Source organism: Hypanus sabinus, chromosome 1 (assembly GCF_030144855.1).
Source record: "Hypanus sabinus isolate sHypSab1 chromosome 1, sHypSab1.hap1, whole genome shotgun sequence".
Classification (NCBI taxonomy): Eukaryota; Metazoa; Chordata; class Chondrichthyes; order Myliobatiformes; family Dasyatidae; genus Hypanus; species Hypanus sabinus.
Window position 1 is genome coordinate 162,330,771 of NC_082706.1, and position 57,225 is coordinate 162,387,995.

A 57,225-nucleotide genomic window follows, 5' to 3' on the forward strand; every position below is an offset into this window, starting at 1 on the left:
CTTCTGCAAATTGGAGAAAGCTACAGAGTATGCATTGAAGCAAGGTTAACTATCAAAACAAAAGCAAGAAAATAATGCTTACACCATCTGAAATCAGTATATCAACAGGGAATTGGGGTTTGTTTGTGGGGTAGTGATGGAGTGGAAATAAGGAGTATTAGGTATTGAGGAATCAGTCACTTTCTACTGCTGGCCATGGTCTTGTCTTGCCTATGCCTACTAAGGCATCAATTCATTCTCCATGGGCATGTGTAATGGGCTAAGTTGATCAGACCCAAACTATTTGAGTGTCCAGGTGATGCGGTAATAAGCATAAAAGCACAGCAAAGTAACTTAAGCCTAATTTATTATCATTACGGAAAAACACAAACCACACAAAATACTTGTAGTGTCACATAGATTTCAGGGCTCAGGATTCTTAGTTATCACTTGATTGTCACCATTGTCGGAGGAATTCCAAACTCCGACTGACTAATGAAACCACCCTGGGTCCTGGACACTGATCACGATTTCAGGCCCTCAGTTGAAGTCTTGTGAAACCAGGAAAGGCAGCTCAATATACAAGCTTCACAAGGCAGAGAAACCCAGAAACAGACAAACTGTTCTTTTGTTCTCATGCCATTAACTCAGCATAGTTTCTTTCATTCATGAAACATGTGTCCATTAGCACAGTGTTCAGTGTAAATCTATTAGATAATTTAATGATTGCTCTTCATCCATTGGTCCACTAATGTTTTGGCACAACATTCCTTGGACTTGCAAAAGAAAATTAATATTACATATAAGCAATAAACCCAAATCCAAAAAAGAATCCATCAAGCCAACCTGACTTATTTCTTGACTAGATTTCTGGTACTCTACTTTGGTGAAATCTGAGAGGACCTTGAGCATTTTAAAGGTGCCTGAGACTAAAGAATCCAGCTGCTATCAGCAAACATTCTACAATCATTAACACTGTTTACCTTGTACAGACACTTTGAAAGCTTACTCACTATTCAGTGTTCAGAAAGAATCCAATTGTCTTTTTGAACTGTTCAGACATTCATCCAAAGCTTTACAAAATTTAATGTAATACATTCTACCCCTTGAATGTCTGGCAGGTGAAAGACTTAAAACTCTTCCTTCTGCTTAAAACAAAGAATACATATTAATATCCCTTGCATGATTAAAACTAATATTATTACAATTATTAAAATATGAAAAATGATCAACTTCAACATTCACATGATCATATCATGCAAGTGTTTTGCTACATTGCTCTTCAAGAGAAGGATAGTGCATTAGTATTGTATAATGTATTTGGAATGATGTGCCCATTGTTGCTGAATAGCTAGAGGCTTGTACTAGATCTGTTTTTTGATTTCATTATAGAAATCTGTTTGTCTCTAACACAAGAACCAATCACATTGTTCATTTTGATTTGAGCAATAGGCAATGAAACTGTATTCTTTTGAAACGTGAAGATCAGGTACCGCAAAGATGTCTTTAGTGTTTCAAATGATCTGTTGAATCCATAAACTGTAAAAGATTTATTTAATATATTCCTGAGAAACCACTTGTTTGAGCACATAAAATATACTATGTTGGCAGATGATCACTACTAAATATAAATAAGCCAACAGTAATGGAATAATTTTTTATGTTTTCAGCAGCTTGCTTTGTTTTTAGAACAAACTAATTTCCAGTTAAATAAAAATCTAACTTCTCTAAACTTATTCTTCTGCACTGCCAGTAGGTGGCAATCAATAAAATACACGAGTAAAAAATGAATTATATGATTTTGGTTTCTTCATTTAAAGTTTAGGTAGGTCTGATTTATAAAAGCTTTTAAAAACTTAATAGCAATAGTGATTTAGCAGGTTCCTTAAAACTGTGCTCAAAGTCTATCATTTTAACTAACAAGCATAGCTATAACAAGTTGGTTCTTTGTGATTGATGTCTGGTGACCTCAGTCACTAATAAGCAACATAAGACCCAAGAATTCTAGTACTGTTAAATTTTATTTTTAACACTGCTTAAATTAAAATTAGTGAAACTACCCAATTAAATTTACCAACTCATATCCAGGGCAAAGAAATTCACTTCATCAGATGTCCAGAAGAATGAGTGCTGATTCATATCCATTTTTAATTGACCAATGGTGGAACCTCAGGATTATCTTGGAAGTCACCGTTGTTCCTTTCTGATACTCTACTTTGGTGAAATCTGAGAGGACCTTGAGCAACTGATTTCTTTGCTGTCACAATATTGGTCAAGTCAACACGCTTGCTTGAATCCACTTCTAACTTCTCAATACATTGAGTTGTTCTGTGGGACAACATGATCAAATTAGGGTACTGCATACATTTTTCTATCCATGAAGATTGTACATCTATTGGTGGATTCTACCAAGCTCTATCATTAGTATGGCTTTCATAGGGCATATTATAGCTTCAAATTGATTTAATATTCACTTCAAAAATTTTACACAAAATTGGAACTATATGGGAGAATAGTTTAGCTCATGGAGTGGTGGTGCAGACTCGATGGGCCAAATGGCCTGCTTCTGCTCCTTTGTCTTGTGATCTTGTGATTTAGTAAAACTTTCAAGGTCATCAAAGACAGGCTGCAGCTTAAGCAAATGTCATTTGCTCCATATGTTCCAGTTCAACTTGCATTATATCAATTGTACATTATCCACATGCCAAAAGCAAAGATATTACTTAGAGTCAAGATATCTGAACTATGAAAGGATTAGAAACCATTATGCATTGATTCCTCCCCAGATATTTCTGAACACATTTTTAGCAGTGGATAGGGGAAGAAGCCAATGGCCTAAAACAATCAGATCTTCATTCTTTCTGAATTTTCTGTAGTTCCCAGAAATTAACCCATGTTTAATGCGAGGTGTTAAGGTGTCAGTTATGAACTGTGTTTATCGCTTTGCTTTTTTTAAAACAGCTTTTTCAGCCTGGAAAACAGCCTGTCAATGGAGCTGCTGAGTCTGCACAACAACCACTCACCTAGACCTGTGTGTGTGTGTGGATACATGTGTCCCCCGTTTTATGAAATTCGCTTTACATCAACTCGCTGTTACGAAAGACCTACACTAGTTACCTGTTTTCGCTAACAGAACGTGCTTTCACTGTTACGAGAAAAGGCAGCGTGCGCCAAGCAGCCAATTTCCTCTCCCGGAACTGCATTCTAGCCGGCATTGCTTAAACACGTGCCTGTGAGCATCTGTGCTTTATGTCGATTTATTTTTTTGCATCCGTTAGCAAGATGAGTTCTAAGGTATCGGAAAAGCCTAAAAGAGTGTGTAAGAGCACGCTACACTTAGCGTAAAACTAGATATAATTAAGCGTTTCAATCGTGGTGAACAAAGTAAGGACATAGTGAGTTTGGCTAAAGGTTTATGGAAGTTGACGAAGATGATATTGAAGAAGTTTTGGCATCCCGTGACCAAGAACTGAGCGATGAAGAGATGATGAAGAGGAAAGGATAACAATTAAAGCCGAACAGCCCAAAAGTGAAGACGTCCAGGAACTGAACCGGAAGCAATTATGTGAGATTTTTGCTGCGATTGACAACGCTGCAACAATTGCAGAAAAGTATGACTTTAATTTTGAAAGGGTATGTAGGTTTAGGGCATATTTGCAGGATGGTTTGAGTGCTTACAAAGAAGTGGTGTATGATAGAAAAATGCGCAAGGCTAAGCAGTCAAGCATACTGTCGTATTTCAAGCCTTCCACATCAGCCACAGCAGACGACGAAACTCGACCTTCGACGTCGAGGCAGGCAGACATAGAAGAAGGTGACCTGCCTGCCCTGATGGAAACAGATGACGTTGAGATGACTCCCCAGTCTCCTCTACCTCCCACCACCCCAACCTCCAACAACTCAGCCTAACACACCATAACAGGAAAGATACCAACAAAATAGTGAGTACAGAGAAGTTTACTAGAATGTTACCTGGGTTTCAGCACCTAAGTTACAAGGAAAGATTGAACAAGTTAGGTCTTTATTCTTTGGAGCATAGAAGGTTGAGGGGGTACTTGATAGAGGTGCTTAAAATTATGAGGAGGATAGATAGAGTTGACATGGATAGGCTTTTTCCATTGAGAGTAGGGGAGATTCAAACAAGAGGACATGAGTTGAGAAGTTAAAGGGTGACATGAGGGGGAATTTCTTTACTCAGAGTGGTAGCTGTGTGGAATGAGCTTCCAGTAGAAGTGGTAGAGGCAGGTTCAGTATTGTCATTTAAAGCAAAATTGTATAGGTATATGGACAGGAAAGGAATGGAGGGTTATGGGCTGAGTGCAGGTCAGTGGGATTTGGTGAGAGTAAGTGTTCAGCACAGATTAGAAGGGCCGAGATGGCCTGTTTCCGTACCGAAATTGTTATATGGTTATTATATAGGGTGTGGATTTATCAGATCATTCCTGCTTTTACTATATGTTACTGCTATTTTAGGTTTTATGTGTTATTTGGCATGATTTGGTAGGTTATTTTTTGGGTCTGCGAATGCTCACAAATTTTTCCCATATTAATAAATGGTAATTGCTTCTTCATTTTACGACATTCCAGCTTACGAACCATTTCAAAGGAATGCTCTACCTTCGAATAGCAGGGGAAACCTGTATATACCCATCTCTACATTATATATAATCTCCATCCCCCCTCCCCCCAACCCTAACACTCTCCCTCCTCAAAAGTGACAGCTTTTGCGCACCTTGCCGCCTCCCCCTGCTGACGTACTGTATCGCCTGTGTCTCTGAGACTGAGACCAGACACCGAGCGGCACGCGATTGGATGATGGTGGCAGACTTGGGCCAGAGGCTCTACTTCCCAACTGAAATCACGGAAACCAACCTCAGACCAGACCTTCTGCTATGGTTGGCCTCACTCCATCTCGTTTACATCATCAAGCTTACAGTGCCCTGTGGGAGGATGCAGTGTAGGAAGCCTACGAGCCCAAGAAGCTGAGGTATGCTGAGCTTGCAGCTGACGTGTGGCAACGTGGCTGGAAAGCAAGGGTGCAACTGGTCGAAGTAGGCTGCAGAGGATTTGTAGCTACATCAACATCAAGGCTACTGCGGGAGTTGGGAGTGTGAGGTAGGACACACCGACAAGCAGTCAAAGACCTTTCCAGAGCTGCTGAAAAGGGTAGTCAGTGGCTCTGGATGAAGAGAAAAAGATTCCATCTGTACCCCAACTGAGTGAATGGCATCTAGGGGGGTGAGTCCGGGATGCCGGGATTCACTGCTGAACCCGCTGGAGGTGTCATGGGCCCATCAGCGAAACACTAGGGAAAGAGGGCACCCACTTGATAACCCAGAAGATGCCACCACTTACTTGGCTACCCCGCAGAGTCTAGGCAGCATATATCAAGAGTGTAAATAAGGGATATTAATATCTGGTCCTACGTAACATACCATAGTGATTCATTTTAAAAGTATTTTCTCTTCAAGACCTTTACATTGGATGATGAGGGCAGAACAAAGGCTCCATATAAGGAATAGGCCACTCTAGGTCTCAACCCCTTTTTTTGCTGTTTAATTATGTGTACACCAACAACTTTTAACCACTTTGGCTCCATATCCCCAAACCCATAATCTTCCTTCACCACATTTATCTCAATAAAAATCTGTTCATCTTATTTTGCAGTTCAATTGATCCAGAAGAAAAAGAAACAAGAAATATGAGCAGGAGTAGACCATCTGACTCATGACATTTTGTAAAGTGTCCCAGGTTTCCTCTGCTCTATTAGTAAAATGGCTTTCCAATATCCAAGAAAAGAATTACAAAATAGCATTTCCCTTCATTACAAATGAAGTCTGTGTTTTAGATAAACACAAGGAAGTCTGCAGATGCTGAAAATCCAAAGCAACACACTCAACATGCTGGGAGAACTCAGCAGGAGCAGTCAGACAGCTGATATTTTGGGCCAAGATGCTTCTTCAGGACTGAGACAGGAAAATATGCCGGAATCAAAAGGTGGGAGTAGGCAGAAGAGGCTAAGTGGAAAGTGATAGGTGAAGGGATGAAGAAAGAAAATTCTGATACAAGAGGAAAGTGCAACATAGGCAAAAGGAGGAAGGGACCAGGGAGAGTAATAGATGGGAGAGAAGTAGTAAAAGGTCTGAGTGGGGACTAGAAGCAGTGGGGGAGTGGATATTTTGTTACCGGAAGGAGAGAAACCCTCTACTATTTATGGAAACAGATGCAGTCATCAATGGAGTGGAGGAAGAATTGAGGAGAATAACTGGGGAAGGCTTCAACATGGGCACTTCTACATAGCCAACAAACAACCAGGCATAGTTGGGGCCCATGCAATTTCTGATGGTTGCCCCTCAAGTTTGATTAAAGTGGGAGCACACAGAAGCAGAAACTGTTCAGCATGAGGATCAGTTCTGCCAGATGGAGGAGGGGGATTGGTTGGTACTTTTGTCAAGAAGGAAGTGGAGAGCATTGAAACCTTCTTGATGGGTGATAGAAGTGTAAGGGATTGAACATCCATGATGAAGGTGAGGCAGTCAGGGCCAGGGTACTGAAACTTACTGAGGAGATTGAGGGTATGAGAAGTGCCACAGATGTAGGTGGAAAAGGACTGGAATTAAGATACGAAGGCATGAGTTCAGTGGAGCAGGTAGAGTCAATAAGCCAACCCAGACAGTCTGGTTTGAGGATCTTGGACAGGTGGTAGCAGCGAGCAGTGCAAGGTAGGGGAACTATGAGTTTGGTGGCAGTGCATGGGAGTTTGCCAGAATGGATGAGATCACTGATGGTGTTGGGGACAGTTGTCTGATTGTGTGGAGAGGTGTTCTTCTCGACAGGTACGTATAAGGAGGTAGCTGCCACCTGGCCTCAGTAAGGTAGAGGTCAGTTTGCCAGACTACAAAAGCAATCCCTTTGTCTGCAGGCTTGATTGTTGGGATAGGCGCAGAGAGAATGGAGGGCAGTGTGCTCTGAGTTTGAAAAGTTGAAGAGGAGCGAGGAGTGCTGAAGTGTGTTTTAGATCCTCCAGCGAAAGAAAAAAAAATGTTCTTTATCTATTTATAAAGATCTTGTCATTTTTACAGGTATGGCAGAATAAGATATGAATAGTAATAATGTACCTGAAACTCTTATCAGAAAACACACCTCGACAGCCCAAAATTTAAATTTTCATGACTTTAAACCAATACCCAGTTCTTCCGATCTAGTAATATTTTTTGAAAAATATCAACAGGATTGGTGGGCAAAGGCCTTACTTTTAATTAATATCAACATTTATTTGTTATACTGACAAATTCTTTTGAAATATACTGTATATCTTCTCTAATTTGCCTTTGATTTTCAGTAAATCCTTCCTGTAATTTTAAGGATGTTTTACACTTAGTCCATAGCAGTTTAAGTTGTTTATGTTTTGATAAGATCATCCCTCATTCATCTAACCCATGAGATAAGTCAGGGCATTCATCTAAACACTGAAATGTATCGGAATATCTTCTGTCAACAAGGATGAGTAGATTAATGACAATAATCACAAACATAGGTCTATATATTCATCTGCATAATTTATCTGGCATTAAAATTACATTGGCAACGTTCCTCGAGTTGTTTTTAAAAAAAAGCTTCATAAAGAAATTGTTGATAAGGCTGGAGTGCATGCTACAATCATCGGGATAAGAGCCGGGGGTGGATGCGTGGGAGAATGCCAAATCCCATCAAGGGTAAACAGAACATGAGTGAACCCAAAAATTAGGTACACTTAGGAGAAAGTTTTCTTGTGAAGCAGCACTTATGTCTGGAAGCTCTGAAGGAAGCAACTGAAAGGCCATGAGCGCTCTCTATCAATGCTTCTACTTTTGGGAGCTTAACAATGCTGGAGAACACCCTACATTCCTTCCAGAATGAAAACAAAACACAAAATCAAAATTCTGTATGCCTGAAGAGCTTTTCTTGATTTTTGATAAGCTGTATCATGTAAGAGGAGAAACCTACTAGGTTCTTAAGACAAGTTCTGGAGAATGAAGGTGACTCTTGAGAAAACTTTGCTAAAGGGAAGCATAGACTTTTTTCTAAATGGAGAAAAAGTTCAGAATTGGAAGTAAAAAGGAACTTGAGAGCACTCATGCAGATTCCCTAAAGGTTTACATGCAGTAAGGATGGCAAGTGCAATGGTAGTATTCATTTCAAGACAGCTACAATATAAAAACAAGGATGTAATGCTGAAGCTTTATAAAGCATTGGTCATACCACATATGAGTTTTGCGAGCAGTTTGGGTGCCATATCTAAGGATGGATGTGCTAATACTGAAGTGGGTTCGGAGGGTATTGATAAGAATGATCTCGGGGATGAAAGCGTTAATGTATGAGAAGTGTTTGATAGCTCTGGGCCTCCACCCACAGGAACTTATAAGGAAGAGGGGGATCTTATTGAAATCTACCAAATATTGAAAGGCTTGGATATGGTGGAGAGATATGAGAAATTAGATATGAGAAAAAAAATGGACAGGGCCAGTCACAATCAATGTAATAGAAAATCTCAAGAGAAATTAATTTTGGGCATTATTGACATTATTAGGTTCACAAGATGCTAATAAAATAGTGCAAAGAATTATAAACATTTCCCAACAGAAGTACATACACTACTAACAAATGCTGCTAGCGATTCTAGAAATCTCTAACTTTGGCAATGCCATATTGTACATAATTTTCACCTGGTACTGATTGTATAGATCAATTTTTGGGTAACGGTAATTTATATTAGTTGGTGGAGGCAAGACAAAAGTGGATTTCTACGCGTGATTAGTACTGTCCTGTGCACCCCACCCCATCTTACTCCGATCATCACTGACTATTCTGACAGGCTGCATCACTGTCTGGTATGGGGGCAGTGGGGGGGGGGGGTGCTATTGTACAGGACTGAAAGAAACTGCAGAGAGTTGCAAATCTAGTCGGCTTTATCTTGGGTTTTAGCTACAAAGCACCAAGGTCATCTTCAAGGAGTGGTGTCTAAGAAAGGCAGTTCCCATTATTGACTTCCAGCACCCAGACATGCCCTATTCTCACTGTTACTATCAGGTAGGAGGTACAGAAGCCTGAAGGCAAACACTCATTGATTCAGGAACAGCTTCTTCCCCTCTGCCATCCGATTCCTAAATGGACATTGAACCCGTGAACACTACCTCACTTTTTAAATATATTATTTCTGTTTTTTGTATGATTTTTAATCTATTTAATATATGTATACTGCAATTGATTTACATATTTACTATTATTATTTTAAATTTTTCCTCTTTTACATTGTGTATTGCATTGAACTGCTACTGCTAAATTAACAAATTTCACAACGCATGCTGGTGATAAGAAACCTGATTCTGATCTGATGCAAGACACAACATCAATGCAAGGAACTGTATTGATACATAGGGAATATTTAGCTTGATATTGCATAATAATTACCTTGAAACATCTGGGTCTGGATTGGTGCTGGTTAAAGGTCTAGCTGTAGTTTTACTCTTGGGCTTTGGCCTAATAATTTCATGCACCTGAAAGAATTATCTCAGATTAGAGATCCTGATTAAAAATATTTGTTATTCATAGAGAAAAGAATAAAATGATATGCAACCAAAAGCAACCTACTAATTAATATTATGAAAAGGAAATTAAGATAATGTTTGGAATATAAGTTTGTGAATCTACTACTCAGGAATTAAGTTTCATAGGGGGCAAGTTTGTACACTGGGTGAACACAAAACATAGGTACTGCATCAGTCAACACCAAATTACAGTGTTTAAAATACAATACATTGGCAATATGCACTATTGGCTCAGCTCAGGACTCATTTCCTGGAATGAGTATGCTGTTGTAATCAGTGCTACAAGTGGCAATATAACATGTTTACTGACAACACATGTCAGGAATCTCTCCCTGATGCTGTGTGCTGCTATGACCTGGTCAAAGCTCAACACAGTGCTTTTCTGGGAATCAGGTAAGAATCCAGCAATGAATCACCCATAGCTCTGTGTGGAAGGGAAGTGGGTGTGTATGCTGGGCAGTTGTATGTCCATTCATTGCTGACAGGACTCAAGGATGTTGACATAATAAGTGTAGTTTTTTGCTGGAGATTGGGAGCATCTGCTCTGCATGTTGACAGGTGTCAGGATCCTATGCTGTCCCACATCACTACCTGTTCGATGTAATGGAAGCTAATGTCTCATCCCTCTATTTGGCTTCATAGCTCTCCTTATAGATAGACGAACGGCTGACAGCCAGGAGGCAACAAGTAGGAATAAAGGGGGCCTTTTCTGGTTGGCTACCAGTGACTAGTGGTGTTCCTCAGGGGAGAGTATGGGATCACTGCTTTTCACGTTGTTTATCAATGATTTGGATAATGGAATTGATGGCTTTGTGCCAAAGTTTGCAGATGATATGAAGATAGGTAGAAGGGTAGGTAGTGCTGAGGAAGCAATGTGATTGCAGCAGAACTTCGACAAATTGTAAGAATGGGCAAAAATGTTGCAGATGGAATACAGAGTTGGGAAATGTACAACAATGCATTTTGGTAAAAGGATCAATAGTGTGGTCTATTATCTAAATGCGGAGAAGGTTCAAACATCAGAGATGCAGAGGGATTTAGGAGTCTGCATGCAAGATTCCCACAAAGGTTAATTTACAGGCTGAGTCTGTAGTAACAAAGGCAAATGCAATGTTGGCATTTATTTCACGCGGAATAGAATATAAAAGCAAAGAGATAATGCTGAGGCTTTCTAAGACATTAGTCAGGCTGCACTTGGGAGTAATGTCAACAGTTTTGTGCCCCGTATCTTAGAAAGGACGTGTTGTCTTTGGAGAGAGTCCAGAGGAGGTTCACGGGGATGATTCCAGGATTGAAGGGAATAACATATGAGAAACATTTGGCAGCTTTGGGCCTGTACTCACTGGAATTTAGAAGAATGTGGGGGGATCTCATTGAAACCTGCCAAATGTTGAAAGGACTCTAAGGTAGATGTGGAGAGGATGTTTCCAATGGTGGGGTACGGGTGACCTTTTAGAACAGAGGTAAGAAGGAATTATTTTTAGCCAGAAAGTAGTGAATCTATGGAATGCTCTGCCATAGACTGTAGTGGAGGCTGGGTCCGTGGGTCTATTGAAAGTGGAAATTAATAGTTTCCTGATTGGTCAAGGCATCAAAGGAGATGGCGAGAAGGCAGGTGTATGGGGTTGAGTGGGACCTGCAATCAGCCATGATGGAATGGCAGAGCAGAATTAGGCTGAATGGCCTAATTCAGTTCATACGTTTTATGGTCTTATGATCTTATCCCTGTGCCAGGAACTTATTGCAAACCCCTGGTCTCATCACTGCAGCATGAAGCTGATGTGAACTCCTAGTCATCCCACTGCTATGCTCGTGGCCCAAGTGCTAGGATTCTGCTATGAATCCTGACTACTTGCATGGTAATGTAACATCTAGGCTTTAAGTGGGAAAACTGCCATGAAGACTGGCAGGAAGGATCATATAGTGATAATTTCTTTTTCAGTTGCATGGCTTTTCTGACCATCTCTTGTATTCCATGTATGTCAGTCTACTTACTCATGGCTTGCTCACTACTGTTTTCTCAAAGGTAAACCCCGAAGGGCTAGCATTGGTGTTAAACCCTATTGTACATCCTGGCTACACTTATTGTCGATTCTAAGCTGGTCAAACTGTTGCTAGAGGAATCAACACATACAAACAAGCTGGAGGAACTCAGCAGGTCAGGCAGCATCCGTGGAAACGAGCAGTCAATGTTTCGGGCCGAGACCCTTCGTCAGGACTGAAGGAGGAGGGGGCAGAGACCCTATAAAGAAGGTGGGGGGAGGGTGGAAAACCAATCAGAGGAAAGATCAAGGGCTGGGGGAGGGGATAGGCAGTAAAGGTGAAGAAGGAATGTAAGGGGAAAGCAGAAGTAGAAGTAGAAGGCAGCAGAATCATGAGAGAGGTGATAGGCAGCTGGAGGAGGAGGCAGAGTGAAAGTGGGATGGGGGAAGGAAGAGGGAGGGAATTACTGGAAGTTGGAGAATTCGATGTTCATACCAAGGGGCTAGAAGACTACCCAATCAGTATATGAGGTGTTGCTCCTCCAACCTGAGTTTGGCCTCATCATGGCAGTAGAGGAGGCCGTGTATGGACATATCCGAATTGGAGTGGCAACTGGGAGATCCTGTCTGTTGTGGTGGACGGAGCGGAGGTGCTCGACGAAGTTGTCCCCCAATCTGCGTCGGGTTTCGCCGATGTAGCGGAGGCCGCACCAGGAGCACCGGATGCAATAGATGACCCCAACAGACTCACAAGTGAAATGTTGCCTCACGTGGAATGACTGCTTGGGGCCCTGAATGGTGGTAAGAGAGGAGGTGTAGGGACAGATGTAGCACTTACGCCTGCAGGGATAAGTACCAGGTGGGAGATCTGTGGGGAGGGACTGTGGACCAGGCATTCGTGGAGGGAATAATCCCTGTGAAAAGCGGAGAGGGGTAGAGAGGGAAAAATGTGCTTAGTGGTGGGGTCCTGTTGAAGGTGGCAGAAGTTGCGGAGGATGATATGCTGGATCCGGAGGCTGGTGGGGTGGTAGATAAGGACAAGGGGAACACGGCCCCTGTTGTGGTGACGGGAGGATGGGGTGAGGGCCGAAGTGCCACCCACTTCACATTCCCATTCGGATACGTCCATACATGGCCTTCTCTACTGCCATGATGAAGCCAAACTCAGGTTGGAGGAGCAACACCTCATAAACCGTCTGGGTAGTCTCCAGCCCCTTGGTATGAACATTGAATTCTCCAACTTCTGGTAACTCCCTCACTCTCCCTTGCCCCATCCCACTTTCACACTGCCTCCTCTTCCAGCTGCCTATCACCTCACTCATAATTCTGCCTTCTTCTACTACCCATACTGCATTCCCTTTACATTCCTTCTTCACCTCACCTGCCTATCCCCTCCCCCACCCCTTGATCTTTCCTCTGATTTATTTTTCACCTGGCACCATCCCCCCTCTCCCCACCTTCTTCAGTCCTGACAAAGAGTCTCGGCCCAAAACGTTGACTGCTCCTTTCAACGGATGCTGCCTGACCTGCTGAGTTCCTCCAGCTTGTTTGTACGTGTTGATTTGACCACAGCATCTGCAGTGTACTTTGTGTTGCTAGAGGAATAAGTTTCTATAGTTCTTTCTTACTGCTTTATATAACTGATTAAAGCAGGATTTTCCAAATAGTTATAGCAAAAAAATGAGCCCATTTTCACTGTATTTTAGGAAGAATAGAATATGATATTAATATAACTATTGCCATGTACATGAGAAAAGGATGTTGCCTCTCATCAAATCAACATAAATAACGTGTTCTTTACTAATCTGGAATGGCTGTAGGTAGGTTATTGTCATTCACCAGTCTAAATTACCAACTCATCACAACTGGGACACTTCAGCTGAACTAAAAAGATGGTAAGGCAACTAGTAAAAAGAACTGAATTTTCAATGAATCTATACCTTTGGCATTGTAATAAGCAAATGTCCAGTCGTCTGGGACCTTTTGGCAGAACTACTATCAGGTTTCACTTCTTCTTGAAGTACTAGCTGAAATACCTAAAAATACAGAAAAATTGAAAAAATAAAATGTATTCATAAATAAAAGTAGCACAGCACTTACAAACTGATTTTTTGCTGCTAATTTTGTACATTTAAACTATAAAATAAATTGCTTAATTTCATTAAGTATTTTCATGGTTTTTGCACGGCTCCTCTATGTGCAAAAGTCTATCTTCAAACCACAGAGCCTGCAGTGGAGCCATCCTGTTGGCTGGCATTCAACTTCAATTCCTCTGCCTAGGATGTCCTGATGATCGACTGGCTGGTCATTTCTCAATATGCCAAGGACATGGTCCAGAAGACTAGCACGCCTTCAGGGTGTCGGATTTTCCTGGCTCTGCAGGTGGGCGGATTCAAAGTTGGTGCCACTGCAGAAAACTGGTGTGTCGTGGGAGTACATAGAAGATCAAAAGCAGTCAGCTGGCTGCAGGCTGTGTGCCCAGAGACCCAAGATCTTTGGGCACAGAGCTCAGAAAAAGCGATGCAACATACTTTTTACACCATAAATCGGCGAGTTGTTTTGTTATGGCCCTTTCGCTGTGAAGTGGGGACACCTCTTTTTCTCTTGTTAGGGAGAAGAGACAGCCTGTGGTATGTTGAATATCAGGTGAATGAGTAGTCATCGGGGTACTGCAAATCTTGTGTTTTTGTTGATGCTTCGCTGCACTTGAGTGCATGTAGGGGGGGTGTCGATGCGATTTTGCTGGTGAGGAGGGAATCGTCACTTTGCTGCTACTTATGTGTGGAGGGGGGGAGCTGGGAGTTGCTTCAGGGTTCGAACATTTAACTGTTATTCATCCTTTGGGGCACTTTTCTGTTTTTGCGAAGAAAAAGAATTTCAGGATGTATATTCTATACATTTCTCTGACATTAAATTGAACCTATTGATTCAATGTTGGGGTATGGCCAAACATAATTTACATAATAATGATACATAACTACCAAAATGGCTGGAATGAAATCTTTTATACAACTCTCCTGCAGGTAAATAGTCTTGTATTAAACAGGCATTGCTGGTCCTCTGGCTGATCAAATTGATCAGCATAGAAAAACCATTTCTATCACTGATTGTCTGAGGAGAAAAATTGCCAAGTAAGGTTTATTGCAAGTGATGAAAGAGTCAATATAAGGGGGTAGAGAAAGCACAATTGATTTTGTCCTTATCAATCTACATATATCCATTTACAGAATGTCAGGAATGACCTCCATAAGTACTTTTTACGATCTGATTTCACATTCAGACCACAGATAAACACCATTGTATGTCACCAGCAATTTACTGATGGAGTTGATTCTTAACAGATGAAACAGTGCGTAACTGAGCATTGAACTTCTGGCTTACCAATGTCTCAGAAATAATTACTTCAACTATGTCAAGGACTATCACTTTAAAGGAGGTGATGCACTCAAATCTAAAAATGCATTTACTGTCCTATTTTATTAACATGATATTGTGCTTCTAGATCCACTTCCTCAAACCTGACTATCTTTCCATCAAACCTTGCTATCGAAAGCCAAAGCTACCTCATTCCACTGCCGTTTTCAGTCCGCTACAAGCAGATCACTTTTCCCTGACTTAGGCCTCCTGCGTACATCCCAAAACAATAGAACCCACTCCTCTTCAGTGATATATTGTCGGACTTCATTTTCCACAAGATTAAGTACTATAGTCACATTCTTCATCCACTGCAACCATAATACATCTTCCCCTAATTCCAAAACAAAACAGAAAAAAGCTCAGGTGGCATTTGTGGAAAAATATTTCAGGTCAGATAAAAGAGCTCAGACTGCTTCTCTTTCCACAGATGCAGCCCAATGAGTTCTCCCCGTTTTGCGTGACTTATTCTTATTTTCAGATATGAAAGAATCAATCAAAATCAGATTCAATATCAGTGGCGCATGTCATGAAATTAGTTTTGTGCTAGCAGTACTTTGCAACTCATAATCAAAAAAAACTAAGTATATATACTGTGTAAGAAATAAAATTAAAATACATTAGTAGTGCAAAAAAAAAGGGGGGAGTAATTGAGGTAGTGTTTATGGTTTCAGCATCCATTCAGAAATCTGATGGTGGAGGAGAAGAAGCTGTTCCTGAAACGTTGAGTATGTGTCTTCAGGCTCTTGCAACACCCCCCCCCCCACACCCCCCGCATGCTAGAGAAGGCATGTCTTGGATAATGGGGGCATCTTAATGTTTGATGCTGATTCTTTGAGGTATCACATTTCAAAGGTGTCCTTGATGCTGGGGAGGCTACTGGCCATGATGTGCTGGCTGAGTTTACAACTTTCTGAGCTATTTCCGATCCTGTGCAGTGGCTCCTCCATTCCAGTGATGCAACTCGCATGTACTCTCCACAGTACAGCTGTAGAGATTTGTGAGTGTCATTGGTGACATAGCAAATCTCATTGAGAGTGCATGTAACATTTAAGCACTGTTACATCTGACCCTGTAGTACATGGTAGTAGGTGTTAATAATTAAGGCATCTAGGGGAGTGTGCAGCATGTCAGTTTTTGAAGCCATGTTGTACAAGCAAAGTTATTACTGTTTTCAGTTTAAATCTAGGTATTGACATCTGATCCATGTAAATTTATGACAAAATTGGATTTATAGGTTGACGAGAAATGCAGCACAAGGTAAAACGATTGGGAAAAGAGAAGGTGATCACTTTGAATCAACAGGCAGGTTTTACTTTTTTGAGTTTCAAATAGCTTTGATGGTGTAAGTGTAACATTAATTTTACGTGTATCAGTTACTGACCTTTCCTTTAACCATCACACAAACATGTGTTGGTTGAACATCAATGTCAAGTAAAGATGTATCCAGATACCTGTGGAATTAATTATAAGAAAAAGGTTAGAATTTGCGCTGAATTATCCAAACTCAGATTTCACTATGTCATAGAAATTTATTGTACAGATCTATGGCATTTTGACCTCTGTACTTACATCACCTAAAAAACAGCTGTCTAATTCTCAGTGTGCAGCCTTGCAGATTATGGCCCATCAATCGCTAATCAAGGTATATTTTAAAAAATGATGAAGGTCTTACCACAATCACCCTTTCAGGCAATGGATTCCAAACCATCACAACTCTGGTTATTTTTCTCCCAGATTGCCTTTAATCTTTGATCTCGTCATGCCAGAGAGCAAGTCCTTCCTACTCCCTCCTCTAGACCTCTCAATTATTAACACCTCACTTTAATCATCCATCAACTTTTATTGTTAAAGAGAAAACAACACCCAGGCTAATCAATCTTCCCTCATCATTAAATATCTATAACTGGACATTCTGCATCCACTTCAGTGCAATATCTTTGATATAATATGGTACACAGAAATCTACACAGTAGATATCTGTGACCTAATTAATGTTTTGGACATGAGCACCATGATTGCCCTACTCATATGTTTTATGCCTTGACTAATAAAGGGTAGTTTCCAATTTACTTATAATCACCTGGAAATTTTCCTTGCCCTGACTGAGGGTTTGACTATGTTGTGTTTCAGTGCAACATGATGGAGAAGTCAGTACATGAGCTTGTGTTATTATTTCTACAGCACAGACTCTAAAATCACCACAAAAGAACTCACATATGGAACAGGTGCATGTCCAAAAATAATGGAACCCATTACTGCACAACTAATATCGGAAACTCAGCTAGTCTCAAAAGTATACACCAGTTATTAAAATATCCTCCTAAAAATAATACATTTTATCTACAGATGGTTAAATTTTGATAGGCATTCTGTAGTTAATTATTAAATTACTAAGCAAAGCCAACCTGTAAATAGCAAGATCTAATAGTAATTGATTATTTTCCTCATCATCGATCAATGAGAAATCAATCCTACGGAGAAAAATAAAAGAAACATTAATCTCTAAACATACTCCATTTTAAAAAAGTTATACAGTAAGACTTTATTAAATGACGCTGAATGATTTACTCATGTTAACACATGACTGATGCAAAAGGGCTGGATTTTGGCAAAAATCACAGCAATACTGCTAAATCAAATTAAAATTCAGTTTGTCATTCAACCTATCACATGTCTACGGCCAAATGAAACAACATTTCTCTGAACCAAACTGCACAACGCATTTCATACAACTCCTACACATAACACAAAGTAATATTAACATGAATAAATTAACAATGAGGTGCATATACAAGTTAAAAAGTAAACAGTATAATGCGAATGATATGAAGAGACTTGTGTGGTAGCAGGGAATTCAATAGTCTCACAGCCTGGGGTAAGAAGCTGTTTGCCATTCTAACAGTCCTTGTCCTAATGCTATGATACCTCCTGCCTGATTGATCAAAGAGATTCCTGGATCGCAGGGAATGTTAAGGGCGCTGCTTACACATCTGGTAATATCTCTAGTGGGTGGAAGAGAGCCCCTGATGAGCCTCTCAGCAGTCCATACATCCTTTATAGGGACCTGGGGTCAGATGCCTTGTAATACCTGTACCAGATGGTGATGTGATGCAGCTGGTCAGGATATTCTCCATGGTGCTCCCATTTAAAAAAATGGTTAAAATTGGGGGGAGGGTAGGAATAGAGCTTCATTTGCCTCAAGAGGTGGAGATGCTGATGTGCGTTCTTGACCAAATACGTGGTGTTCAGACACCAAGTGAGATTGTCCATCATGTGCACTCCCAGAAACTTGGTGCTCCTAACTCTCTTCACAGCAGAGTCATATATATGCTGTGAAGAGCATGCACTTTCCTAAAGTCCAGAATCATCTCCTGGATCTTGTCCCTGTTGAGACTCAAGTTGTTGTGCTTACACCATTCTACAAGCCACTCTACCTTCTCTCTGTATGCTGTCTCATCTTCGTAGTTAATGAATTTAACCAATGTTGTATCATCAGTCAATTTGATGATTCAGTTTGAACTGGATCTACCAGTGCAGTCATGCATCAGCAGCATAATAGCAACAGACTAAGCATTTAGCACTGGGGAGCACCAGTGTTCAGTGAAGTGTAGCAAGAGATGTATTTGTCAACACAGACTGGCTGTGGTCTTTCTGTCAAGAAGTCCAGGATCCAGATACAGCAAGAGGGGTTGAGACCCAATGACAACAATGTATCCAAAAGGATCTGAGGGATGAATGTATTAAATGCCAAGCTGAAATCAATTAACAGCATCATGGCATATGAAGCAACATTTTCTAGGTGGGACAGAACGGAATGGAGGGCAAAGGCTATGACATCATCAGTGAACCGATTTGAATGATAAGCAAACTAGAAAGAGTCCAATGTAGCAGGAAGGTGGATTTTAAAGCAGTCCATAATCAACTGTTATACTTTTAATATCTTTGATAAAATATTGGCAACAATTTAAATGGACTCTCTTGAATTTAAAATAAACATTTATAAACACAGACACTAGTTTTGTTAGATTTGCTAATTTTAAAAATATCATATTTACTTCTCATGTCTCTCTTAATCATATCAATATTTTCCTCTTAATTATGCATGATTTGATATTGAACAACTACTTAATTTGCAATTACTGACTCAAAATCTGTATGACAAAGTGAAAATTCTTTAAATTGATTGGTGAAGCGAGTACAGTTGCTAGTCGTGTATGTGTTTGTGCACACACACACACACACACACACACACACAAAAAGTCAGAAGTTTACATACACCTTAGCCAAAGACATTCAAACTCAGTTTTACACAATTCCTGACATCTAATTCTAGAAAACGTTCCGTGTCTTAGGTCAGTTTGGATCACTACTTTATTTTAAGAATGTGAAATGTCAGAATAATAGTAGAGAGAATGATTTATTTCAACATTTATTTCTTTCAGCACTTTTCTTTGTTAGTATTTGGTAGCATTGCCTTGTCAAACGTTTTGGGTTGCCTTCCACAAGCTTCTCACAGTAAGATGCTGGAATTTTGTTCCATTCCTCCAGACAGAACTGGTGTAACTGAGTCAGGTTTGTAGGCCTCCTTGCTTGCACACTCTTTTTCAGTTCTGCCCACAAAATTTCTATCGGATTGAGGTCAGAAAATTATGTAAATCTGGTTCATCCTTGGGAGCAATTCTCAAACGCCTGAAGGTACCACATTCATCTGTACAAACAATAGTACGCAAGTATAAACACCATGGGACCACATAGCCATCATTACCACTCAGGAAGGAGTCGCATTCTGTCTCCTAGAGATGAACATACTCTTGGTGCGAAAAGTGCAAATCAATCCCTAAACAACAGCAAAGTACCTTGTGAAGATGCTGGAGGAAACAGGTAGACAAATATCTACATCAGCAGTAAAACAAATCCTATATTGACATAACCTGAAAGGCTGCTCAACAAGGAAGAAGCCACTGCTCCAAAACTGCCATAGAAAAGCCAGACTACAGTTTGCAAGTGCACATGGGGACAAAGACCTTACTTTTTGGAGAAATGTCCTCTGGTCTGATGAACCAAAAATTGAACAGTTTGGCCAAAATGACCATCGTTATGCTTGGAGGAAAAATGGTGGGGCTTGCAAGCCGAAGAACATCATCCCAACCGTGAAGCATAGGGGTGGCAGCATCATGTTGTGGGGATACTTTGCTGCAGGAGGGACTGGTGCACTTCACAAAATAGATGGCATCATGAGGAAGGAAATTTATGTGGATATATTGAAGCAACAGCTCAAGATATCAGCCAGGAAGTTAAAGCTCGGTCGCAAATGGGTCTTCCAAATGGACAATGACCCCAAGCATACCTCCAAAGTTGTGACAAAATTGCTTAAGGACAATAAAGTCAAGGTATTGGAGTGGCCATCACAAAGCTCTGAACTCAGTCCGATAGAAAATTTGTGGGCATAACTGAAAAAGCGTGTGCAAGCAAGGAGGCCTACAAACCTGACTCAGTTACACCAGTTCTGTCTGGAGGAATGGAACAAAATTGCAGCAACTTACTGTGATAAGCTTGTGGAAGGCTACCCAAAACATTTGACCCAAGTTAAACGATTTAAAGGCAATGCTACCAAATACTAACAAAGTGTATGTAAACTTCTGACCTACTGGGAAAGTGATGAAAGAAATAAAAGCTGAAATAAATCATTCTCTCTAGTATTATTCTGCCATTTCACATTCTTAAAATAAAGTAGTGATCCAAACTGACCTAAGACAGGGAATGTTTTCTAGGATTAAATGTCAGAAATTGTGAAAAACTGAGTTTAAATGTCTTTGGCTAAGATGTATGTAAACTTCTGACTTCAACTGTACACACAAGACATATACACACACACACACACCTATATACATATATATCATCAAATTGGATATATTGGCTTGTTGAAATCTTAAGGCCCTTACTAAAGTATCCCAACTACAAAAAGACTTATATGCACAAAGCAGATAATGTAGGAACTAAAAAACAAAATAATATGGATCAAACATAAGAAAAACAACGTCAGAATTAATCAGATGTGGCAGCACCTAGGGAATTGAGAAACTATAGCTGAAAAAAAGATATGGATAAGGCTTGTGTTACATGTATTGGCCACTGTCCAAATGATCATTCAGTCTGTTTACTATGCCAGATTAATCTGCAGACTAACAATAGGGTGAGAGGCGCCTATAAACGGAGTTAGAGCTACTTACACAGGAGTTGAACTTGCTCTGTAAAATTATTATAGCTCCAAAGCTGTAGAAGCATATGGTATTTTATATTAGCAGGAGCATTTCCTATTATATAATCCTATTTCATATTTTACCTAGGTTCATATATAATTTATTACAATTTACATCATATTAACAACAGTGCTACTTAATTTCAATAACATTTTACAAAGTGCTTTGAGTTGCACCGTTCTACGAGATTTGATTTGTTTAATTCTATCCAAATAGATTCAGGTCAAACACAGACAGAAGTTATTGGAGGGCTATTTATTGGATTATGCAGTCTATAACGCCTTTGGTGGATCTCCTGCTACAAGACACACCCTGACAGAGGTGACCAGGGTATTGGCTGAAACTTACAATTCTGTGGGCATAACTTCATCAAGCTGTTGTTTGACTAGCTTTTAGAACATCTGTCCAAATTTAAAATTACTCTTTCATGCTTGTGAAAGGAACTTTACAAACTTACTGGAATGCAAGTGGCATTGCAAATACAAATCTCATTTTCTAGTTTAACACAATCTCTGGTGTAATACAGGTTCCATCTCCCTCCGCAATTCGTTGGCTCCTACTATAACTTTCAGCAGTTAACTAAAAATTTCAAGAGGCATAAAAACATAAGAAATAGGAGCAGAAGGCAGCCATCTGGCCTGTTGAGTGTGCTCCACAATTCAATAAGATCATAACTGATCTTATTGACAATATTGATATTTTACTGCAGTTGTCTTGTCCAGATAGTTCTCAATTCTGGTCTACCTGCTGTATTAGAGGCCAAACTTTTGCTGCATTTACACAGCTTATCTGTATCTTCTCTCTCAATCTGAGTCATGTTCTATTTCACAAGTATTCCCAAAGTTCAAAGTAAGTTTGTTATCGAAGTACATATATGTCACCATATACAACCTTGAGATTTATTTTCTTGTGGGCATACTCAATAAATCCATAACAGAAAAATAAAATACCACACCAACTTAGGCACTCAACTAGTGTGCAAAAATCAATAAATTGTGCAAATACAAAAATAATAAACAAACAAACAAATAAATAAATATATATCAAAATTATGAGAAGAATAATCCTTGAAAGTGAGTCCAAGATTGTGAGAACATTTCAATGAAGGAGCATGTGAAGTGAAGCTGAGTACCTTCGCAACAACTTTTAACAACACTAAAGCTAGATTAGTGGGCAAATTTAGTTTGAACATATGATTAGATTGATGTTGAGTCCTAGTTGATAGTAGCTTATTTTAAAAGGGTTAATAACTAGATATAATATAGGTTATCATAGGATATAAATCAAGAAACACACACAAAATGCTGGAGGGACACAACAGGCCGGGCAGCATCTATAGAAAAGAGCACGTCGACATTTCTGGCAGAGATCCTTCAGCAGGTACTGAGTTCTTCCAGCATTTTGTGTGTGTTACGTGCATTTTCAACATCTGAAGATTTTCTTTTGTTTATAATATAAATCAAGGCATCATTTCCTCATATTTTAGACAGATAGATAATTTATTGATCCTAAAGGAAATTACTGTGTCACAGTAGCATTACAAGTGTTCAGATATACAAATATTAGAAGGGAAGTAAGAAAGAATAAAAATAAGCTACCTTAAAAATAAGATGCACAAGATTTATTTCAAAGTTTACAAGATCACACCCCCAGCTATAGATTGACTCACTATAGAGCCTGATGGCAGAGGGTAAGAATGATCTCAATTGATGCTCTTTGGAGCAACACAGTAGTCTTAGTCAATGGGAGATGTTGTCTCTCCAGGAAACTGTATTAAGAGGGACTGCTAAAGGTTTATCAAACATTTGTTTCAATTCTAAAGATACATTGTATATCTTACTTTTTAAAATGTGAACCACATTAAGCATTAAACTATTTTATCAGTGAATTGAATTAATATATAAACAGTTACTCGATGTAATGTTAGTATATAAACAGTGTTGAAATTTTCAATCATATCACACATATATGAGGTAGCCTGCCAATAAGTAAGTCACATACTTAGGTTCATTAACATTAAGGATTCTTCCTTCAGACGTTCTCAGCTTTCGTTGTGGTTTCTGTTTTCTATGATTTCTGCAAAGGAAATGGTATTTGCTTTCTATGAAACAGGCAGCTCACAAAACTAAAATCTTAGAACATTAACTTTTGTCCTCTCTATTCCTCAGCTGTTGATGACTTATGAGTGCTAAAGCGTAAGTACTGTATCTTAATCAAGTCCCGATTAATCAAGTTGGTTCTCTTTGGAGAGCAGATACATCATACAATGGAAACTAGTTAATCAATTCTATCAATACACAATGTCTATACATGTGTACTTTAAGTTAGAAGTTGACAGAACAGCCATTAAAAGTAACAACCCCATCAAGAATTACTAAAGCTAAAAGTAGTGTGGCCATTAGCAGAAGGCAAAAACAACAGACTTCACAGCATGGGATAAATCAGACCAGAAACACTCACCATGCTGTCATGTGGTTTAATTGCTTATTGAGACATCACAGGATTTCTAAGCATGCATTTCTGATGACTTCAATATTCAGAAAGGATTGGTGTAACTTAATATACAATATTAATTATGGATAATATGCAAATTAATTATGGAATATGCTTTATTACTGTTCAGTTCCCAGATGCTTATAACTATCATAAAGCAAAGCCAGCACTTTAAATATTAAACTACTGTTTGAGTAGATATCAGTAGAATACTGATTTGCAAAATACCACAATACTGTTTGTCTAATGACTGAAATAAATATAGGATTGGTTGTATATGCATGCTGAGCACCTCAGGCAACATCTGTACAGAAAAACAATGTTAAAGTTGCAATTTGATGACATTTCATCTGAAATGAAAGTGAACAAAGTAAAACTGGCAAATGGAAATCCCAGATAGAAAAGCTGGTCAGGCAGCATCCATGGAGGCAGAAACTCAGGCAATGTTTCTGGCCAATAACCTTAGAGGAAAATGTATTGAAAGTATCCCTCTAGTATAAACAAGAGTAGTATACTAGATTAAAATGTCCATGCTAAAAATGTATTTCTAAATTTTCTTCAAATTTTACATAAATCAGGAAATCCAAGTAAATTAAAAACCTTTTCAGAAATTGAACTGTAAATAAGGACAGTATTAAAAACCTACTCAAAAATGCAGAAAGCGTTAATTGAGGTCTTTATGACAAAAGTCGTAAAAATCAAAAGTTGGCCAGAATCTCCACTCAAGGTCATGAGCCAATATCTCCTGCTGGATGTGTATGTACAAATAATGAGTTCAGATAATGTCAGATTCAGCTACCATTCTTTTGTCATAAAATACTTTATCATTACCTATATTCAGTCATACAGAGTAACTCTTAAAATGAAGTTTAGGAAAGCAAATGAAAGTGGAGAACTTAAAAAGTGTCAGGAGTCAAGGCATAAGTTAACAGTAAAATGCAATATAGAAACATGGAAAAATAAGAAAAATATGGAGAGTTTCTCAAAGTAGACATCACCAATTTATAAACATTTCCATTTATAATGTTTTACCTTAAAATAATTACTAATTTGCATTTCATTTACTATATTAATATATTTACTACTAATAATGTTACTTGTCCTGCTCTTTAGATTTCCTCATCTTCTCAATGTATCTGTGGGTTTCCAGTCTTGATTCAGGTGTGTAATATGAAGGCTCCTCCCAGAATTTTTTGTTCATCTCATCTTCATCTGTTTTTCTGAGAGCTTTACCCTCTTTTGCATCAATGTTGCTTTGCTCACTTCTTGTGTTCTGATCTTGAACAAGTCTTATCAGAAGAGAAAATGGGAAACAATTCCAAAATTGTTCTTCAATAACAGGAAAACACAATACAGCTGAACTTACAGATGTTCCAAAATTGTTACTAACCAAAGTATAGGTGAGGGACACATGGGATCTGATACATTTTTCCTTTTCAAATTATTATAGCAAAACTCTAAAATATCGTGATTTGGCGGCAGTCACCTGGCTTCCATGGTTCTTTTAAATTCATCAAGGCCCCCATTTTCATGCTTCTTTAAAACACAATGGACCCCTGTCCCAATGTTCTTTTTAAGTTCAGAAAGGCCCTATTTCCTGTATTCTTTTTAAGTTCACTTGATTCACTGGAATTTTATTATAGCTGTATGCAATATGCTAAAATATGAATTAGAAGTGTGCTGATATATTAATAGTAAAAAATCCAAAGGGATGGCCTGATAAAAATACATAAGATTATGAAAGGCATAAATAGGATAGGTGATAGTTTTTTTTCCATGGTAAAAATATCAAAAACAAAAGGCTGAGATTTAATGTGAGAAAAATAAGCTTTAAAGGAAATAAGGAAATAATAAAATATTCTTTTATATATTCAGAGTGGTTGAATCTGGATGGTGCTGCCAAAGCAGTGGTAGAATCAAATACAAATATGGTTAAAAAGCAGTTAGACAAATAATTAAATAAGCAAGACTTTGAAGGATACAATTTAAATGTGGGCAAATGGGATTAGTGTGGATGTATAAAAAGGTCAGCATCCACATTTTGAGTGCCACAGCCCCGAGCAGATACCAGATTGCATTGTGGGAGAGAAATTTTAAAAGAAGCAAGCAGGAACGATCGAAACATTTTGCACACCACAGTCCTGAGGTGACACAGGTTGCACATAATCAGGCATGTGGCAAGGACCAATAAAAAGAAGATAGTTTTAAGTGAAATGGCCATTTTGGGAGTGGCCATTGATGGAGTAGGCCATTGTTAGAGTGGGGAGTTCAGGCATATGCGGGAGGTAGATTTTTTTTTCTCTATTATCTATTCTCTCATTCTTTTTGCAAATTTAGAGCAGTGGGAATACAAGACTGGATACTGTAATGCTCCTCTTGTGGGATGTGGGACAGCAGGATGATCCCCAGTGTCTCTGACTACTGCATCTGCAAGAAGCGTATCCAGCTGCAGCTCTGAACAGACCATGTTAAGGAGTTGGAGATGGAAAAGCATGAACTCAGGAACATTCAGGAGGCTGAGGAATTAATTAGGACGTAGAGGAAGGTAGTTACACCCACGATACAGGACACAAGTAACTGGGTGACCATCAGGACGGGGCAAGGGGATAGGATTCCCCTCAACAACAGGTATATTGCTTTGGTGTCCAGTAAGGCTTTATGGGTAGAAGTGTGAAATAAGACAGGTACGACCACTTTAATGGGACCATGCAACAGTCTGTGGGATTTAGAGGAGCAAATTTGTACAGAGATTGCAGACTATTGCAATTAACAAACTTTTTATAGTAGATGATTTTAACTGGGACTTACGTACTATAAAAGGGCTGGATGAGAAAGAACTTGTCAAATATGTACAAGAAAGTTTCCTTAATCAGAAAACAGAAGTCACAACTAGAAAAAGTGCAATACTAGAGCTCATATTATGGATTGAGACAGGGCAAGTGACAGAACATAAGAAATAGGAGCAGGAGTAGACCATCTGACTCATCGGCCTGCCCCGCCATTCAATAAGATCATGGCTGATCTGTCCATAAACTCAGCTCCATCTATCTGCCTTTTCCCCATAACCCTTAATTCCCCTACTATGTAAAAATCTATCAGACTGTATCTTAAATATATTTAGTGAAGAAGCCTCAACTGCTTTCCTGGGAGAGATTTCCAGAGATTCACCACTCTCTGGGAAAAACAGTTTCTCCTCATCTCCCCTGAATATTGCAGCAATGTCCCCTGGTTCTAGTTTCACCTATGAATGGAAACAACTTTTCTACTTCTATCTTACCTATCCCTTTCAAAATTTTTATAAGTTTCTATAAGATCACCTCTCATTCTTCTGAATTCAAGAGAGTATAGTCCCAGGTGACTCAATCTCTCCTCAAAGGATAACCCTTTAATCTCTGGAATCAACCTGGTGACCTTCCTCTGCACAGCCTCCAAAGCAAGTATATCCTTCCTCAAGTATGGAGACCAGAACTGCACACAGTACTCCAGGTGCAGCCTCACTAGTACCCTGTATAGTTGCAGCATGACCTTCCTGCTCTTGAATTCAATCCCTCTCACAATGAAGGCCAACATTTTGTTTGCCTTCTTAAAAACCTGTTGCACCTGCAAGCCAACTTTTTGCAATTCATGCACAAGCATTCCCAAGTCCCTCTGCACAACAGCATGCTGCAATCTTTCTCCATTTAAATAATAATCTGCTCTTCTATTATTCCTTCCAAAGTGGATGATCTCACATTTACCAAACCAGAAGTTTGTGTAGGGAACACTTTGCAGGTAGTGATCATAATGCCATCAATTTCAAGGTAATTATAAAGAAGTATAGGTCTGATTCTCGTGCTGAGAGTCTAAATGGGAGAAAAGTCACTTTTGATGGTATTAAAAGATCTGGAATGTTTGGATTGGAACAAATTGTTTTCTAGCAAATGTGTACTTGGTAAGTGGGAGGCCTTCAAAAGTGAAATTTAGAGAATACAGAGTTATTTGTCCCTGTCAGAATAAAAGGCAAGGATAATAATGTAAGTTTATGAAACCCTGGCTTTCAAGAGATATTGAGGACCTGGTTAAGAAAAGGAAGTGCATAGCAGGTATAGGTAGGCAGAAACAAATGAGGTACAGTTACAAGAAAAGTTTGTGAACCCTTTGCAATTACCTGTTGTTCTGCATAAATTACTCATAAAATGTGGTCTGACGTTCAACAACTGTAAGTCACTATCTGTCTCTTCAATTGTATTTTTCATGAGTTTATTGAAAACATTGTTTAATCCTTTACAGTCCAGGCTGGAAAAAGTATGTAAACCCTTGTATTTAGTAACTGGTAGAACCTCCTTTAGCAGCAATAACCTCCACCAAACATTTCCTGTAACTGCTTATCAGACTTGCACAATGGCGAGAAGGAATTTTAGACCATTCCTTCATACAAAACTGTTTCAGTTCATCAATATTTCTGGAATACCTTGCATGAACAGCCCTCTTCAGGTCATGCCACAGCATCTCAAATAGTTTAAGGTCTGGACTTTGACTTCACCATTCCAATACACAGATTTTTTTTCTTTTTAAATAAACATTCCGTTGTTGATCTACTCTTGTGTTTCTATTCATTGTCTTGCTGCATCATTCAATTTCTAATAAGCTTCAGGTGACGGACCGCTACCCCAACATTCTCCTGTAAAATGTCTTGATACAATTTTGAATTCACTGTTCCCTCAACAATTACAAGCTGTCCAGGATTTAAGGCAGCAAAGCAGCTCCAAACCATGATGCTCCTTCCACCATGCTTCACAGTTGGGATGAGGTTCTGGTGTTAGTGTGCAGTGCCCCTTTTCCTCCAAACTAGCAGCATTTCTGCCAATAAGTCCAACTTCTGTCTTATCTGAGATGAAGATTGGTGAAGGGGCAGATAATGTTTAGGAAACAGGTAGGATGCAGAAGGACTTAAGCAGATTAAATCAGATACAGTGTTAGAAAATGCATGGCCGTGCACTTTGGTAGTAGAAATAAAAGTGCGGACCTTTTTCCTCAACAGGGAGAAAATCCAGGAATCTGAGATGCAGGGGAACTTGGGAGTCTTTCTGCAGAACACCGTGAAGGTTAACTTGTAGGTTGAGTCACTGGTGAGGAAGGCAAATGCCACGTTAGTATTCATTTCAAGAGGTCTATAATACAAGAGCAAGGACGTGGTGCTGAGGCTTTATAAGGCACTGGTGAGGCCTCACCTTTAGTATTGTGAACAGTTTTGGGCCCTTCATTTCAGAAAAGATGTTCTGGCAATGGAGAGGATCCAGAGGAAGTTCACAAGGATGATTCCAGGAATAAAAGGGTTATCATAGGAGAAACGTTTGATGGCTCTGGGTCTGTACTCGCTGGAATTCAGAAGGAGGGGGGATCTCGTTAAAACCTTTCGAATGTTGAAAGGCCCAGACAGAGTAGATTTGGAAAGCATGTTTTCCATGATGGGAGAGTCTAGGACAAGAGGGCCCAGCCTCAGGATAGAGGGGCACCCTTTCAAAACAGAGATGCAGATGAATTTCTTCAGCTAAAGGGTGGTGAATTTGTTGCCACATGCAGCTGTGGAGGCCAGGTCATTGGGTGTATTTAAGGCAGAGGTTGACAGGCTCTTGATTGGACATGGCATCATAGGTTAAGAGGAGAAGGCCGGGAACTGGGGTTGAGGAGGAGATTAAAAAGAAAGGATCAGTCAGGATTGAATGGCGAAGCAGAATCGATGGGCCAGATGACCTAATTCTGCTCCCATGTCTTATGGTCTTATCTGTCCACAGAACATTGTTTCAGAAGCATTGTGGAACAACCAGGTGGTCTTCTGCAAACTTGAGACATAGCGATTTTTGTTTTGGAGAGAAGTGGTTTCCTTTGGGGTGTCCTTCCATGAACACCATTCTCGTTCAGAGTTTTTCTTACAGTGGACACAGTACAGTGACTTCAGCAAGTTCAAGAGGTTTCTTCAGGTCTTTTGCTGTAACCCTGGTTCTTTCTCACCGCTGTCAGAATCCATTGATTGGAAAACCTGACTCCAAATAGCTTTTGTAGAAAGCATTACCCCAGAGACCCAAACTAAACTGTGATTGTTTGAATGATGTACTCAGTGTTGATGAGAAGTACAAGTGTGTGTGTTACTAGTTTAGACAGATTGTGTTTGTCTATTATTGTGTCTTAGATGAAGATCAGAGCACATTTTATGAGTAATTAATGCAGAAAACCACGTAATTGCAAAGGGTTCACAAACATTTTCTTGAACTGTATGTTGGCTGGAGTCAGGGCTATATACTTGAGGAGTATAAGAAATGCAAGAGAATGTTTAAGGAGATATCAGAAGGGATAAAAGAAAACATGAGGTTGCTTCTAGCAGACAAGGTGAAGGAGAATCCTAAGGGTTTTTACCCACATACATATTAAGAGCAAAAGGACAGCAAGGGACAAACCTGGTTCACTGGAAGATTAGAGGGATAATCTACGCAGAGATTAAAAAAAAAAGATGCATGAGATTTTGAATGAATATTTTGCATCTGTATTTACTCTGGAGATGGACACAGAGCCCATGGATGTGTAGCAATACACTAGTGAGGCCATGGACCCTATAGAGATTACAGAGGAAGTGATGCTTGCTGCCTTGAGGCAAATTAGGGTCGATAATTCTCCAGGGCTTGACAATGTGGTCCCTCAGACACTGTGGGAAGCTAGTCAGGAATTACAGGGGCCCCTAGCAGAAATATTTAGCCACAGGTGAGCCACTGGAGGATTAGAGGATAGCTAATTTTGTTCCATTATTTAAAAAAGGCTTGAGAATAAGCCAGGAATTAGGCTGGTGAACCAAACATCGGTAGAGGGAAAGCTATTGGATGTATTCTAATGGACCAGATATACAAGTATTTGGATAGACAGGAAATGATTAAGCATAATCAGCTTTGTGCGTGGTAGGCAGTTACTAACTAATATTATAGAGATTTTCATGGTTACCAGCAATGTTGATAAAGCCAAAGCAGTGAATGTTGTCTACACCGCAAGTCTTCTGACAAGACCCTGCATGGGAGGCTGGTCAAGAAAGTACAGTGACTTGGCAAATGGAATTTAATGCAGACAATGTGAGGTGCTGTACTACGGGAGGACAAACCAGGGTAGGACTTACATATTGAGAGTTTCGGCACTGAGGATTGCTGTAGAACAGAGGGAACTGGCAATACAGATCCATAATTCCTTGAAAGTGGCATCACAGGTAGATAGGGTCATAAAGAAAGCTTGGCTCATTGGCCTTCATAATTCAATGTATTGAGTGCTGGAGTTCAGATACGTTGAAATATTAGACGTTGATAAGGCTTAATTTGGAGTGTTGTGTATAGTTTTGGTCACCTACGTGCAGGAAAGATGCAAATAAGATTGAACGAGTGCAGAGAAAATTTACAGGTGTACTATCATGTATTGAGGATCTGAATTATAGGAAAAGGTTGAATAGGCTTGAAACTTATTCCTTAGAGCCTAGGAGATTGATAGATGTATGCAAAATTATGAGGAGGTAAATCTATTAGGTTTTGTCCCCAATGAGGCTGGGTGAGACTACAACTGGAGCTCATGGGTTAAAGGTGAAAGATGAAATATTTAAGGAGCCATGAGGGGCAACAACTTCATTCAGAAGGTGGTGAGAGTGTGGAATGAGCTGCCAGCAGAATGCGGTGTCGAGTTCACCATTTTAGAGAAAACCATGTCTGCATGCTTTTATGCACTGAGTTGCTGCAATATGGTTTGCTGATTAAATACTGGCATTAACAAGCAGGTGAACGGTGTAGTTAAGTGGCCACTGAGTGCATACGTGCATGTATAACACAAGTGAACAAGCATAAATTTCTTTTCTGGAGAAGACAAGGACCACTAAGGGACGATATATAGTGAATTTGCAAAGAGCAAGTCATATTTGACTAACTTAGACAGACTGACATTTTAGTCTTACATGCTGTACTGAAGGAACACTAATTCCAGAGGTGTCTCCTGACATTATTCGGAGATCTTTCCTGTTGAATTAGCCAATATTATCCCCCAAACACAGATCAAAGATACCAACGGAAAGAAACTGGAGTTAATATTTCAGATCGCTTGTACCTTAACAGAGCAGGCAAGACTGAATTAGAGAAAACAGCCAGGAGAAAATTTTCAGAATTATCTTTGATTAGTAGAATACAGATAATTTAACTAAATGACAAGAGAATGTGAAGGAAAGTAATGAAACAAAATTGTATTCAATAAAGTTGGGAAATCTAGTGTGGATAAAAAAGCCAGGGACACTACAGCATGAAAATTACTCCTATACAGTGGCATATTATTAAAAAATACCTCATCCTCGAGTACAATTCTATGACTACTCAACCTAAGAAATACCAGAGCACTCATACCGCATTATCAGTGCCTGGTATTGAAATTGAAAAAAATATAGTTAAATCCAAGTTGTTAATGTCAGACAGCTGAATAATACTAAATAAAAATATTCTGTTTCTGGGGTTTGCATTGAGCATTGCTAAACCTTTGCTAAAGTTAAAACAAAGAGAGAATTTGATGAAGCAAAGAGTCAAGAGATGGGGGAGATCTTAAATGAATTTTTTGCATCTGTTTTCACTCAGGAGACAGACACAAAGTTTATACAAGTAAAGCAAAGCAGCAGTGAGGTAATGAACCATATACGGATTACAGAGGAGGTGTTTGCTGTCTTCTGGAAAATTAGGGTGGATAAAACTCCAAGGCCTGACAAGGTGTTCTCTTGGAGCCTGTGGGAGGCTACTGCAGAAATTGCAGGGGCTCTAGCAGAGATGGTTAAAATGTCCTCAGACATTGGAGAGGAACTGGAGGATTGGAGGATACCTAATGTCCTGTTGTTTAAGAAAGACCCTGAGAATAAACTAGGAAATTATAGGCCTGTGAGCCTGTCAGTAGTGGGCAAGTTATTGGATAATATTATAAAGGACCAGATATATAAGTATTTGAATTATCAATTATCAGGGAATTATCAGGAATAGTCAGCTCTGTGTGTGTGGTAGGACATTTCTGACAAATCTTACAGAGGTTTTCAAGTAGGTTACCAGGAAAGCTGATGAAGACAAAGCAGTGGATGCTGTCTACAAGGCCTTTGAGAGGGTCCTGCATGGGAGACTGGTCAAGAAAGTTCAGTTACTTGGCAAATGAAATCTCTTGCAGATAAGCAGGAGGTGTTACACTTTTGGAGGACAAACCAGGGTAGGACTTACACAGTAAGAGGTATGGCACTGAGTAGAGTGATAGAACAGAGGGATCTGGGAATACAGATCCATAATTCCTTGAAAGTGATGTCACAGGTGTATAGAGTCGTAAAGAAAGCTTTTGGCTCATTGGCCTTCATAAATCAAAGTACTATTTACAAGAGTTCAGATGTTATCTTGAAACTTAATATGTTGGTGAGGCCTAATTTAGAGTATTATGTGCAGTTTTGGTCGCCTACATACAAGAAAGATGCAAGATGTGAAGAGTACAGAGAAAATTTACAAGGATATTGCCAAGACTTGAGGACCTGAATTATTGGAAAGATTGAATAGGTTAGGAACTTATTCCCAGGAGCCAAGGAGAATGAGGGGAGATCTGATAGAGGTATACAAAATTTTGAGCGATATAGATAGGATAAATGGACTTAGGGGTTTTTTCCCACTGAGGTTGACGCAGAACCTGAATTCATAGTTTAAGATCAAAAGGTGAAATGTTTAAGCGGACATGAGGGGGATGTTATTCATGCAGAGGGTAGTGAGAATGTAGATCAAGCTGCCAGTAGGAGTGGTAGATGCGGGTTCAATGCCAACACTTAAGAGAAATTTGAACTGGAACATTGATAGGAGGGTATGGTGGGCTATATTGGGGCTGCAGGTCAGCGGGACTAGGCAAGTGAGACAGGAAAATAAATAGACAATAGGTGCAGAAGTAGACCATTCAGCCCTTTGAGCCTGCACCGCCATTCTGAGATCATGGCTGATCATCTACTATCAATACCCAGTTCTTGCCTTGTCCCCATATCCCTTGATTCCCTTATCCTTAAGATACCTATCTAGCTCCTTCTTGAAAGCATCCAGAGAATTGGCCTCCACTGCCTTCTGAGGCAGTGCATTCCAGACCCCCACAACTCTCTGGGAGAAGCAGTTTTTCCTTAACTTTGTCCTAAATGACCTACCCCTTATTCTCAAACCATGCCCTCTGGTACTGGACTCTCCCAGCATCTGGAACATATTTCCTGCCTCTATCTTGTCTAATCCCTTAATAAACTTATATGTTGCAATCAGATCCCCTCTCAATCTCCTTAATTCCAGCGTGTACAAACCCAGTCTCTCTAACCTTTCTGCGTAAGACAGTCCGGACATCCCAGGAATTAACCTCGTGAATCTACGCTGCACTTCCTCTACAGCCAGGATGTCCTTCCTTAGCCCTGGAGACCAAAACTGTACACAATACTCCAGGTGTGGTCTCACAAGGGCCCTGTACAAATGCAAAAGGATTTTCTTGCTCTTGTACTCAATTCCGTTTGTAATAAAGGCCAACATTCCATTAGCCTTCTTCACTGCCTGCTGCACTTGCTCATTCACCTTCAGTGACTGATGAACAAGGACTCCTGGATCTCTTTGTATTTCTCCCTTACCTAACTCTACATCGTTCAGATAATAATCTGCCTTCCTGTTCTTACTCCCAAAGTGGATAACCTCACACTTATTCACATTAAACGTCATCTGCCAAGTATCTGCCCACTCACCCAGCCTATCCAAGTCACCCTGAATTCTCATAACATCCTCATCACATGTCACACTGCCACCCAGTTTAGTATCATCAGCAAACTTGCTGATGTTATTCTCAATGCCTTCATCTAAACCGTTGATGTAAATCGTAAACAGCTGTGGTCCCAATACCGAGCCCTGTGGCACCCCACTAGTCACCACCTGCCATTCCGAGAAACACCCATTTACTGTTACCCTTTGCTTTCTATCTGCCAACCAGTTTTCTATCCATGTCAATATCTTCCCCCCAATGCCATGAGCTCTGATTTTACCCACCAATCTCCTATCTGGGACCTTATCAAATGCCTTCTGAAAATCAAGGTACACTACATCCACTGGATCTCCCTTGTCGAACTTCCTGGTTACATCCTCGAAAAACTCCAATAGATTAGTCAAGCATGATTTGCCCTTGGTAAATCCATGCTGGCTCGGCCCAATCCTATCACTGCTATCTAGATATGCCACTATTTCATCTTTAATAATGGACTTGAGCATCTTCCCCACTACTGATGTTAGGCTGACAGGACGATAGTTCTCTGTTTTCACCCTCCCTCCCTCCTTTCTTAAAAAGTGGGATAACATTAACCATTCTCCAATCCTCAGGAACTCATCCTGAATCTAAGAAACATTGGAAAATGATTACCAATGCATCTGCAATTTCCAGAGCCATCTCCTTTAGTACCCTAGGATGCAGATCATCTGGACCTGGGGATTTATTAGCCTTCAGTTCCATCAGTCTACTCATCACTGTTTCCTTCCTAATATCAATCTGTTTCATTTCCTCTGCTACCCTATGTCCTTGGCTGATCCATACATCTGGGAGATTGCTTGTGTCTTCCCTAGTGAAGACAGATCTAAAGTACTTATTAAATTCTTCTGCCATTTCTCTGTTTCCCATAACAATTTCACCCAATTCATTCTTCAAGGGCCCAGCATTGTTCTTAACTATCTTCTTTCTCTTCACATACCTAAAAAAGCTTTTGTTATCCTCCTTTATATTCCTGGCTAGCTTGCGTTCGTACCTCATTTTTTCTTCCCGTATTGCTTTTTTAGTTAAGTTCTGTTGTTCCTTAAAAATTTCCCAATCATCTGTCTTCCCACTCACCTTAGCTCTGTCATACTTCTTTTTTTTTAATGCTATGCAATCTCTGACTTCCTTTGTCAACCACTGTGGCCCCTTCCCCCCTTTGAATCCTTCCTTCTCCGGGGGATGAACTGATTTTGCACCTTGTGCATGATTCCCAAGAATACCTGCCATTGCTGTTCCACTGTCTTTTCTGCTAGGATATCCATCCATTTAACTTTGGCCAGTTCCTCCCTCATGGCTCCATAGTCTCCTTTGTTCAACTGCAACACTGACACCTCCGATCTGCCCTTATCCTTCTCAAATTGCAGATAAAAACTTATCATATTATGGTCACTACCTCCTAATGGCTCCTTTACTTCAAGATCGCTTATCAAATCCTGTTCATTACACAACACTAAATCCAGAATAGCCTTATCCCTGGTCGGCTCTCGTACAAGCTGTTCCAAGAATGCATCCCGTTGGCACTCTACAAACTCCCTATCCTGGGGTTCAGCACCAACTTGATTCTCCCAGTTCACCTGCATGTTGAAATCCCCCATAACTACTGCGACATTACCTTTGCCACATGCCAATGTTAACTCCCTATTCAACTTGCACCCAATATCCATACTACTGTTTGGGGGGCCTGTAGACAACACCCATTAGGGTCTTTTTGCCCTTACTGTTCCTCATTCCTATCCACACAGACTCTACTTCTCCTGATCCTATGTACCCCCTTGCAAAGGACTGAATCTCATTCCTCACCAACAGGGCCACCCCACCCCTCTACCCACATTTCTGTCTCTACGATAGCACGTATACCCTTGTACATTCATATCCCAGGTCTGATCTCCCTGCACCCATGTCTCCATTATCCCAACAGCATCATAGTTACCCATTCGCACCTGAGCTTCAAGCTCATCCGCCTTATTTCTGACACAGTGCATTCAGATATAGAATTTTTAGCCCATTTCTCCTCTCTGTTTAAATCGCTGCCTATTGATGAGTAATGGATGAGTAACAAGACGTTGAGGATTGCATATGCAGGAGGACTTTTAATAAAGTGAAAATCAAATGCAAATTGCTTTTTATATTGTTATACCTGAACCTAAAATGTCAAAGTCACTGTGCCACCTAAAAGAAGTGTGTAGGGCTGGAGATAAAAAAAAAAGCTATGAGAGCAGATATTAGCAAAGGTGGTGGAGTGAGCTATTATCTTCAGAATTCTCAGAGAGGGGAATCAGAAATGTTCTAGCAAAGGAGGGTCCCTATAATATCTCTGGGATTAGAGGTGAAATGAAATGTACAGTGAAAAGAATGAACACAATTCAAAATTCCATCTACATCCTCACCTAAGACAGAAGGTCTGCAGAAACCCATTAGTGTCTTCCAGCACTCATCATACCAGGTATGTAGAGGGAAAGGAAGCTATATAACATGTAATAAGCAGGTTGCTACCTGGTTCTTAATAAATAAACAATCTGGCACACCACATATCTGGCTGACAAACTTACTTGAATATTAAAGCACTGAAGGGGCTCACTCAGCTCATCAGATCTACATCAGCTTCCAGTAGAACTAGCCAATCAGTTCCACTCCCCCCTTTACCTTCCTTACACCCTGCAACCTATTCTCCCATATATACACATCAGCTCTCCTTTCATTCCCTTTGACAGGTTCGTATTATTAATAGGTAACTTGTACAAGATTCAATTAACCAACTAACACATCATTGGGAATAAGAGGAAACCAGAAGACAGTAAAACACGCACAGTCACAGGCAAAAAGTATAACCACCACACAGAAAGATCAGAATTGAACTCAAATCCCTGGAGCTGAGGCATCTGCATTGATCTCATCCACCTTGAAGTAAATTTGCATTATATTTCTTATGCTACGGGCCTAATTATGAAAAATTAAATCCTGTAAATCTACATCGCAACACTCCCAAGTCAGATTCATCGTCAGTTTTAAAGACCAAAACTGCACACATTACTCCAGCATCACTTAACTTGTCTTGCACTCTGCATCCAGTATTTAGTATCCTTTCCCTTAAGCCTGCAGAAACAATGCAAATTAAATGGTATAATCATGAAGGAAATCAAGAAAAGGTCCAGGGATTCACAAAACAGAATTATTATAAATACCAAAAACAAGAAAAAACACACAATTAAAAATGCTACTATGAGATTATAAGAGATAGAGAGCACCAGAAATAACAATGAATAAAAAACTGGTTAGGCCTTGGATGAAGTATTCTAGTGAATTTAGAATATCTCATTTTTGGAAGCATGCAAAGGACTTAGAAAGGATACAGAAGCACCTAACAAAAATAGTGTCAGGGATGAAATACTTCAATACCATGAAATGTCCAGAAATGCTGAAGTTGCTCCCCTTTGAGGAGAAACAAATTTAAGGCGGAATCTGACTGAGATCTTCAAAGCTATGAATAAAATAAAGCTTTCTATGGAAGGGTGAGCAACTAAACATATATTTCAGAGAAACTACAGTACAACGGGTCAAAAATGTTTCCTTCCGTGTTGTATAGTTCTGTCATTTCATGAACTGCTTAATCTCTAGTAGATTGTTGCCTTAACCTGACTCAGTTCTTTCAGTTTTGCCCTATTCTGCCCTCTCATAATCCAAACTCAATTACCATCTAACTCTGCTTACTTTCCAGTGTCCATTAGTCTTCTTCAATGCTGCATTATGCTATGATTGTATAATTTTGAACATATTACAAACTCTCTATAAATAAAAACAATACAATACTACTTCACCCACAAGGCATTATCAGCATCATCACTGCAGAATCCATTAGACATAGGATTTTGCTTCCTTTCCCCTGCTTTTTCATTGATCTTTTTCTCCTCTAAGTTCTTCAATTCCTTTTCCTTGGCTCGCTTCTGGATGTAAGCTGCCTGTTGCTCGAATATGCATTTTTGCACCATTGGAAAATCCTGCAGTGCCTGGATCTGTTCAGAACGATTGATTTCTTTTCCATCCAGCCACTGCAGAACACAAAATGAGTAATACATAATTGCAATTTCAATCAAAATAAATGATTCTATAGATATTCAAGATATACTAACAGCTACCAAATTGTGTTAGATGCAGTCCTGTACACTGCATTTAGTCTCTCCTGGTTTCTTTGACCTCTCAAGAAACAAGAATTTTTTCATTGAAAGGGGTAGAGGTGTTCACTTCAGACACTATTTTTTCCACAGATCTGCACATTGTACAAATGTGTAATCACTCTTTTCCCAAAGTGCGCATAATTTTCTTTAGACTTAGCAAAGCAGAGCAAAAAGGTCAAGTGACACAAGTTTGCAGATAAACAAAGGGTGAACGAAGTTAGTAATATAGCAAATGAGATCACATCACATATAATTAAATTGTCTTCATTCCTTCACAGGCAATGAGAGAGTCATTTCATGACCCTAATACAAGGAGGAGATGTACATTCCTGTTTGACTGCTGGAACCACAGCCGCCACTGAATGTGCTGATCCAAGAACTAGCAATCCTCCAAGAGAACCACAATCTTATCATAGGGTTTGGAGGCTTGCGTGCCTCAATAACCCAAAGAGCTATGTTGGCTGGAGTCAGGGCTTTATGCTTTAGCTCTTGGTAGGGTTACCCATGCCAAACAGGTCAAAGGGTAGAGGCCCGTTTGTGGTCCACCGATCCTCCAGGTTCGGGGGGTTCAGCTCAGGGCTAATAATCCTGACAAGTAAAACAAAATTATTACAGAATTTCTACATCTGAGTGCAACATATTCTTGAGACTCCTCTCAGGACTTCCATGACTAACAGTACTGAAAACCAAGAGGAAGCTACCGACATGATAAAGGAAACTCTGAACACCCAGTGATGGAGGACCTTCATTGCTGCCCTAAACGCCAGTGAGATAATGGGCAAGAGAGAGAGAAGAACTAGCACTACATTGATGCATGAAGATGAGTCGTTGCTCCCTCGAGTATTGGATTTGCTAACAGATTCTCTGATCTCTCTACCTGAGTTGGAGTCTGTCCTACGGTTTCAATCCAATGAAGTTATGAATAATAAAAGACAATGGATGGAGGATTTATGGAATTTAACTTAAAAAAAAATCATATACCAATACAATGTTATTTGAGATTGGGTTAAAGTGCAGTGCAGTTAATACAGCATCTTAATCTGATGTAATTAAACCATCGAGTGATGCACTGGACAACAAAGATTTTGCTTCCTGAATACTTTGGGTGTATCTTATGGATTTTGGGCTGCTGATCATGAAAATTGCCATGAGATTTCCCAAACATGTACCATTTATATGAAATCACCTATTTTATTATTTCAATTCATAATTCAGGTCAATTAAAACATTGCCCACAATGTAAGATGAAAAGTTATCTATCTTGACCAGGCATACTTGAGCATCCTAAGGCAGGGTGGATGCTGCATAGCAGGACAGGTCTTAGAAAGGCTATAAGAGCATCACATACACATCATTCCATGCATTGCATTTATACGTATATTGGTTTGCAATCATGTTGATATGTATGCTTTGTGCACATAGCATATTGTGTGTACTCATAATAATGTAATTGCATTTTCAGTACGTGTGACAGCAAAATGTCTCATCAGTGTTGCAACAGCCAGGATACTTTGTTATATTTGTGGTGAGTATAAGCTTAAATCTCAGAGATGGAGCATTCCTCCTTTTATTAAGAAAGCCTATTAGCTCTACTTTGGGTGTAAAATTGCCGACCAAGACAAAACCTGGGCTCCTCACATTTGTTATGCAACATGCACTGTTGATCTTAGAGCTTGGCTTTGAGGTTAACAGAAGTCAATACTATTTGCTGCCCCAAAGAGTCAGCTACTTCTGACTGACCAGTGTGTCTGGTTTCTCTGCTAAAAACAAGAAATCCATTGAATACCCCAATCTCCCTTCAGCCATGAGACCTGTGCCAATTGACGATAGTCTTCCAGTACCAAAGCCACCAGAGACATGGAGTCTAGAGGAGGCACACAAATATGCTATGATGCATGAGCCAGGAATGGAAAATGCCACTGATACAGATTTTGATCCATTTATGTCAAGTGAACCTATCTCACTACTCTTTGAGTTAACTGACCTGGTCAGAGACTTGGGTTTATCAACAGCAAAATCAGAAGTCCTGGGTTCAAGACTACAAGGATGGAATCTGCTGTCACCAGATGTACAACTGTGTTTCAGCACTGACATTAATGGGCTTTTGACAGCTTTGGGTTGTTAACATGAGCCACAATAATGGCATCTTTTTATTGATTCTTCAGTGTAAAGCCTGAAAGCTGTGGTGCTACACAATGACAATGTCCACTCTTCAACAACAGTTATGCAGTACACATGAAACAAATCTACTAAAATTTGAAAGTCTTGTTGAAAAACATACAGTATAGCAACTACAACTGGAACATCGGTGGTGGATCTGAAAGTAATAGCATTGCTACTGGGATGCACCAAGTACTATTGTCTCAAAGCCAGCAATGCCAAGGAATCTCATTATGTTAAGAAGGATTGGCCACTCTGTCCATAGTTGGTTCCAAGGCAGAAAGGTGTGGCACATAAGTTTGTAGACCAAACAAAGATATATTTGCCTCCCCTTCATGTAAAACTGGGGCTTATGAAAAATTCTGTGAAGGATTTCAATATTTGAGACTGGTGTTTCCCAGAATAACTGATGCTAAGATTAAGGAAGGCATTTTTATTGGTCCACAAATCAAACAGGTCATCAATGACAATCAATTCAAAGAACTTCTAGTGGGACTGGAGAAAACTACATGGAAGGCTTTTAAGAATGCTGTTGAATTTTTTCTTGGCAACCATGTGCAGCTGGTTGGCAATGCAGTTCAAGCATATGAAGTAGAACGTTTCACTAAAGATTCATTTTCTGCATTCCCAGTTAGACTTATTTCCTGCAAAACTTGGCGCTATCAGTGATGAACTTGGCGGTTATGGAGAAACTGTATCAGGGCAACCTGAATCCATCAGTGCTGGTTACTGTTGGATACTTAAGCAACTGAGTATAAATGAAAATCATCAACAAAATACTTCTAGTTTAATTGAACTATCACAAAGTGTCAGCCCCATTATGCAATTAAAAATATTATATTAAATAAAAGTTAATTTCTTGTTGCTCCAAATTCCTATGTGGAACATGTAGTCTGAAATTATATTTGCCTTCAGCTTCAAGCCATCTATCATAACCGCAAAAAATTCTGAGGAAGCAACACTTTTGGGAAAAAAACATACTGTCCAGTTTAATTCAAGGCAGTTGGGGAATTAGAGATAGAGCACAAGAATTGTTATAACTTGAATACATTAGCTTTTGCAGATTTCAACTACATTGCCTCCTTACAAGCCCAAATATGCCCAGAACAAAAGTTAAAATGGTAAACCACAGTCATAGAAATTAAAAAGTTCTGAGACAGGGTCTTCACGCAAAATGTTAATCAACCTTCTGCCTGATTTGCTGAAGTCATAAAAGGTGTCATTATTAACAATTGATTCCATTGTCTGAAATGGGCATTTATATGGCAGATAAAATTACAATCAGCTAGTAAGGTTGTTCACAGTGATTTCCTTTCAAATGCAGCCAATAGCCAAAATCAACAAAATACATCACTTTTTCCAATGTCCCAGTGTATACACAACAGAATAAATAATATCCTTCTGTGCTAGCTCAAAGTTCAAAAGTTCAAAGTACATTAGTAATCAAAGCACATATATGCCAATATACACAACCCTGAGATTCATTTTCTTGTAGGCATACGAAAATCTGTAATAGAACAATAACCATAATAGAATCAATGAAAGACCAATGATTCTGTGCTTTGCTTTAACTATGTTCTATTGCTTAAAGTTGACAAACTAAATCAATAAACACACACAAAATGCTTCGTCCTGACAAAGGGTCTTGGCCCGAAATGTCGACAGTGCTTCTCCTTATAGATGCTGCCTGGCCTGCTGTGTTCCACCAGCATTTTGTGTGTGTTGTTTGAATTTCCAGCATCTGCTGATTTCCTCATGTTTGCAAACTAAATCAATAAATTAGATTATCTAACACAAAAGAAGCTGAATAACTGGAAATCTGAAGCACAATTTTCAGTCATAGTTTTATCCTTCCATGGAAATACAATTTCACAAAAGATGTTTATCATAAGCTACTAAACATTTGTACTTTGATGATCACTCATCCCCAGAGATAAAATTGTTAAAATGTAAAGCATAACAGCTTCAATGCTATTTTCCCTAATGCTCACCAAATGAACTATAAATAGCTGCCTAATTTTGTAATACTAAAACACTTCATCAACCAATACATCCCCAAGTCCCTCCCAAACATCTTGATCTGATATACAAATAACAAACCTAATCCTTTAAATAGATCCTGAGAGTTTATGAAAAAAATAATACACTAACAGTTAAAAGACAGGAATGCTGTGGAAGTCAAAACTCCTGACCTTCAGCTGTGGGAGAACAGCAATCACAAACTTTCTGTAGCCACCAAATTCATAACAAGGGTTTCCAACCAGAAAAAGTTCTTCCAAGTGCACATTAGCTTTGAGTGACTCCACACTGGTCAGTTCGCCCACAAAGTTTACTGTTAGATCAAGTTTCTTCAAAAATTCACAGCCTGCCAAGGAAAGAGGAAAAATACCATATTTGAATATAGGTCTAGACCAGAGGCTAATGTTGAAACATAAAAAAAGATGTATCCCTGGAGAAAGGGAGATTAAGGAAGCAGTGTAGGGCTGATTATGCTGTTAATGAAGGAAGAGTCTGCAGGGGGCTTAAGAAAACACAACTCTGGGGGAAATAAGTTACTTAAGTCACTGGCCTAATATTGACTGTAATATTAAGTGATTGCAAGAAGGAAGTAGATCGTGGCAAGTTTAGGTTAGGTCTGTAAATTTAGTGAAGCAATGATTCTTCTCTTACAAGCAGTTGAGGATAAAACAAACATACTCATTCCAATATTCCTGACTTCAATTTAGGTACAGATTTCACAAACCTATAGAAATCTAGTCCTTGGTCATTAAATTTGACTGGCTGCTGAAATCTATGGCTTCCTACCTTATGAATATGTTCAAATTATTTCTACAGAGGTCAGTCACCTACTTGAGCAAAACCAAAATAACTGCATTCATTTCTGCTTGGAGTTGGCTTTTTGCACCAACCTGTCCTCTCAATCTCGAAGTGGATAAAACTTCATCCTTAAAATGTCTTAAAAGCCCATCTTATATCCGTAGAATTTCAAAGTTCAACAAACATAGGAAATCTGCAGAATTCAGATACTAGTTTCAACTCAGAATATGCTCTCACAGCATTGAGGTAAATCTGCATTCAGTCCAAAGGCACAAGATGTATGTGTTACAATAACTGGGGATGTATTATCTCTTGATCAAACAAAAAAACTCAGCACACATTTGTCATCATGAAGGTTAGAATATGTCAAGTTAGAGACAGGGAGAGAAAAGACTGAAAATTTGCCGGCATTCCACAGATCAGCTGGATGTTATATATAACTTTGATTTCTGTATTGCTACTACTATAGACATGTTTACTTTCTTTATTGCATTTGCTCCAGTCCAAATAAAGTGTTTACTTGGGGTTTACCACATGGCAGTGCCTCGTTTTGTTTGCAAATGCATTTGGGAATGCCCTGAGCTTAATCAGAAGGGAACACAGAAAAAAAATTAGAATGATTTTCATTTAGAATAGGATAAAGTGGAGGTTGAAAGTTTCTTGATTAGGAAGGAAATAAAAGGTTATGGGGAGAAGGCAGAAGAATGCACTTGAGAGGGATAACAAACCAGCCATGATAGAATGACTCAATGAGCCAAATGGCCTAATACTGCTCCAATGTCTTATGGTTATATCCCATTGTGGAGTTTTATTCATACACATTTTATTTGGCAGTGGTAGATTAAGAAAAAATTTCCATTGGTCTTATTTATTGATTTATTTAGCAATACTGCGTGGAGTAGGCTCCTCTGGCCCTTGGAGCAACCACATAACCTCAATTAACCCTAACCTAATGACCAAACAATCTATAATGTCAAATTAACAGATGTTTGGTACGTCTTCGGACAATGGGATGAAATCCGAGGACCTGGGGAAACCTCACGGAAATCATGGGGAAGGCGTAGAGACTCCTTATGCTGAACTGAATTGAATGCTGAACTCCGGAATGCCCAAGTTGTAATAGCATCACGCTAACCACTACTATTATTTAAACACAATTATTTAAACTGAAAGGAGCTCCACCAGAATTATTTTAATAGAAAACATTGTTTTCTCAGATCTGTGAAGAGAAAATAAAACTGTGCAAAAACAAGATGTTAGTCCAAAAAAGACAATCAGAATGTGCAAAAACAAGATGTTAGTCCAAAAAAGACAATCAGAAAAAAAAGTCCATGGTAGTGTAAGAGGTTTCTATTGTTGCATTATTATGTTGTACAGTTTTCAGGTTTCTGTACCTCCTGTTGGCAGCATCAACAAAAAAATGGGATGATACTGCCTTCTTGAGACAGCGTCTCCTGTAGATGCTGTCAAAGATAGGGAAGCCTATGCCCATGATAGACCAGGTTATGTTCAGTTTCCTCTCCATTATAATTGGCTTACCAGGCCATGTACAACTAGTCAGGATATATTCAACTGAGCATTGATCAAAGTTTGTTAGAGTATTCAGTAGCATGCCAAATCTCCTTAAACTTCTAAAATGTGGATTATGCCAACAGATTTTCTTGGCGATTGCATCCATGTAATGTAGCCCATACAACTTCAGCAGCACTTTTCTTACATTTGCAAGGCCACATGCGGTGCTTTTGAATGCTGGGTCCTCGGACTCCACATCAATTGTATTCCTTTTTTCGATAAATAATCAACACAAACATGGAGTCAACTTTTATATACCAATGGTTGGCAGATGTACAGTCGGCCCTCCTTATCAGCGGTTTCCGCATGTGTGAATTCAACCAACCGCGGATCGCAAAAACCCAGAAGTGCTCTTCCAGCACTTGTAGTTCAAGCGTCTACAGACTTCCTTTCTTGTCATTACTCCCTAAACAATGCAGTATAACAACCATTTTACATGGCATTTACATTGTATTAGGTACTATAAGTAATCTAGAGATGATTTAAAGTATGCGGGAGGATGTGTGTGAATTATTGTGCATCGGGATCGAAAAAAATCCGAAGTTTTCTTACTAACTAAGTCGGAACAGGGACATCCGGTATTATTTAGCGTCAGTTAGTCAAACGTTTGTCTTAGTATACAGTATATATTTTACCTTTCTATGCATATAAAACACTAAGAACATATGTTTCAGCGCCGGGCTTGGGAACGGAAGTTCTCAGGACTCGGGACAGATTGCTCCCGAGGTCGCTTTCCACCGTGCCGGGTTGATGTGAGGATCAAAAACCGAAAACCCCAAAACCCAATAATTAAACGACTGCACTGCTTAGTAATAATTGCAGCTTTCATCGGGGCAGAGTCTTTCTCATTTTATCCTTTAAAATTGTTCCGATCGTTGACTGACCTAGCCTAACGCTTTTCCAATGTTGTTTCACCTCCTTCCGATCACTTTATTATTTCCACTTTATTTTCAATCGTGATCGTGATTATTCTTGTGAACAGAAACACTGCGCATTCAGAGCTCTGGCGCCGGGTCATAATGTCCACCACACTGAGACAGGTTAAATAAGGTCTGGGGTTCCGCTGGGTCCTAGGACAGGTTGCATAAGGGACTTGAGCTTCCGCGAATTTTGGTATCCGCGAGGGGTCGCGGAACCAATCCCCCGCAGATAAGGAGGGCCAACTGTACATCCTCAGCTCCACTCTTGATTTCATGACTCTCACCATGAACACTGGAAGCTTAAAAATAATGTGCCTGTGGTTCACTAAAAGCAAGAGAGGGACAGAATTCAGTTCCATGCATAAGCATGTTTTAACAGCTGGGAAATGGGTTGGTTTGATTTAGGCAAGGCTCACTGGGAAAATGAAAATATCCAATTCTTTTGAAATTTAAGTAGACCACCTATTCCATGACAAATTTAAGTTCAGCTTACCCTCTAAATTTTCTATGCATTCAATGTTATTTAAAGCCAGATTAAGGTATTCCAGTTTCTTTAGTCTGCCAACGTTTTCTGAAAAACAAAATGGTCAAGTCAAGTAATAGTAAAACATCAAAAGTTAGAGACTACACACACAAAATACTAGAGGAAATTAGCAGGCCAGGCAGCATCTATGGAAAAAAGTACAGTTGACGTTTTGAGCCAAAATGTCAACTTACTTTTTTTCAATAGATGCTGCCGAGAGTGCTGAGTCCCTCGAGGATTATGTGTGTGGTGCTTAGATTTCCAGCATTTGAAGATTTTTTCTTGTTTAAAATTAGAGACTAACGAGCTTTACAATTGAATGAACATCTGCTGTATTACACATGCAGGAATCAATAAAATGTTGCCTAAATTGGCTTTTACCTTTCAAATATTCTGCTGTATTATATGATGGCATCAAACTAGACACTGAAATATACAAACTGTGTGTATTTGCCCAACTAGAAATCATGCTATAAAAATTACTTCTGTCCTATTCTTTGAAGTACATTTTGCTTCTATTTTCCTGCTTATAGAAAAATTGACATTGACCTTTAATTTATACATCCTGCTATAAAAAGTGTCTTAGCAAGGACTATCCAATCTGACTGGATTGAGGAGACAGAGGGCAGTTTATCTTGTTTATACAGCAGTGACATAAGCAGCACCAGCAAGACGTGAACTCTGCCCAATACATCACAGGCACATCCATCCCCACTATTGGTAGGAGTCCCTGTGTCAAGAATGCAAACTCATCAGAGATCCCCACCAGCTGAGCAATGCTTCTTTTCAAGGCTACCATCAGACAGGATTAGTCTGAAGTCCCACATCACTCAGTTCAAGGATAACTACAGCTTTTCAGCTACTGAAATGGTTAGAAAAGAAATCTTTTTATAAGTGAAGAAAGGTGAAAAAACCTAACCATGTTCATTTTGATAACTGTTTTCTATAAGCTATCAATATAGATATTTTCAAACTTTTAGTGTCTTCTCATAGAATCATACAGCATGGAACAAGACCTTTCAGCGCAACTTACTCATCACGACTATGTTACCCAGTGAGCTGGCTCCATCTGTCCTCATTTGGCATCAAAACAAGGTGAGAGGGAGCAGATTTGAAGGGGATCTGAGGGAAAAGCTTTTCCACACACAGCATTAAAATTTGGAATGAGGTGCTAAAGGAAGAGGCAAGTACAGATAAAGATCACTATATTTTGAGAAGCAGTTAGGTAGGCACTTGAATAGGCAAAGTATAGAGCAGATGGATTACTAAAGTTCAGCATGTACAGTGAGTCAAGGGTATGTTTCTGTGCTGAACAATTCTACAACTTTCATTTTCTTCAGCAAAATGCAGGTCCCTTGATCAATAAGCCATTAACATACAATTTATTTATTCGGGTATGCTTCCAGATGCTTCCAATTTACTCCAGTTCTGAAATTTACCTGTCCTTCTCAGAACACAAGAATAAAAAGATTCTCATTAGGAAGTCATGTTTGTTTGTGATGGATTTGATTAGAGGTCTAAAATAAATGGGTTTCTTATGGCCATGGAAATTCACTTAAATGTGCTGACTTGGGCTCCTAGTGGATCTCAAAATGGACTTTGTTAAGAAAAATGGAGGCAGCTTTTGGATGAGTAACATCGTTGTCTCATTTTTGTCCCTAAGCTCACAGAAAATGGGGGCAATTTCACTGAATTCATAGTCCAAAATTTAAATACAACAAAGGTTACATGGATTTTTGATCCTTCGTGTTCACTTATTAAAACCTTTGACAAATTTGTCAGTAACACATGCTTGAGGAGATGTTCAAAACGGTTCAAGCTTTCAACTGTTATCTACCTCTACTATTGCATGAAATAAAGGCAAAGGAAAATTCTCCTCCCTACTTTTAACATTTTAGTTAACAATAGTTCATGCACTAACTATTTTTTTTCTTTCCTGGCAAAGCTGAGTGACTGATTTTTACAGGTAGCCTCAAACTTTAAACAGTCCCTCGTGTAATATTAATTTTAAAAATAGTAATGTTTAACATTTTAACAACAGTAGAATTAGATGTATAATAATTTAACAATGCTAGCTTACACAATCAACATTTGAAACTTTACAACTAAAATTGTAAGGAACTATCTAGCATGTTGTTATTGTTTTCTTTAAATGATCACAACAGCTTCTTAGAACTCTAAAATGTGTTTGTTAGCTGAAATTTAACCCGATTTTAATTACAATGACCACTTTTTCCACATCATATATTAATTATTCTGCATTTCAAAGTTCAAAAAAGGTATGCAAAACTTTATTAATGAATTATCAGATTTCAGTCTGAGGTATTCCAGAGTATACTTAGCGTAATAGGTGAATCTGTTTTCTATTATTTCAGATTGAAAAGTGATGTTCTCTTATATGCCCTTAACTCTGAATGGAGTCATCAGGCTTCTTATTTTTAATGTTCTTACTCGACCTAGCACAGATGGAAAGCATGCAAGGGAGCCAGCTGGATTTGAACTCAGGAGTCTTTGCTCCAAAGTCCAGTGCTGATGCCACCAGCCAGCCATTCTCTTGTATACCACTTTGTTATACCATAACTGCTATGTTAAGGGAGAAAAAGAGACCACCAGCATTAACCTGGAACTAATTTAATTCATGGCAAAGTTGTTTCTAATCTAGTCTGCCTTCCAAAGTCTTCCTCTCATTAACATCATGTGATGGGGGACTGAATTGGGGAAACCATTGCAAAGGCTGGTTAAACAACAACCTGAGACAATCATACACTGCAGACAGCATATCGAACTCACCACCACAACTCCTGGTTACATACTAATCCACACCAGCAGTATAGAGCCACAACAGGATGAATTACAGCGTTATTTTGGCAAGATGAAGCATCCCTGAGAATCCTCAGCATCTACTCCAGATCTAATGATGTCACGTGGTATCAAATCAATTTTGGGGGGGGAATCCTCCATCTGATTACAAATGATTTTTCTATTTAGGCTGCTGAATCAACACTCAACCACGAACACAAGAGATTCCACAGATGCTGGAAATCCAGAGCCAACACTAGAGGAACTCACTCAGTAGGTCAGGCAGCATCTATGGAAATAAATAAACAGGTGATGTTATGGGCTGCGATGTTTCTTGAGACCTGGAAAGGAAGGGGGAGCAGCCAAAATAAGGTGGGGAAAGGGCAAAAGTACAAGTTAGAAGGCGATAGGGGAAGCCAGGTGGGTAGGGGATGGGGAATGAAGTAAGAAGCTGGAAGGTGAGAGGTGGAAAAGGTATAGGGCAGGAGGAGGAACCTGCTAGGAAAGGAGAGTTGACCACAAGAGAATGGGAAGGAGGAGGGGCACTGGGGGAGGCAACAGGTAGGTGACGAGAAGAGAAGAGGTAACAGGGAAGCCAGGGTGACGAAATGAGTAAGAGCTAAAGGGGAAGGGGGAAATTACAGTACATTAGAGAAATCAAATCAACACTTCTCAATTTTGAACATAATTTGTTGAAGCATTGAAGTGGTTGTGTGGCACATGACCAAGTGGTTAAGGCGTTGGACTAACAATCCGAAGGTCCTGAGTTCGAGCCACAGCCAAGGCAGCATGTTGTGTCCTTGAACAAGGCACTTACAGACAGACATACTTTATTGATCCCGAGGGAAATTGGGTTTCGTTACAGTCGCACCAACCAAGAATTGTGTAGAAATATAGCAATATAAAACCATAAATAATTAAATAATAATAAGTAAATTATGCCAAGTGGAAATAAGTCTAGGACCAGCCTATTGGCTCAGGGAGTCTGACACTCCGAGGGAGGAGTTGCAAAGTTTGATGGCCACAGGCAGGAATGACTTCCTATGACGCTCAGTGTTACATCTTGGTGGAATGAGTCTCTAGCTGAATGTACTCCTGTGCATAACCAGTACATTATGGAGTGGATGGGAGACATTGTCCAAGATGGCATGCAACTTGGACAGCATCCTCCTTTCAGACACCACCGTCAGAGAGTCCAGTTCCACCCCCACAACATCACTAGCCTTACGAATGAGTTTGTTGATCCTGTTGGTGTCTGCTACCCTCAGCCTGCTGCCCCAGCACACAACAGCAAACATGATAGCACTGGCCACCACAGCCTCGTGAAACATCCTCAGCATCATCCGGTAGATGTTAAAGAACCTCAGTCTCCTCAGGAAGTAGAGATGACTCTGACCCTTCTTGTAGACCACCTCAGTATTCTTTGGCCAGTCCAGTTTATGGTCAATTCGTATCCCCAGGTATTTGTAATCCTCCATCATGCCCACACTGACCCCTTGGATGGAAACAGGGGTCACCGGTGCCTTAGCTCTCCTCAGGTCCACCACCAGCTGCTTAGTCTTTTTCACATTAAGCTGCAGATGATTTTGCTCACACCATGTGACAAAGTTTCTCACTGTAGCCCTGTACTCCGCCTCATCTCCCTTGCTGATGAATCCAACTATGGCAGAGTCATCAGAAAACTTTTGAAGATGGCAAGACTCTGTGCAGTAGTTGAAGTACACATTGCTCCAGACCACCCAACTGAAAATGGGTACCAGCAAAATGCTGGGGTTTAACCTTGTGATAGACTGGTGTCCTAGCTGAGGAGAAGTCTTGTACTCTCAGTCGCTTCACGCCATGGAAACCAGCATAAGCACGGGCCTGATGAGCCTATAAGGCTTGGGACAGACTTTAACTATTGAAGGGGTTGGTGCTCCAACATGGTGGTTTTGTCAAATTTGTGTTTTCCCAACCACAAACCCCAAACAATCAAATGCCATCCATTCTATTCACCAGGGGGCTTTGCCTCTGTAATCTCGACTGGGCCGACTATAATCAAGCACTCATCTGGTCTACAGTAGTTTTTCAGCATAATTGACCACATCCTTGCCAATTTACCAAGCTCAGTAATAAGAGAGGGAACGGCATTAGCAGTTGTTGTGGAGACAATGTTCTGCCTTCACACCCAATCCCTTCCATTGTGTTGACTAAGCTTTTAATCGTACTATATGGAATAGATTCTAGTTCTGGCAACTTAGAATGGGCTGTGATCAGGCACTATGGTCTATCAATAGCAACAGAAATAAGTCAAATGAACGCAAAAAAAAAACATGCTGGAAATATCCAGGCACACATAAAAATAAGGTGAAAATCTAGTGAAATTGCAATACAGGATAACATAAATGCTAAACAGGAACATGATCATGCAATAGGCAGGTAAGGTAATCAAAAAATCAGACCAAAGTTCTGCAGGACTACTGTACCTAATCACCTAGAGCTAAATCCAATCTATTGAAGGAATTCAGAAGATTGAGCAGCATTTGTGGGAGGAAATGAATTGGCAATATTTTCTTTCCTCCCACAGATGCTGCTCAATCCACTGAGTTCCTCAAGCTCCATCAATACCAAAATTGTTCCTGGTCAACAGTTGTTAGTTAATTCTCCATAATAAATTGTCCAGTCTCTATCTGTAAGAAAGCATCATTGACCCTCGTCTTTTCTTTTTCATATACTTGTGGAGGCATATAAAATCATGAGTGATATAGATAGGGTGAATACTCTCAGCCATTTTCCCCAGAGATGGGGTTTTAAGAACTAGAGAATAAGGGAGCAGAAAGATTTAAGAGGAACTTGAAGGGCAACTTTTAAATTATGTATACAGTATCAGCTGCCAGAGGAAGTTGTTGAGACAGGTATAATGACAATTTTCAAAAGACAGTTGGACAGGTACATGGCTGGCAAAGGACTAGATTATCGGTCAAACACAGGCAAATGTGGTTAGACTTTTTGGTATATTTTATTTGACATAACCATCTTGACCAAAGAGCCTGTTTTCACACTGTGTAACCTTATGACTCTAATGTCTGTAATGTTTCAAACTGGATAACTTCTTGTTTCTCTTCTGTTGCATCAACTTCTAGTGCGCCTTTGCTGAGCTCCAAAAATGTTTCTTTGAGGAAATTAACAGTAAATGATTCAGCGACTTAATTGAAAGTTTTACATCCGGTAAATAATTAACAATCAAAATAAGAAAATTTTACTATCATTATTGCACAATTCGGTAAATTCAACTACACTTACCGATCTTAGGAATCAAGTTATTCTGAAAGTAAAGAATTTTCAGATCTCTACACCATTTGTCAATGTGTTCAATTTTCTCTATTTCTTGTTGGTGCAATGAAATTTCTTCCAGAGAAAATATCTCACAATTATTATGCTCTGCTCGTTGCCTTATCAAGCTTTCAGTGACTGTAAGACAGCAAAATAAGAAAACTCTATAAATTTTGGTAATATCTTTGAGGCAAACAGTGCATAGAATTGATATATCAGTTGATAAATCTAAATCTAGATTAAATGGCATAATGAACAATGAAAGAAATTCCAGTCGACAGACAACTGCCACTGGATTCTGACGAGATTACTGATTTAAAGCAGGAGACCAGAGTCAGTGCTCATTGGTAGTAACATCTCCTCCTCGCTGTCAATCAATCACAGGATCAGCTCAAGGATGCTGCTTAGTTCACTGCTATAATCCCACCTCACTCATGACCACATGGTTAGATATAGCTCAAATGACATTTGGACATTTGCTTTGGAAACCACTGTTGTTGGCAGAATCTCAGATGGCAACGAGAAGGCATACAGGAGTCAGATAGATTGGTTACTTGAGTGATGTCACAGCAACAGCCAGCCACTCAACATCAGCAAGACCAAGAATCTGACTGTTGACTTCAGGAAGAGGCAGTCAGGACAACACACACCAGTCCTCAATGAGGACTGTAGGAGTCAGTAGTGGAAGTGCTAGTGGAGCAGCTGCATTAACATCTCAAAGGATCTATTCTGGGCCCAACACATCACAAAGGCACAGCAATACAACACTTCATTAGCATTTTGGTATACAGCCAAAGACTTCTAATTCTCTATAGATAAATGGTAGATAGCATTCTGACTGGTTGCGTCACAGCCTAGTATGGAAGCTCCAATGCACAGGACCACTACAGAAGATTGTAAACTCAGCCGGTTCCAACATGGGCACAACCCTTCCAGGCATCATGAAAGTGACAACCATCATTAAAGACCCTCACCATCCAGAACATGTCCTCTTCATGTTTCTACTGTCGGAGAGGAAGGACAAGAGACTGAAGCCCCAAACGCAACGTTTTAAGAATAGCTTCTTCACCTCCACCATCAGATTACCTAACAGTCTATGAACACTCGCACTGTAATTTTTTGTACCTTTAGCAATTTTATGTCTTGCATTGCCTTGTGGCCGCAAAACAAACTTCACGATGTACAACTGTGAGGATAAACCCGAGTCTTATTCTGAGTCATAAATATGCAAAGCAAAAAACAACCTGATAAAGCTCGTAGGGCAGGCAGCAAGATGGAAAAAAAAGTTAACATTTCAAGTCGATATCAAACATTTATGCGAACTTTGTGGTGTCGTTGCATCCAGTTTAAATGTTTTATTTGCCAACAGAACATTACAGTTGTTTGCGTGCCCTATTTAGGACAAGGGCTAGCACACGGATGGAAAGTTAAATTAGATGCAAGTTTTCATTATCTGACCCAGTGATATGTTGGGTCTTTAATGGGTACTCCCCTTGCCACCTGGCCCAAGGCGGGATCGCTGGTAAAATGAAGGCGCTGAGCCTCCCAACCGTTTGGACTGGGGAGCCGGGCGAGTCGGCAGCCCGACGCTACCGGCCTTCGGTCCGTGGCAGAAGGGTTGCCGATTCGTCCGGCTCCTCAGTCCAAACGGTTGGGGAGCTCAGCGCCTTCATTTTACCAGCGTGAAGCAACCATCCACCATCCCAACGCCCACCTACTCACTTCGCACCATGGCGGCTTCTCCAAACACTCCGGTAACCACGGAAACCACTCCCCGCCCCTTCCTGCCTTCTGCCCAGCTCCTCCAATCACAACAGCCGATCGTCGCTCGCGTACATCTTTAAAAAATATTACTGTTCAAGGAAAGGTGTTGAAGTGGAGACAATATCTCTTAGGAGTACACTTGGTGGTGGTGGTGGGGGGAGACAGACTCGTATTGTTGACAGCAAGGAAGGCTCCACAATGATAAGTTGTATTTTGGTTCTAATCAACAATCCGGACACACATGCGTTATAAAACCAATATTCACCCAGAATGCACGTTATTGTGCTGGGAATCTTGCGCTAATCGTAACTTTCCAGCTGGTGTGACGGAAAATCATGCAAATCCCCTTGCTCTCCACTGTGCTGGATATCTAACTCAAAACAGCGTGTGAACGTGAAACTCTTGAGTTCAAGAACAACGAATGAAAAAAGAGTCGAAAATCAAACTAACTGCAGATGCCAGAAGTCTGAAGTAAATGAAAATACTCCAAGCTCTCTACGGGTCAGGTAGCTTTGTGCAAAAAGAGAAACACAGCTTAACAGAACATTAAAACGTTTAGAAAGTTTTTGACAAGAACAGGTTATTCGGCCCAACAAAGCAGCCAAATTCAGGTCCACATAGTTTGTTGAAATAACTATCGTTTTAAAGTCTCTAAGATGCTACTCTCAACTACAGAACTAGGAAGTTTGTTCTATGTGTCCCAGCTCAGTGTAAAGAAATGTTTCCTGGTGTTAGTCTGAAATCTCACCTTAAACCAGTCTGCACCTATGGCCCCGTGTACTTGATGATGAATTAATTCTTAAGTAGCAACTGGCATCCACTTATGCCCTTAATGATTTTGAACACTTTATCATGTCTCTTTTCATTCTATGTCTACTTGGGCTAAAAAAGATTTAATTATTTCAATCTTCCATCATAGCTCTTATGCTGCAGACCTGGAATGAGTCTAGTCACCCTTCTCTGGACTCTCTCCAGTGCCTTCTCATCCCTCACACACTATGGAGACCAAACTTATACACAATACTCAAGGTATGACCTCACAAGTGCATTATATAGCTTAAGGAGAACGCCTCTTGACTTGAACTCAACTGAGTGCATTTTTTGGCCTTCCTAATAGATGAGTCTACCTGGATGCCCAACTTCTTCTCATACAGAGGATTTTCTAATGCAAGATCCCCTCCCCACTGTATATTTATATCTAATATTTCTACTTCCTACATATAGTATTTTACATTTACTTACATTAACTTTCATCTGCCATTGATCTGCCCACATCTGGATTTTGTTTAGATCTAACTGTATTGCCTGAATGTTATCATGCCAATCTCTAATTTTGTGTCATCAGCAAACTTTTATTAGTTTGTTTGTTATCTGATTATCCAAATCATTAATGCAAGTTAAAAACAGCAAAACTGATCCCTGCAGAACCCCACTTCTAGTTGTGAAAATGATCCGCTCACCATAACTTGTTTTGTTTTTGAGCCAGTCCTGTAACCTTACCCTGAAACCCTAACTCCTGTAATTTGATTATTAACCTCTTGTGGGATACCTTAAAGCCTTCTGAAAGTCCAAGTAAATGATATCAACCGGTCTATTGTTATCATAAATTTTTGGTTGGCTCTTATTAGGACTCCAGCATATTAGCAAAACATGATTTCACCTTTCTGAACCCATGCTGGCTTTCTGCTAGCATGCCCGTTCTTATCATCTGCTTTTCCATCTCATTCTTTATTATTATTTCCATTATCTTGCCTGCGATACACGTTAAGCTTACTGGCCTATAGTTACCAGGGCAGTGCAGTCAGCTTTCTTTTATACTGGGACAACATTAACCCATTACCAGTCCTCAGGGATTTCATCAGTCTTCAAAGTATTGAAAAAAAATTCTTGTGGTCATTCTTAGCATTATCAGGAATATTAATCTTAATCTGGCTTTTGGCAATCTGAATTTCTCCCTTAATTAAAGCTCACATATATTCATTTGCCCTTCTGTATTCCTTATATAACTGTCTTTTCTTCAATATTTTTATGTACATCTTTATTCATCCATGCAGTTGATCTATTGTTTTTATTGCTGCTCCCGTCCTTGGGTATGAACATTTCATGCACTGCATGTTATTACTCATACCAGTTTACCTTCTGAAGTCTTTGCTGCAACTGCACAAACTTTGCCTCTTTGAAAAGAGATTTTATGGCTTTGTATTATTATTAGTATTATTATTGATATTATTATTTGTATTATTGATATCCTCTCCCAAACCCACACCATGATTTCAGACATGTGTTAATGATTCAAATCAAAATACTGATGAATATTTATAGAATTATAATTAAATAAACAGAGAGAATTGAAAAAGTAGCACATTATGCTTTCAACTATTTGAAAACAAAGTGGAAGAGAGTCTCTTCTGGCCTCAAGCTTCTGTATCAATTTGCATAAATTTTGGGCAATTAACTAACACAATTATCTTCCAGGGCCTACATTTTAATTCAAAGAAAAAAACTGTTGTTATTCTTTCACTAGAGCCACTTCCTGTTCTTGCTATGTTCTTTCTTCCACCATGTACCACTAATACTGAATTTACTTCCTCCATTTCCAAATGGATCTCCATGTACCAATGAGATATATCGAGGCATTGTACCTTGTAGCTAACAC

General features: G+C 39.6%; 1 protein-coding gene across 2 annotated transcripts; it reads right to left on the reverse strand.

Moving 5' to 3' along the window:
• Positions 1–329: 329 nt before the first annotated feature.
• Positions 330–54,559, reverse strand: dnaaf11 (dynein axonemal assembly factor 11). 2 transcript variants are annotated; one of them, XR_009514023.1, is made up of 13 exons: positions 54,528–54,559; positions 52,776–52,943; positions 46,665–46,742; positions 43,055–43,227; positions 38,350–38,576; positions 24,816–25,007; positions 23,227–23,301; positions 17,371–17,436; positions 16,347–16,416; positions 13,489–13,584; positions 9,430–9,515; positions 2,054–2,307; positions 330–1,124 (listed from the first exon to the last, which is right to left on the reverse strand). XR_009514023.1 is itself a non-coding variant. In XM_059980100.1 (12 exons), exons 1-12 carry the CDS (start codon positions 54,535–54,537, stop codon positions 2,127–2,129), a joined length of 1,422 nt encoding a protein of 473 aa, XP_059836083.1. In that variant the 5' UTR covers positions 54,538–54,559; the 3' UTR covers positions 330–2,126. The 2 variants fall into 2 exon arrangements, 1 of the variants encoding a protein (XP_059836083.1); XM_059980100.1 differs by having other exon boundaries at positions 330–2,307.
• Positions 54,560–57,225: the final 2,666 nt, after the last annotated feature.

Excerpts from the sequence above, each read along its gene's own strand:
- dnaaf11 (XM_059980100.1), bottom strand. Across the intron at positions 43,228-46,664 it reads ATGCATAGAAAATTTAGAGG|GCTGTGAATTTTTGAAGAAA; the intron begins GTAAGCTGAACT and ends TTTCCTTGGCAG. Across the intron at positions 9,516-13,488 it reads TGCTTATTACAATGCCAAAG|GTGCATGAAATTATTAGGCC; the intron begins GTATAGATTCAT and ends TAATTCTTTCAG.